This window comes from Camellia sinensis, chromosome 4, assembly GCF_055761805.1.
Source record: "Camellia sinensis isolate YWXY chromosome 4, ASM5576180v1, whole genome shotgun sequence".
Lineage (NCBI taxonomy): Eukaryota > Viridiplantae > Streptophyta > Magnoliopsida > Ericales > Theaceae > Camellia > Camellia sinensis.
In genome coordinates this window covers 218,686,548-218,754,085 of record NC_138964.1, presented here as the reverse complement: position 1 = coordinate 218,754,085, position 67,538 = coordinate 218,686,548, and the positions used below count along the sequence as shown (strand labels likewise).

Genomic DNA, 67,538 nt, shown 5'->3' with positions numbered 1-67,538 from the left:
TCTAAGTAATTCAAGCACCACTCTCAAGTGTTCCTCGTGCTTCTCCTCAGAAGGCGAATAGATAAGAATGTCGTCCACGAAAACGACTACAAATCGATCCAAGAATTCCCGGAAGATCTGGTTCATCAAGTCCATAAAGACTGCCGGTGCATTGGTGAGCCCAAACGGCATCACCAGAAACTCATAGTGGCCATACCGCGTACGAAATGCCGTCTTCGGAATATCCTCCTCCCTGACCCTCAACTGGTGGTAACCCGATCTCAAGTCTATCTTAGAGAAACAACGGGAACCCTTCAACTAGTCAAACAGATCATCTATACGGGGCATAGGGTACTTATTCTTGACCATAGCCCGATTCAACTTCCGGTAGTCGATACACAATCTCAAGGCACCATCTTTCTTTTTAGCGAAGAGGGCCAGTGCTCCCCATAGCGAAACACTAGGACGAACAAAACCCTTATCTAGTAATTCCTGGAGTTGAATCTTCAACTCACTCAACTCGGCTGGGGCAAAACGATAAGGTGCCATAGAAATCGGCGCTGTGCCGGGCACTAAATCAATAGAGAACTCTATCTCTCGGTGAGGTGGCAAACTAACGAGATCCTCGGGAAAAACATCCGAATACTCACAAACCACCCTCGGCAATACAATCTGGGTCTCATCACACTCACTACTCATAAAGCTAGCAAGTAGACCACTAAGCTTATTCCACCCTCGCGGATCATACATCGGTGGCAACACACTACCAACCCGATCTCCCAAGAAATGGAAACACTCCCCGCTCAAGGTACAAACTGTGACCCTCTGGCGGTAGCAATCAATAATAGCCCGGTATGACGATAACCAGTCTATACCCAAAATAACATCAAAACCCTTCATGGGCATGACAACAAAAGGAAAAGGAAGCCTATGGTCGGCGGCCTCTATATCACAACCTCTAACACCTTGTTTCAAGATCAACTCACCACCAACAGGCGATACAACACATATAGGAGATGCTAACTGTGCCAACTCCAATTCCAACACAGATGCAAATGCAGCAGATACAAAAGAATGAGATGCACCCGTATCAATCAATACATTAGCAACCGAGTTGCAAAACAGAAAGGTACCTCTCACTACTGACGGAGCCGGTACTAGGTCCTGTGCGATAACAACATACACGCGCCCTGTAGGCCCCTGATCCGCCTGCTCACCTCTAGGAGCAAAAGACTGCTGCACTGACTGGGATGACGAGGCTCCCGGATTAGCCCTCGAGGCCTGCACAGACTGAGCTGGCTGATAACTCTGCGTTTGCCTAGAACCAGACGCTCCTGAAGTGGCACTCAACTGTGGGCAAAACCTCTTCAGGTGCCCAGGCTGACCACACTGATAACAAGACAAGGGCTGACCCCTGCCCTGACTCTAGCTCTGCAGTCTAGCTGAAGAGGAAGCAGCTCGCTGACCCCCTCTCTTCTGCGGGCAAATCGAAGACTTGTGATCCAGCTGGCCACATGCAAAACAAGTCAAGCCTCTCTGACTACCTCTCCCAGAGCCCGCACTCGGAACTGGAAAGGTCGATCTAGCCAAACCACCCTGAGACTATTGAGGGTTAGAACCCTTCTGTCTCCTGCCGTCACCCTGACCATCTTGGCTCTTCTTGGAGCCTCTCTGCCCTTCATCCGCCTTCTGTATCATAATCTCCATATGAGCTGCAGCATCAACCAAACATCTGTACTCTCGGATAAAGGACCCTCTAACTCTCAACTTGAGTCCACACCTCAACTTTCGCTCAAACTCAAAGCAACGACGTTCCTCGGACGCCACAAGTTCAGGTGCAAACCTGGACAGACTAGTAAAAGTAGCCTCAAACTCGGTCACTGACAAGCCCTGCTGTTTAAGCTAGCAAAACTGCTCCCTCAGCTTCTCCCTAGCAGCTGAAGATAAAAACTTCTCCTGGAAAGCATTCACAAACGCCTCCCATGCACCACCAACACTGCCCTTCTCGTACTTCCACCATTGACCCACATCTCCCTTCAGTTGGAAGGATGCCAAGGTCACCTTCAAAGCCCCGTCCTCGATGCCAAGCATCTCAAACGTCTTCTCCATCTGTTCCAACCACTCGTCAGCCTTAAGTGGCTCCTTCGGATCCCCTACAAACTCGTTCGGATTGGACCGGAAGAATTCCCTCTTCAAGAAGGAAGGCCCTACCTCAGCTGCGTGGGCCTGCTCCTGATTCCCTGCTCTGAGAATACCCAAAGCTCCTGTTATTTCTCGAGCCAAGGCACTCATAGCCTGCTAACCCGCTGGCTCAGCCACATTAGCCTGACCAATTCCCTCCTGCTGTGCCGGAATATCATCCGGTAAAGGCATCTCCTGCTTACTACGCCTGCCACGCCTACCACGTCCTCGTCCTGACATCCTAATAAAGGTAACCAAGACCATTAGCACATTCACAAACGTGCCGAAGCTGTAACACTCACGTCCTAATGCATGGACAACTGTAATTCACTCCACGTAAGCACATAATCACATAAGCAATTACGAATTTCATTTCTGGATAATGATAGTCCCGAGGTGTTAATAGAGTTCCGGTTAGACACAACATTGATCAAGTGCTTTTCCAACAAGACTCCCAGAAACCCAAGGATTCAATCAACATCCTAGAAACTACATTCCATACCCACATAGTCACATAAACATGTTATCAATTAAATACATAGCATATGACACTACATCTAAGTCTCTATCAAGCAAGACAAACCCATTGTGATCCTAATCACTTCCCATGTATCCAAAGTATTCGGACCCGGTAAGCTCTGATACCAGGTTGTAACGCCCTCAAAATAATAACATTAAAACCCATCAACTTAGACATGCATTGGTATAAAAGATAAATATTCTTCTATTCATCAGAGTAGTTCCTTACAAAAAGATTACATGTTAACAACAAAAGCAAATGCCCTACGAGCTTACAGCTTTCCAAGTTAACACTTGGTTACAGAAAGAAGAGTGCTAACTCAATACATATTAAGCCCTTGGCTTGAATTTACAAATAATACATCAAAAGAAAACAAATAACAAAACAGTCTGTCTGCCTCTAGCCTTCCAAGCTATGTCCTTGGAGGCGGCATGCTACCTGTACCTGAAAATAATATCCCATATAGGGTGAGCCAACGCCCAGTAGAAATATGCTAAACACAGTATGAGCAATAACTAAGACATTAGCAATTGATAAATGTTCAATTTCCATAAACCAATTTATAACCCATTTCCATTTCATAACCACTATGTTCATGTTTCATTTCAGTTTCCATTTCTTACCAATTTCACAATTTACATCAACGGCTCAGAACTTGGCCAACCATTTTTATGAGACAGTGACTCATATTAAACGTTTCCCATTTTACCATAGATAAACATACAAGTTGTATCAACATCTCAACATATACGCATACAAGCTGTATCCACATTTCAACAGATATGCATATTAGTTATATCAACACTTCCAAAGATAAGCATATGACCTGTATCAACACGTTATCTGACAAGCATATGAGCTGTATCAGTGGAGTCCATCCCCTATCTCCTCCCAAACAACATCCGGTTTAGAGGTCTATCCCATATCCTCCCCTAAACCATGGAGTGCATCCCCTATCTTCTCCCCCACACACAACGTATATACACATAGGTCATATACACAATCAATCAATACATAACGTTAATGTATTCTATCAACCGTCATTCTCTATGACATATCCAATTGATTAGTTTTAGTTTGCCTAATCATCATGCATTGTCTACAACAATCAAAACTACCCTCCACCGGTAGCCCAAGCAATTATTTCTAAACAGATAATAAAAACCCCAACAGATAAAAGATCAATGTTTTCAAAAACGAGCGATTAATAAATCTAACTCCACTATTCTACCATATAATGAACCAATTTTATTATTTCCAACTCAATTCCATATAGCCACAATTTTTCCCAATTAATCATACTAATTGATTTATACAACCAATTAGGGTTTTCTACCCCATTTCCCAATATTAACCCAATGGTCTATATATCAACAACCAACATCAATAACACCATTTTGAAACCCAAAATACATATTTAAGAATCAAAATGACAAAAACCCCATTTATACTTTTGGAAACCCTAAGTCCCAAAATCAACCATTTAACAAAATGCCCAAAAATCTAGGTCAAAACTCATAGTAGTGAGTAGGAATCCCTACCTCGAATTCGGAGCCCAAGAGAAGAGATGACGAAAATGAAGTTGCTCCAAATCACAAGTTTCTCGGATCAAAATGTAGCCCTCGACGATCAACCCAACTTTTACAAAGGCCAAAGGAGAGGAAACAACTCCTACTAGATCAATACTTAGAGAGAAGTTTGAGTTTTAGTGTGAGGTGTTCTCTAATAGCTTTTTCGGAAAAGTAAGAGAGAGAGAGAATGAGAGAAAGTGATTTAAAAATGCCCTACAGCCAACTGATATACGACATTCCCGCTCGAGCGAAAACACAGCGCTTGAGCGCCAAGAACAAAAAACTAGGTCCGCTTGAGCGCAAGAAGTCCCGCTCAAGCGCCAAGACACAAGAATAAAGTACATCCGCTCGAGCGCAAAAACCATTCCGCTCGAGCGTAGATTTCCCCCTCCCAGAACTTACACCCAAAAAGTACCACCCGCTCGAGCACCCGGGTACCCGCTCGAGCGCGACCGCTCGAGCGTAAAGAAACCCGCTCGAGCGTGAAAAACATGCTTGCAGAAGTTCTGCAGAGCACCAACATACTGGGGGTGTGCAACCTCCGCTCGAGCGCAAGAAGACCCGCTCGAGCGGACCTTCTAAAAACTAGGCAACAAGAATTGAAACCAAAGCCTAACCAACCTGTAACAACTCTACCCAATACATCGTAAAACTCAATCAAGTGGAATTAAAAGATGACAACAAGGTATACAACCACCAACATCACGAAACCTATGTCCGGAAAGTAATAAGTATAGAAAGGTAAAACCGGAATCGCTATACAATAAAAGTTGTATCTTTTGTATTGATTAATTGCTATATTTCCTTTTTGACAATTTACGCACTTGAATGTTTTTGTTCTTCTCTCACATGATGTAAGTTTCTGATCAAACGGGCTACACTTTAAATGACAACAATTTTATATCTCAGTTATCTATGTGGTATTTCAGTAATGTCCTGATTGCAGCACTCAGCTAGACTGAGCATGAAAAGCCTCAGCCAGACCGAGCATGAAGGGCTCAGCCAGACTGAGTTACTTAGAGCCTCAGCTAGACTGAGAATGAAGAGCTCGGCCAGACTGAGTTACTTGAAGACTCAGCCAGACCCAAACTGAGCACGAATGAGGCGCTCGGCCAAGGGCACTACTGCAACTCCATGATTGTGGCGTAGTTATCGTATTTAGTCAAATTCCAGGTCCACGTTTTTACGCCTCTTCACACTCTTTACATTTTTTAACTTACATTTCCCAACCCAACCTATCATTTATCAGCACTCTTACAACATGATTTAAAACTTCACATTTTAGGACCTTTGCAGTTCAACGTTTTTCAAGTTAGACTGGCTCCTTGCTGGGTCGTGATTTGCAACTTCACGTTTTTAACATTATCACATTTTAAATTTCACTTCGCGTTGTGGTTTTCTTACATTTTAAACTTCACTATGATTTATACACAAGCCCTATGTAAGTCACCATTCATCCTTTGCAGATCCACAAACAATAAAGACAATAGCATAAAAACAAAAACCCAACTCATAATTTTATTCATTCACAAACTTATACATAAGTTTACTACAGCAATTACAAAAAAAAAAAAAAAAAAAAACAATAACAACAACAAACAACAAAACAAAAACAACAAAAACCAAAATTTTATTTACAAACTTTGTTGACACCAGTCACTTTTCTTCACTTGAGACAAGTTCCTCTTCGTCCATGCCCTCGTCTAGGGGGGTCTGGGTCACGTCGTCTTCGTCTATCTTTACATTACTGAAGTTCAAGTCTGGGAACAGCTCTTTTGCTATGCGCTTGAAAGGCTTCCAGCCGCTGTCCCAGAACTCAGCCATCTCATGTTTGTAGAAGTCTGACCGCTGGAAGCTCTGGATCACTTCTTCTTCACTCCTGCTCCCAACGGTTGCTCTCGACCGGCCAGCCCCCCCAGACCCCTCTCTTGCCAAGTTGTTAGCAATCGCGGCATCAATGGCCATCTGAAAGTCAGTGGACCCCTTAAACTGCTCAATCGTTGCAACACATAGGTCGGGGTACGCCGTCCTCTCAGATGCCAGTTTCGCTCTTTCTTCCTCCAAGGCCTCCTTCAGCCTTGCCTTCTCTGTCGCTGCCTTGGCGCGTTCGTTTTCCAGATCCTTCTCCAACCCAGCAGTCTTCAGATCTACTTTTTCATTTTCTTTGATCGACTGGGCGCGCAGATCCTCGTTACAAGTCATCGCCTCATCCCACCGTTCGTTGGCGACGGTGCAGGCCTTCTGCACCTCTTTCAGCTTCTTCTGCTTGCCAACCAGCTGAAACTCGAGTGACACCACCTTACGGCGTTCCGTCTCCAGCTCCAACTTGGCCGCGAGCAACTCAGCTTGGGCACGGTCGGCAACATTGCCCTGCACCACCGCCAATACCTCCATCTTCTTGGCTTTTTGAGTCTCTTCCAATCCCCTAGCACACGCACTTCACGCGGCCTTCCGCCACCCTGCAGTCTCTCCCTTTAAGCTTTCAAGTTGGGCCTTCACCTTCTCTAACTTGGCCTTCAGTGGCCTCACTTTGCCCTTTGTAGCCGCCACCTTGTTCAGAAGGGCCCCTGTTAAGGCGATTGCCTCCATTTGGGCAGAACATAACCTCCTTAGCAGCTCAGCCTCAGTGAAACTGGCCATCGAGCGCACGGTTGCGCCTTTCACTACTCTTAACAGGCAATCTGCAGCGGTCCTGGCCTCGGTTCCTTCTCCTTCCAGCCGCTTGGACACTGTTGGGGCGTGGTAAAAAGTGGTCTTCAACCTAGCCCTCTCTTCTTCTCCTTGGGGCGCAGGAGCCCCCTTGGGCTGCTGTTCCACCCCTTCCAAGGGGCCAGTCTCCCCACCCTCCACTTGTCTTTCAGGGGCAGCCGCCCCAACCTCCTCATCCTTCGCCCCCTCCTCCAGCCCCACTTCGGGGGTCTCCTCTACCACTACTCCCTTTGTTCTATTCCGGGTTGGCCTCTCATCTCTCTCCCTTACTCTTCTTTTCCTCTTCACCACAGCCTCCACCTCCTTATTGGCCATTTCCTATAACGGATCAACTGGGGCCGGTCGTGGCTCAAACTCACCCAAGTCCTTTTCCCCCAGCGGTTTGGGGCGCTGTCGGATCCTCTCCTTCGCGATCGGTTTTGGCGGATGATTTGCCTGTGACTCTTTGTATTTATTAGCCTTGGCAAAACTTGCCTTATCCTGCTCCTCCTGCGCCCTCCTCCTCGCCTCTAATTCTGCCAGCGCAAAATCCCCACCGGTCGGCTGAGGACCCAGCCTTGCGGCAAACAAGGTTGAGGGCTGAACGAGATTGTCCCACTTGGTCCCTTCCTTCTCCCTCCATGCCTTCACCTTCTTCACCCTCTCCTCTGCCGCCGTTCCAAGCCTTGGCTTCACCGACTTGGTTGGCACTTTCCATACGGTGCGCACCCTTACTTCCCCGTTGGCGGACACGTAGAACTATCGCGGCCTCCACCTCATAATTGACGACGGCAACCCTGCCCCCAAACCCTTCCCTACCGCTGCTTGTAAAGTGACCCAAGTCTCTTGCTGCCCCGAAGCCTTATAGCATGCAAAAAAATCGTCCACCGTCATTTTAGCCCCCTCGTTCGCTTGCGGCCACGCACTTGCACAAGCCAGTAAGATCTTCTATGCATTGGGCATCAGTTGGCCCGGAGCCACCTCCAGCAGATCCAACATGTCGACCACTATCCGGGGGAGTGGCAACCTCAAACCCCCTTTAACGCATTCTCCCGGTGGAGCATTGGATGCCCTCTCCTTTGACGTCGGCAGTTTTAACTCTATTTATGCAGGAATCTGATATTTCTCGCGTAGACCCTCCAACTCCTCCGCGGTAAAGGTTGACTTGTCGGCCTTCGTGTGCTAGTGATCTGGCTCAACCTGACTAATTGGCTTCGCTGCCGCTATCAGCGTAGATGTGCGGGGTCGTCCTGTCGGGCCTCCTTCACTTCCCATTTGCTTCTCCGTCCTGTATTGCTCCGCCAGATCCACTACATCGTCGTCCCAGTAGACACCCCATTTTTGACCGATCTTAAGACTCAGACGTCACCGATTAAGCGCTCGGTGATATATTGCGCTCGTTCAGAAGTTTCAGAGTCTTGGCTGCGAGCCTTGCCTCTAGACTTCCGGGCTCTTTCGTGTCTTGCCTCGGTTCGCGAACCAGGATCGGTTTTCTCTGTTTCTCTTCCAGAAGGGAGAGAGAGGTCTCGTAGATCATCTCTCAGTGGCCATAGGCTACGTTTCGTGGTCGCAGGCCATTTTGCCCGTTTGGAGTCCGGTTTCTAGTTTTTCGGAGCCGTTGGCCATGTGCCTCGGTTCGGGACCGCTTAACCACCTCCGTTTGCTACGGTTTTTGGCATGGATCTCATTTACTCTCTTTTGAAGGACACTGCAGTCCGAAAAACCAACTTCGTGGTCAAACACCATTTCCGGTGCCAAACAGTCAGTTTTCGGGGCCTCGGGCTGCGCGTTTCGGCCCCCCGAACCTCCATTTTGCATCGGTTTGAGTTCATTTTTGGCAGGGACCTCTGTTTCATTGTTAGGAAGGTCGTAGAAGGGTGGGAGGCCAGTAATTGTGCTGACAACCAGTTTTATTCCTCCATCGCCCTCCGTCGCCTGTTTTTCTCACTTGAAAGCCAATATTGACCACCCAAAGGCCACTTTTTCTTGCCCCAAACCACATATTTGTGTTGTACACACCTAGGAGGCTACCAATATCATATGGCCGGCCAATAATTGTGTTTGACCCTTTTGAACCCCTCCAAAAAGTGGGTTTTTCTCTCTCCTGGTTTACTTTCTCTAGTTTTTGACCACATGGTTGTGTTATGCACACATGGGAGGCCACCAATCTGGGTTGGCCGGCCACTAATACTGCTTGACCGTTTTGACTCTTGGCCGACCGGCCACCTAAACCCTAGAAAATCGGCCGGCCATGATCCTCTCTCCAGGTACTTTACGAAAATGCCCTCTGTTTCCCTCCAGATTTTGTATCCGGGGAGGCCAACTTTTAGGGGGGAAACTTGAATTCCATTCCCCCCGTTTTTCCCCCCCTCTTTTGCCTATATATCCAGGCCCTCCAGCTCCCATTTGAAAGGTTAGAAAGTTTGGTTTAAGCCTCCTACATTGTATCTCTCTCTCTCTACACTCCAACCCTCAAAACCCCTCAAAACCTCTCAAATCCTACATCCATTCTACTCTATCTCCAAGCCAACCAATCCACACTCCATTCCAGTAGCTTCAAGGCCATTTCCAGAGGTCAAGGGCTCCCAAACTTGGTCCAAGAGTTGTTGAAGCATTGGTCTTCAAGGGTAAGTCTTCCATCCCTCTCTTTGGCCCTATTTTTGCTCAATATATTAGCTCCTCTTCCTTGCATATTTTGGCTCCAACCCTAACTGAAAATAGCATTATTTTGAGCTCCTTTTCATGTTTGTTTAAGGGTCTCTCCCTGTTTGAGGCTTCCTTTTTACACTTGCTTCTTTACCTTTCTTGTATGCCTCTTTCTTGCATAGTATTTTAGGCCTATTTGTAAAATGTTTTGAGCTTGGTTATAAACTGTAAAGTGGCTTATTTTGGTCCCTTATTCATCATTGTTGAAGGGCTCTTCACTGTTTGAGGCTTTCTTTTGTCACTTGCCTCTTTATCCCTCTTTTGGCCTTATTTTTGCATGTTTTGTTAGTCCCTTGTGCTTGTATTTTTGGGCTCTGGTCCAAACTGTAAATAGCCTCATTTTGACCCCCTCTTCTTTTTTTATCGAGGGACTTTTGCTTTTTGAAGCTCCCTTTTTGCTCTTTGTGTTTAAACCTCTTTTTAGGCCTTATTTTGCATAGTATTTTAAGCTTGCATGTGCACTGTTTTGGGTTTGGTCACTAACTGTAAAATACCCTATTTTGGGCCCCTCTTAAACTTTGTTGAAGGGCCCTCCTCTATTTGAGGCTAGCAACCATCGCTTGCTTCTTTGTCTCCCTTTTGGCCCATTTCTTGTACAATAGTTTAGCCATACTTGTGTTTGTTTTCGTGGCTTATTGTAAACTGTAAAGTGCTTCATTTTGAGCCCCTCTTCAACTTTGTTGAAGGGATCTTGGCCATTTAGGGCCAGCAGATGCTACTTGCTTCATTATCTCTCTTACGGGGCCATTTTTGCATGCTAACTTAGCCCTATTTGTGTGCACTTTTTGGCCTTGATTAAAACTGTAAATATGCTTTTTTTTGGGACTTTCTTGATTCTGTATTCACACTTCATGTTCGAATAATGCATGCTTTGCATAGCCATAGGTCATTCCATGTACCTAATTTCATGTTTCGGGTCTCATTCCATGTATCGGGTGCCATGTTTCCATGTTTTGGGGCTGTTTTGCATCATATTTTGCTACTAAAATTTGCATGCTAGTATGCCATATTCCATGTCTTGCCATGTCTTGTTAGAGTGGCATTTGGTGCTTTAGGGTCGGTCCTCGGTTTGCGTACATGTGTGCACGTATTTCGAGTGTCTCATTTTTCATCTTATGGCTACTGATGTGAGTGTGGCTGAGGTCCACTCATATTGGCGTAAGTCCATTGTGCATTGTGTATGCCATTTCGTTTCATAGCATTGCGTATGCTATTTTGTATGCTAGAGCATTGTGTATGCCATGTTACCTCGTGCATCGTGTATGCCATCTCATAGCATTGTGCATGCTAGGTTGTATATTAGTTGCATTCATGCATGTCATGCATATTGCATTGTGCTTGGGATAGGAGTTAGCCCGAGCACGGGAAACGAGGGACGTTTCATACTCCGAGTGACAGAACGTGTCTCAATTCCCGGTCACCGACACCCCGGATTATCCATGATGGAGTTTAGGTCTTGTTGTGTTTATATGTGCATTCATTTCATATTGAGTCGTGCAATTCGACTCCTCGGCCATTATACATCGATATGCGTGATTGGTGACACGAGGATCGAGGACTACACTCCCCGAAGAGTAGTCATGCATACATATGCGAAAATACTTTGCCATGCCCCTTTGTTGCTCTCTGTCGCAGCAAATCAAGAATCAGTAGCCTTCCGGAGCTTGGCACGCATTCCAAGAACAATTGCAAACAGAGGCAAACCGGGGCATCGCGAGGGATTCTCTGCACATGGCAACCCGAGCATGCATCATTCATCATCCGGAGCAGATTTGAGGCAGTCCCTGGCTTGCACGCCAATTTATTGCTTTCCTAATTTAATTTGTTAATTAATTAGGGTTTTGTATATATTTGGACTGTAATTATTCATTTGGGACTGTATATTATTTATTCGGACCCTCTGCGCGAGGGCAATGTTGTAATAAGTGTGCGTGTGTGTGATGTATGTCTTCCAACCCCACGTCTTTCTCCTTTTTATTTACCCGCTTATGATGGTTAGATTAGGGCATGTTTCAATTAGCATACAGTATGATAGCATGTTTCTATTCATTCTTCTGTTTTGCATGCACTGGGCTCGGCGCATCATACTAACTGTATTGTATTTTCAATTCCAAGTTGAATACATGTTAGCTGCAGCATTTCATATGCCATGTTTATAATAGTCGAGCCTACTATAGTTGCATTTTTGCATGTGTTGCAGTAGGCATTTCCGTATAATTAGGATCTTGCATGGATTTCTAATTAGCTTCTGTTTTGGCTTGGAGTACTCGGTAAGTTTTATGCTTTAGAATCTTTGCATGCGTGTGAGTGACTGCCATGAATAGCATGCTTACCATGAGGCTATATGCTTATGTGACATAACTGCCTGAATGCCTGTGGGTGAAGGTTGGGTTATTTGAATTGGAACAATTCATCAAATGTGTGTTTTAAGCCCACTAGATAGTAGCAAAATCATGTTTTTCTAAGCCCACCCGAGGGTGGCAAATCCACGTCTTAGCCTACTTGCGAGTAGTACCATCAAACCACTTTAAAAAATAAACATGAAATGTTTTGTTCCAATTCAGACGATCCAGTCTATACTTATATGCTGTGCGCATCACATAGTAAATCTAGGCTAATAACCGGAATAAGAACGCATAATGTTTTCAAAAATAGATATCATGGTTAGTAAAGGCCGATCTTTGATCGGGCGAGTAGGGGTGCTCACGAAGTGACCTTCCCCAATTGTACCCAAGTTCTCGAGCCGAGGCAACTTTGGTGATGACGGACACGTGGCCTTAGGCAAATGAGTCAGGGTTTCCTAAATTTCCCCAAAATAAAACATTTAGGTGGCGACTCTGTATCTGGCAAAGCAGTCCATGTTTGGCACTTCTTTCAAAATCTGTTTTCTCAAAACGATTTACCGGATTTGGACTCTTTGGTTCTGATTTAGAACCGTAACAATTTGAGAATCCGAGCTGTAGTGAACCCCAAATGAACAGAACGGGACTCGTTCCTCCCGGGGCGCTCGGGGACGTTTACAGTTTCTGGCGACTCCGCTGGGGATTTAGAGAACTTGACTCGAACTCATGATATCTCGTTTTGATTACACTTATGTGTTTCTTTGCATTGCATTTGCATTGGTGCGCCTAGGACACCGTGTTTGCCATCTGCTATTCCTGAACGGTTTGCCGGAGGCTTGTCTTGTCAGGACACGATCATAAGGCTGACCGGTTCTGGGCTTTGCCAGTATGGGAACACAAACCCCGGTTTTACCGGGGCACCCTTTTGACCATTCGACCTAGTGCATATTCGGAATCCATAGTGACTATTCCAAACTAGGACATGTTGCTTACCTGATTGTAGGTTGTTTGAAACCGCTGCGTGCGTAATGAAACCCTAGCTCCTGACAAAATAGGACAGGGAAGCCCTACCCCAACATAGGGGTGTTTTGGCTCTCACTTGCTTGTTATGTGCTTTTAGAGTGTGTCTCTACAGGAATGCATGTAACAGTTTCCAAGTCTGGGTATCAGGCCTGCGGGCATCAGTATCTGGGAATCAGTTTTACCTGAGGGTACCAGTTCACCGGTAGAATTTTGGGCAGAATTCAGTAGAGAGCACACTCATTCAACTATGCTGATATCTGTTCAAGGGTGAAATCAGGCTGAGATGCTGCATGTTTTCTCTTTTGCTAGGGGGTAGTCTTGGAACCATAGCTTCAGAAGGCCCCGATATCCCCCGAGGTTCATCGGACTTGTGCTGATAGATTTTGTCAGGTCAGAGATTCAGTTCAAGGACAAATCAGTGTTCCTCCGCCAAAGGCAGGGTAAAAGGGGCCAGTTAGGCACAGATCACCGGTTCAGCAATTACCAGATTGGTGGCCCTTATCCACCCTACCAGTGAATAGTCAGGCTGAGGCCTCAGTTTTTATCAGTTTTTAGTCACCTCACCAGTCAGTCAGCCGGAACAGCAGAACATGGCAGGGATGGAGGAAATGATGTGTCAACTCCAAGAAAGTATGAAACTCATGCAGCAAGACGCTGCCCGGCAAATGGAATTTGCCAAACAGCAGGCTGGGATCATGGCCCAGCAGGCTGAGCTAATCACCAGGCTGCAACAGCAAAATGGAGCATCTGCTTCGCACCAAGCCCCTCCCCTACTAGGAGTTCCAGCACCCGAGGAGGCACCAAATGTCCAGGGAGATACGAACATTCCGACAGGACCGGCTTCGTCCCCAATCTTACCCCAGCTGTCTAAAGCACCGATCAACCTACCGGATTCACCCTTTGAGTTCAAGTTAGACCCTACAGCGCTGAAGGTGAGCAAGCTAGAAAAGATGTTCAAGAAATCTCAGGGAGTAAAATCCATTCCGGACATTGAGGACGGTATACCAACGCAGCTGTGACGCTGCCGGACAGATTTAAGATGCCACACATCGATCGATTTGATGGATCTGGTGATCCCATAGTTCACCTTCGGTTGTTTTCGGACATACTAAGGCCGATGGGCCTCACCAGGCTGCAGAAACTTTCATTATTCGGCCGGACCCTGTCGGGTGTGGCCGCTATCTGGTATGCAAAATTAGAAGACGATGTCAAACGGAACTGGGATGAGATGGCCGAGGCCTTCGTTGCGCAGTACTCCTACAACATGCAAATCGAGGTCACAACCCGTGATCTTGAGACAACAAGGCAAGAGCCTAAGGAGAGTTTTTCTGATTTCGTAGCCCGCTGGAGGGCCAAGGCTTCTATGATGACCCTGAGGCCTACTGACAAGGACCAGATCAGGATGATTGTGCGCAATCTCCAGCCAAAACTGATGCAAAAGATGATTGTACTCCCCTTCCCTACCTTTTCTGATCTGCATGAGATGGGGGTACAGATCGAGGACGCTATGAAGCAGGGCCTTCTTGACTAGGAGAAAGAGCAGCCCAGGAGGGCATTTTCCCGCAGTTCAAATGCGACCACCAGTGGTGATGCAGCTGCAAGATCTTCTGATGTGGGCATGGTTACCACCACCGTATCAAAAACAGCTATCCCATTCACCGGTGCGTCCGGAAGTAGCTCACAAGGAACCAAATACCCACCTCGAGTCAAGAGGGTTTTCACCCCACTTTATATGCCTTTGTCAAAGGCTCTAGAGGCCTTAATCCGGAAAGGACATCTGAAACCATTGGAACAACGGCCTTTACCTGATCCTCTCCCTCCAAAGCATGACCATACTAGGTACTGTGCGTACCATCAACAAACCGGTCATGACACTGACAGTTGCTTTCGTCTGCGCCATGATGTACAAGATCTGTTTGACAACAGGGTCATCCCCGCGCCCGTCCAGCAAAGTCTATCGGCACTCGACCAGTGAACCTGTGGGGGATAATGTGATGTGATCGATGGATGAACCACCTGCGGGCGGCGTTCAGTTTATTTCAGATATGGTGTACGGCATGCACTGTTTTGAGCATTTGCCAATGCTAGTTTTTGTGCTTTCTGACTTGGGTATTGGGTCAGTCTTGTTGTTTTGTTTTGAGTCTGTCTTTTTGTTTTGAGTCAGTCTCTTTTTGTTTTGGGTCTATCTTGTTGTATCGAGTCAGTCCTGTTGTATAGGAGTCGGGTGATTCCGGGGGGTGTTACCTCGGGCGTCACCATTTTGTTTTGTGTTTATCTTTTCGTTTTGTTTTGAGTTTGTTTCTGCCAAGGAACCAGTTGTGCCGACAGATTTTGAATGAAACAACAGTGATTTTCACGCTCTCGTATTTGCTTTTGCCTTGTGCTAGTTATGCCGGAAGTTCTGAATGAGATGGCAATATTTGACTAAGAACTCTCCCTTTTCTGTGCCTTGAAGTCATTGTAATAACCTGAGTTTTTCAAAAAATTTTTAACGTTGCGATGAAAACAAAGAGGGAGGAATTCCTCGGGATTTGCAAAACTTTGATCAAACTGGGAGAAAGAGAGGCGTGCTAAGCCCTTAATGAATGAAATCATGCTTGTTAGTGTGAGTACTGAGAAGGACCCTAGCTTTGATCCAGATTGGTTCCACACTATCTTCGGCGCGAGCGATTTGTCGTTTTCTTAAAAATTTTCAAAAACAAAATGTTTTGCGCAGTCCTGTGAAGACTTGTGTGGAATCGCTTTTGAGATTGTGCAGCCTAGGATCGCTCTTAGCCTCAAGATTCAATCCATTTGTTTTCAAACCTTGGACCTATTCAGAACGTTCAGCGGTCAATCGCCATGTAAGGCCTGTGTGACCAAATTTGAAGCAGCCCTCGAACAAGAGGCACCCAAAGTCAGGTCAAGAAGATTAGATCTCATCAGAAGAAGCTTGCGAAGCTAGAACAGCAGCCATTCTTCTGGATTCAGATAATTTCAGGATCTCAAAACCATTTGGCATGAACTAGCTATACTTTTACCCTTGAGAGGCTCGCTGGGCCGAAAACCTGGAAGGGTGGTCAGGCAAAAGTTAGAGCAAGATGCAAAGAAAAGAACAAAAAAAGAAAGATGCAAAAAAAAGAACAAAAAAAGAAAATCAAAAAAGAAATGAAAAGAAAAGAAAAGAACACAAAAAATTGAAAAGAAGAAAAACATAGCTCGCAAGGTTGAAAACCCGCAAAGGGCGGCCCTGGCAAAAGTTAGAGCGCAAAAGGAGAGGTTAAATACCCGAGTGTACCTTAACCCTGAACTACGTGAGGCTTGATTCCCATCTTTGGGATACGTAGGCAACTTCATTCTGAAGTCCAGCCGTAAAACACTTCAAATTCGATTGTGTCCATGCGATGGTTTTGGTCATGTTTGTCTTCTCTGTATCTGAGAGTCTGGTTGTGTTCGTCGCTCTGAGGACTGACTACAATGCGCTGCGGTGCTATCCAAACAAGGGGCAACTTTCTGTTGCCATTCAAAACGCCGCAGTGTCATTTCAAACAAGGGGCAACTTTCCGTTGCCATGCAATGTCCTTCAGACAAGGGGCAATTTTCCATTGCTATGGGTCCGAGGTTATGCATCTCAAGAGTAGGCTCCGTGCTCGTTGAGCAGTGGTTGTTTGCAAAAATAGTTTTTGAGAATTGTTACTGAGGTTGACTAATCTTCTCGAAAAGTACTCCATTTTTCAAAACTGGACCATTTCTTGGACCCAAAAAAGGAAAACTCTCAGTGCTCATAGCCTAACTTGCATGATTTTAAATCAGAAAATCGAACAAGCGCGTTAATCTAACTCTCATGTTGGTCAAAACTGTTTTAATAGAAAGCAAAAAACGAAAAATGGTCAAAATGATGAACTAGGGGCACAGTTGAGTCAGGTGTTCTGTCTTTTCCCCTTTGTCAAAATTGTTGCCAGAAAGGGCACTCTACTTGTCGGAAAGGGCACCGTATTCGCCAGAAAAGGGCACAACAAAGGGCAGAAAGCTCTCACATCCTCCAAGCAACGAGGTATCAAGCAAAGTGCGAAGCACGAACTAGAATGGGGCAAGATATTCCACTCCATCATCTGGACAGATCTTATCACGCCCAAACTCAGCAGCAAAGCATCATCAACTGATGTCAGCTGCAGATTTGCTACACACCCAGTTGTAGCGCAACCTTTCCGTGGGAGGAATTCACTAGCTATGAGCGGAAGAAAGAAAATCTAGCAGAATGCTAGGGGCACGAGCCCACAATTTGTTGTTTATCCATCAACCACCCAGGGGAGGGATGAAAAATGAGAGATTGAAGAATAGAGAGATGTGCGATGAGAGGAAAAGTGAGAAGAGGGCTTTTTTCAGAAAAACAGAGCTTGAGGGCCGAGTGATGTGAGAACCACGAATGAGAAAGGGTGGGAAACACTACCCGGTGAAACAGACTCCCTGTGCACGTCTGAGTGTCGTGTCTTTTTGTTTTATCTCGATTCTTGTTTTGAGTCGTTTCGAGTGTTACTCGATGTGTCTAGGTTGTGTGCCTTTTATTTCCTTGTTGAGTCGCTTTGCTGTGTTCAGTCGTAGGCTCAATACTTGGTCGAAAACTCATCTCTCAATTTCAAAAATAAAATCGTTTTGTGTTCCGAGTGCCGTGCCGTTCTCCACATTTGTACAAAACAGAATTTGTTCTTTCATAAAATCGCAGGATTCAACCCAGGTCATTTGAGAACAGTAGAACCAGGACCTATCTGAAGCTATATATGGTTCCGGACTGCAAAGCAAAAGTAAAAGAGAAAAATGTCGGGTATCTGAGTTTGTTTCAACTTCAGTAAGTTCCAGGATTGTATTCCGGATGTACCTCTTCAGGTCTTGCCAATGCTCCAAAGTATGAATGTGCCTCTGCCTCAAGCTCGAGATCAAGTCTGCTTCAAGCCAGAATGGCGATCAAAAGTGCTCTCCCCGAGTACCATTCTCTACCAGAGGCATCTTGGCTGTGTTTGCAATGAGTTCCTAGGAGACCAACCGTGACGGTGGAAACTAGAGTTCGAATGGTTGTTGCCTAGAATGCAAAGGTTCGGGATTTCCGAGACTAAAGTCTGGTTTAAATACCCAGAGGCGTGTCCTCGGCTTGAAATCTGTATGGAAGCCCCATAGGTTGAGATAGCGTGTATGCACCTCAATTCTGGATACCGAACCAACCTAGTCTGTCACCCCGTTGGAGAATAGGGAAAGTTGTGAATATGATCAGGAAGAAAGGCAGCATCCAAAGTGTTCTACGTAAAGAATCCTTGTCAGTATTTTAGAGCCTTTGTACTGTGAGTTGAAGGTAAGTGTTCGAAGAGCACGAGGGGAGATCCCTGTCAGAGTAGAGCGGTTCATCGCCACTCACCCCATGAGGTGCTTTCTAAAGCGCCGCTACGCTTGTTTATTGTGTTCCTTAAACATCATGCATTGTATTGCACTGTACCTATCAAGTTTCTTTCTCATTCATGCACAATATTGTATGTACGGTTCATTCAAAGAAGTTCCGTTTGAGATCCTTTATTTAGTGTATCAATCACACTTCATTCAGTTAGTATATCAATCACACTTCATTTCTTTAGTGTATCAATCACACCTCATTCACCCTTAGTGTATCTATCACACTCTCTTCGTTCGCTTAGTGTATCAATCACACTTCATTTATTTAGTGTATCAACCACACTCTCTTCACTTAGTGTATCAATCACACTTCTTTCATTTTGTGTATCTATCACTTACATTCTCGTTTTGTGTATCAATCACACTTCACTTCATTCACTTAGTGTATCAATCACACTTCGTTCACTTTTGTGTATCTATCACACACATTCTCATTTTGTGTATCTACCATGCACATATTCACTTTAGTGTATCTATCACATACATTCACCTTTAGTGTATCAATCACACTTCATTCATTTAGTATATCAATCATACTCTGTTTACATAGTTGTAGACGTCCCTGAACGCCCCGGGAGGGATGAGGTCCCGTTCCGTTCGTATTGGGGTGAACTACAGCTCGGACTCTCAAATTGTCACGGTTCTAAATCTGAACCAAAGAGTCCAAATCCGACAAATCGTTTTGAGAAAACATATTTTGAAAGAAGTGCCAAACATGGACTGCTTTGCCAGATACAGAGTTGCCACCTAAATGTTTTATTTTGGGAAAATTTAGGAAACCCTGACTCGTTTGCCTAAGGCCACGTGTCCGTCATCACCAAAGTTGCCTCGGCTCGGGAACTTGGGTACGATCGGGGAAGGTCACTTCGTGAGCACCCCCGCTCGCCTGATCAAAGATCGGCCTCTACTAACCATGATATCTATTTTTGAAAATATTATGCGTTCTTATTCCGGTTATTAGCCTAGATTTACTATGTGATGCGCACAGCATACAAGTATAGACTGGATCGTCTGAATTGGAACAAAACATTTCATGTTTGTTTGTTTGAAAATGGTTTGATGGTGCTACTCGCAAGTAGGCTAAGACGTGGATTTGCCACCCTCGGGTGGGCTTAGAAAAACATGATTTTGCCACTATCTAGTGGGCTTAAAACACACATTTGATGAATTGTTCCAATTCAAATAACCCAACCTTCACCCACAGGCATTCAGGTAGTTATATCACATAAGCATATAGCCCCATGGTAAGCATGCTATTCATGGCAGTCACTCACACGCATGCAAGGATGCTAAAGCATAAAACTTACCGAGTACTCCAAGCCAAAACAGAAGCTAATTAGAAATCCATGCATGATCCTAATTATACGGAAATGCCTAATGCAACACATGCAAAAATGCAACTATCGCAGGCTCGGCTATTCTAAACATGGCATATGAAATGCTACAGCTAACATGCATTCAACTTGGAATTGAAAATACAATGCAGTTAGTATGATGCGCCGAGCCCGGTGCATGCAAAACAGATGAATGAATACAAACATGCTATCATACTGTATGCTAATTGAAACATGCCCTAATCTAACCATCATAAGCGGGTAAATAAAAGGGAGAAAGACGTGGGTTGGAAGACATACATCACACACACGCACACTTATTACAACATTGCCCTCGCGCAGAGGGTCCGAATAAATAATATATAGTCCCAAATGAATAATACAGTCCAAATATGTACAAAACCCTAATTAATTAACAAATTAAATTAGGAAAGCAATAAATTGGCATGCAAGCCAGGGACTGCCTCAACTCTGCTCCGGATGATGGATGATGCATGCTTGAGTTGCCTTGTGCGAAAATCCACTGCGATGCCCCAATTAGCCTCTGTTTGTAATTATTCTCGGGATGCGTGCCAAGCTTCGGAAGGCTGCTGATTCTTGATTTGCTGTAACAGAGAGCAAGAAAGGGGCATGGCAAAGTATTTTCACATATGTATGCATGACTACCCTTCAGGGAGTGTAGTCCTTGATCCTCGTGCCACCAATCACGCATCTCGATACATGATGGCCGAGGAGTCGAATTGCATGACTCAATATAAAATGAATGCACATATGGACACAATAAGGCCTAGACTCCATCATGGATAATCCGGAGTGTCGGCGACCGAGGAATTGAGACACGTTCCGTTACTCGGAGTACGAAACGCCCCTCGTTTCCTGTGCTTGGGCTAACTCCTATCCCCAACACGATGCAATATGCATGACATGCATGAAATGCAACTAAGATACAACCTATCATGCACAATGCTAGGAAATGGCATACACGATGCACGAGATAACATGGCATACACAATGCGCTAACATACGGCCTAACATACACAATGCTATGAAATGAAATGGCATACACAATGCAATATGGGCTTACACCAACGTGAGTGGACCTCAACCGCACTCGCATAGGAGGCCATGAGATGAAAATGAGACACTCGAAATGCGTGCATGTGTAGGACCGATCCTAAGGCGCAAATGCCACTCTAACAAGGCATAACAGGGCATGGAACATGGTATGCAAACATGCAAGTTTCAGTACTGAAATGTGATGCAAAATGATCCCGAAACATGGAAACATGGCACCCGATGCATGGAATGGCCCTGAAACACAAAACTAGGCATACGCATTGGCCTATAGCTATACAAAACATGCATCATTTGATCATGAAGCATGAAGACAGATGCAAGACAGTCCCAAAACATGCATATTTCCAGTTTATAACAAGTCCCAAAAACGAATGCAAATAGGGCTAATCTATCATGCAAGAAAAGGCCTAAAATAGAGATTAAAAACAAAAGGACAGAAGATGGCCCCAAAATAATGCACTTTACAGTTTATGATCAAGTCCAAAACAGTGCACAAGTAAGCTTGAAACACTATGCAAAAATAGGCTTAAAAGAAGGTTTAAACACAAAGAGCAAAAAGGGAGCCTCAAACAGCAAAGGACCCTTGATCAAACATGAAGAGGGGGTCAAAATATGACTCTTTACAGTTCGGGTTGGAGCCCAAAAATACAAGCACAAGGAGCTAAAAAAAAATGCAAACAAAGGGGCCAAAAGAGGGATAAAGAGGCAAGTGATAGAAGGAAGTCCCAAACAGTGAAGAGTCCTTCAACAAAGTTTAATAGAGGCTCAAAATAAAGCAACTCACAGTTTATAGCAAATCTCGAAACAGTTTACAAATAGGCCTAAAATACTTTGCAAGAAAGAGGCCTAAAAGAGGCTTTTAACACAAAGTGTAAAAAAGAAGCCTCAAACAGGGAGAAGTCCTTAATAAAACATGAAATAGAGCTTAAAATAAGACTATTTTCAGTTAGGGTTGGAGCCCAAATATGCGAGCACAAGGGGCTAGAATATAGATCAAAATAAAGCAAGAAAAGAGAAAAATGGGACTCACCTTTGTAGAACCAAGCTTCAACGACTTTTGGACCAAGTTTAGAAGCTCTTCACCTTTGGAAATCAGCTTCAAAGGTCCGGAATGGAGTATGAAGGCTTTGTGCTATGAGGTAGTGTAGAAGTGGTGTAGGAAACTTGGGGTTTTGGAGCTTGGAATAGAGATATATATATATATATATATATAAATGTAGGAGGCTTAAACAAAATTTTTTTCTAACCCAAAATGCAGCTGGAGCTGCTGGTTTTATAGAGGGAGGAATGGAGGAAAAGGGGGGAAAAATGGGGGGGAAAATCAATTCAAATTTCCTCCAAAAAATAGGCCTAAAAGAGAGATAAAGAGGCAAGTGGTAGCTGCTGGCCTCAAACCGAAGAGAGCCCTTCAACAAAGTTGAAGAGGGGCTCAAAATAAGACACTTTACATTTTGTATCAAGCCACAAAACAGCTCACAAATAAGCCTAACATACCATGCAAAAACAGGCCTAAAAGAGAGTTAAAGAGGCAAGTGATAGTAGGAGACCTCAAACAGCAAAACGTCCTTAATCAAATATGAAAGGGATCTCAAAATATGACTATTTACAGTTTGGGTCGGAGCCCAAAAATTCTTGCAAGCAAGGCTTAGATATAGAGCAAGATAGGAACAAAAAAGAGGGAAAAGAAACTTACCCTTGAAGACCAATGGACCAGTAGCTCTTGGTCTGAGAAATGGTGCTTCTAAGCTCTGAAAAATAGCTCCAAGTTGTTGGAATGGATGGTGGTGGGGTGCATACCAAAAATCGGGGCAAACGGAGGTGGTTAAGCGGTCCCGAACCGAGGCACACGGTCGTCGGCTCCGAAAAACCGGAAACCGGGCTCCAAACGGGAAAAATGGCCTACGACCACGAAACATAGCCTACAGCCACTGAGAGATGATCTACGAGACCTCTCTCTCCCTTCGGGAAGAGAAGACGAAGAAAACGGGACCTGATTCGCAAACCGAGGCAAAGCACAAAAGAGTCCGGAAGTCCGGAGGCAAGGCGCACGGCCGAGACTCCGCGACCTCTGAACGAGCACAATATGCAACATCACCGAGCGCTCAATCGGTGACGTCTGAGTCTTAAGGTCGGTCAAAAATGGGGTGTCTACAATAGTGCATCTATCACACTTTGTGTTCACCTACAGTGTATCAATCATACTATGTTCACATAGTGCATCTATCACACTTTGTGTTCACCTTTAGTGTATCAATCACACTTCATTCATTTAGTATATCAATCATACTCTGTTCACATAATGCATCTATCACACTTTGTGCTCATTTTCAGTATATCAATCATACTCTGTTCACATAGTGCATCTATCACACTTTGTGTTCATTTAGTGTATCCATCATACTCTGTTCACTAAGTGCATCACACTTCGTGTTCACATTCAGTATATCAATCATACTCTGTTCACATAGTGCATCTATCACACTTTGTGTTCACATTTAGTATATCAATCATACTCTGTTCACATAGTGCATCTATCACACTTTGTGTTCACTTTTAGTGTATCAATCACACTCTGTTCACTTAGTGCATCTATCACACTTTGTGTTCGCTTTTAGTGTATCAATCACACCCTGTTCACTTAGTGCATCTATCACACTTTGTGTTCGCTTTTAGTGTATCTATCATACTCTGTTCACATAGTGCATCTATCACACTTTGTGTTCACTTTTAGTGTATCAATCACACTCTGTTCACATAGTGCATCTATCACACTTTGTGTTCGCTTTTAGTGTATCCATCACACCTGTTCACATAATGCATCTATCACACTTTGTGTTCGCTTTTAGTGTATCTATCATACTCTGTTCACATAGTGCATCTATCACACTTTGTGTTCACTTTTAGTGTATTAATCACACTCTGTTCACATAGTGCATCTATCACACTTTATGTTCACTTTTAGTATATCAATCACACTTTGTTCACATAGTGCATCTATCACACTTTGTGTTCACCTTCAGTGTATCAATCACACTCTGTTCACTTAGTGCATCTATCACACTTTGTGTTCACCTTCAGTGTATCAATCACACTCTGTTCACTTAGTGCATCTATCACACTTTGTATTCACTTTTAGTGTCTATCACACTTTGCTTCATATAGTGTATCCGTCACACTCGCTTCACATTATGCTCATTTTGTGTATCTATCACGCGTTCACTTGGTGTATCCATCACACACATTCGCTTAGTGTATCAATCACACTTTATTCATATAGTGTATCCATCACACTCTCTTCACTTTTGTGTATCTATCACACATGCTCGCTAAAATTGCATCATAACTGCATGAAACGTAGTTTGATTTGCCTTCCCGCTTAAAAATGTCACATTTATTGTGAATATTTGCTTCGTTACAGCTTTATTTACACGATTCTTACTACATGAAATGTAGTTAGATTTGTATATGCTTGCTGTATTTGCATGATCATTGAGATACGTCCGGCTTTGTGCATATCATTTTGCATCTTGCCCCCTGCCTGCGAGCACATCTTTGTTATCTTGCCTGTTTGTCTAAGTCTTCGGCCTTGTCAAAAATGGGTCGTCTCTGGGCTTTGACATTCACTCCCGTCACTTATGACTTTCGAGTTCTGTCAAAGAGGGGCAACTTTAGACACCCCATTTTTGACCGATCTTAAGACTCAGACGTCATCGATTGAGCGCTCGGTGATGGTGCATATTGTGCTCGTTCAGAAGTTTTAGAGTCTTGGCTGCGAGCCTTGCCTTCGGACTTCCGGGCTCTTTCGTGTCTTGTCTTGGTTCGCGAACCAGGCTCGGTTTTCTCTGTTTCTCTTCCAGAAGGGAGAGAGAGGTTTCGTAGATCATCTCTCAGTGGCCGTAGGCTACGTTTCGTGGTCGCAGGCCATTTTGCCCGTTTGGAGTTCGGTTTCTGTTTTTTCGGAGCTGTTGGCCGTATGCCTCGGTTCGGGACCTCTTAACCACCTCCGTTTGCTCCAGTTTTTGGCATATATCTCATTTACTCCCTTTTGAAGGACACTTCGGTCCGAAAAATCAACTTCGTGGTCAAACACCACTTCTGGTGCCTAACAGTCAGTTTTCGGGCCTCGGGCTGCGCGTTTCGGCCCCTGAACCTCCATTTTGCATCGGTTTGAGTTCATTTTTGGCAGGGACCTCTGTTTCATTGTTAGGAAGGTCGTAGAAGGATGGGAGGCCAGTAATTGTTCTGACAACCAGCTTTATTCCTCCATCGCTCTCCGTCGCCCATTTTTCTCACTTGAAAGCCAATGTTGACCACCCTAAGTTCTTGCCCCAAACCACATATTTGTGTTGTACACACCTGGGAGGCCACCAATATCATATGGTCGGCCACTAATTGTGTTTGACCCTTTTGAACCCCTCCAAAAAGTGGGCTTTTCTCTCTCCTGGTTTACTTTCTCCAGTTTTTGACCACATGGTTGTGTTGTGCACACATGGGAGGCCACCAATCTGGGGTGGCCGGCCACTAATACTGCTTGACCCTTTTGACCCTTGGCCGACCGGCCATGGGGAAGGTCGACCGGCCACCTAAACCCTAGAAAACCGGCCGGCCATGATCCTCTCTCCAAGTACTTTACGAAAATGCCCTCTGTTTCCCTCCAGATTTTGTATCCGGGGGGGCCAACTTTTGGGGGGAAAACTTGAATTCCATTCCCTCCCTTTTTCCCCCCTCTTTTGCCTATATCCAGGCCCTTCAGCTCCCATTTGAAAGGTTAGAAAGTTTGGTTTAAGCCTCCTACATTGTATCTCTCTCTCTCTCTACACTCCAACCCTCAAAACCTCTCAAATCCTACATCCATTCTACTCTATCTCCAAGCCAACCAATCCACACTCCATTTCAGTAGCTTTAAGGCCATTTCCAGAGGTCAAGGGCTCCCAAACTTGGTCCAAGAGTTGTTGAAGCATTGGTCTTCAAGGGTAAGTCTTCCATCCCTCTCTTTGGCCCTATTTTGCTCAATATATTAGCTCCTCTTGCTTGCATATTTGGGCTCCGACCCTAACTGAAAATAGTATTATTTTGAGCTCTTTTTCATGTTTGTTTAAGGGCCTCTCCCTTTTTGAGGCTTCCTTTTTACACTTGCTTCTTTACCTTTCTTGTATGCCTCTTTCTTGCATAGTATTTTAGGCCTATTTATAAACTGTTTTGAGCTTGGTTATAAACTGTAAAGTGGATTATTTTGAGCCCTTATTCAACATTGTTGAAGGGATCTTCACTGTTTGAGGCTTTCTTTTGTCACTTGCCTCTTTATCCCTCTTTTGGCCTTATTTTTGCATGTTTTGTTAGCCCCTTGTGCTTGTATTTTTGGGCTCTGGTCCAAACTGTAAATAGCCTCATTTTGACCCTCTCTTATTGTTTTATCAAGGGACTTTTTGTTTTTGAAGCTCCCTTTTTGCTCTTTGTGTTTAAACCTCTTTTTAGGCCTTATTTTGCATAGTATTTTAAGCTTGCATGTGCACTATTTTGGGTTTGGTCACTAACTGTAAAATACCCTGTTTTAGGCCCCTCTTCAACTTTATTGAAGGGCCCTCCTCTGTTTGAGGCCAGCAACCATCGTTTGCTTCTTTGTCTCCCTTTTGGCCCATTTCTTGCACAATAGTTTAGCCATACTTGTGTTTGTTTTAGTGGCTTGTTGTAAACTGTAAAGTGCTTCATTTTGAACCCCTATTCAACTTTGTTGAAGGGCTCTTGGCCATTTAGGGCCATAAAATGCTACTTGCTTCATTATCTCTCTTACGGGGCCATTTTTGCATGCTAACTTAGCCCTATTTGTGTTCACTTTTTGGCCTTGCTTAAAACTGTAAATATGCTTGTTTTGGGACTGTCTTGATTCTATATTCACACTTCATGTTCGAATAATGCATGCTTTGCATAGCCATAGGTCATTCCATGTACCTAATTTCATGTTTCGGGTTTCATTCCATGTATCGGGTGCCATGTTTCCATGTTCTGGGGCCGTTTTGCATCATATTTTGCTACTAAAATTTGCATGCTAGTATGCTATATTCCATGCCTTGCCATGTCTTGTTAGAGTGGCATTTGGTGCCTTAAGGTCGGTCCTCGGTTTGCGTGCATGTGTGCACGCATTTCGAGTGTCTCATTTTTCATCTTATGGCTACTGATGTGAGTGTGGCTGAGGTCCACTCATATTGGTGTAAGTCCATTGTGCATTGTGTATGCCATTTCATTTCATAGCATTGCGTATGCTATGTTGTATGTTAGAGCATTGTGTATGCCATGTTACCATGTGCATCGTGTATGCCATCTCATAGCATTGTGCATGCTAGGTTGTATATTAGTTGCATTCATGCATGTCATGCATATTGCATTGTGCTTGGGATAGGAGTTAGCCCGAGCACAGGAAACGAGGGACGTTTCGTACTCCGAGTGACGGAACGTGTCTCAATTCCCAGTCACCGACACCCCGGATTATCCATGATGGAGTTTAGGTCTTGTTGTGTTTATATGTGCATTCATTTCATATTGAGTCGTGCAATTCGACTCCTCGGCCATTATGCATCGATATGCGTGATTGGTGGCACGAGGATCGAGGACTACACTCCCCGAAGAGTAGTCATGCATACATATGTGAAAATACTTTGCCATGCCCCTTTGTTGCTCTCTGTCGCAGCAAATCAAGAATCATCAGCCTTCCGGAGCTTGGCACGCATTCCAAGAACAATTGCAAACAAAGGCAAACCGGGGCATCGCGAGGGATTCTCCGCACATGGCAACCCGAGCATGCATCATTCATCATCCGGAGCAGATTTGAGGCAGTCCCTGGCTTGCACGGCAATTTATTGCTTTCCTAATTTAATTTGTTAATTATTTAGGGTTTTGTACATATTTGGACTGTAATTATTCATTTGGGACTGTATATTATTTATTCGGACCCTCTGCGCGAGGGCAATGTTGTAATAAGTGTGCGCGTGTGTGATGTATGTCTTCCAACCTCACGTCTTTCTCCCTTTTATTTACCCGCTTATGATGGTTAGATTAGGACATGTTTCAATTAGCATACAGTATGATAGCATGTTTGCATTCATTCATCTGTTTTGCATGCACCGGGCTCGGCGCATCATACTAACTGCATTGTATTTTCAATTCCAAGTTGAATACATGTTAGCTGTAGCATTTTATATGCCATGTTTAGAATAGCCGAGCCTGCTATAGTTGCATTTTTGCATGTGTTGCTGTAGGCATTTCCATATAATTAGGATCATGCATGGATTTCTAATTAGCTTCTGTTTTGGCTTGGAGTACTCGGTAAGTTTTATGCTTTAGCATTCTTGCATGCGTGTGAGTGACTGCCATGAATAGCATGCTTACCATGAGGCTATATGCTTATGTGACATAACTGCCTGAATGCCTGTGGGTGAAGGTTGGGTTATTTGAATTGGAACAATTCATCAAATGTGTGTTTTAAGCCCACTAGATAGTGGCAAAATCATGTTTTTCTAAGCCCACTCGAGGGTGGCAAATCCACGTCTTAGCCTACTTGCGGGTAGCACCATCAAACCACTTTAAAAAATAAACATGAAATGTTTTGTTCCAATTCAGACGATCCAGTCTATACTTGTATGCTGTGCGCATCACATAGTAAATCTAGGCTAATAACGGGAATAAGAACGTATACTGTTTTCAAAAATAGATATCATGGTTAGTAAAGGCCGATCTTTGATCGGGCGAGCGGGGGTGCTCACGAAGTGACCTTCCCCAATCGTACCCAAGTTCCCGAGCCGAGGCAACTTTGGTGATGACGGACACGTGGCTTTAGGCAAACGAGTCAGGGTTTCCTAAATTTTCTCAAAATAAAACATTTAGGTGGCGACTCTGTATCTGGCAAAGCAGTCCATGTTTGGCACTTCTTTCAAAATATGTTTTCTCAAAACGATTTGCCGGATTTGGACTCTTTGGTTCAGATTTAGAACTGTGACAATTTGAGAGTCCGAGCTGTAGTGAACCCCAAATGAACAAAATGAGACTCGTTCCTCCCGGGGCATTCGGGGACGTCTACAGTCCCCCAACGCATCTAGTCTCACATTGGGCACTTCCTCTTGAGCTATCTCTCTGGTATGCCTGCGTATAGCTTCAGATGTTGGTACGAGATAGTTCACAAAATGTTGCAAAGGTGTATCACTCGACACAAAGGAGTTTACACTTGGAATATCTTGGTAGTTTGCAAAGAGATACGTAAAACGGATAATACCGAAAGCCCAAGGTTTGCCTATATTCCAAGGGTCACAATTAAATTTTGCCAGTTTGAAAATTTTCAAAAATCTGCTAAAACTGTCTTTTCAACACCCTATATTGACCTATCGTTTCATTTCTTGCACAACGCCTAACCTTCCCCACTATGGGATTCCGCCACGTGTACGCCCACGATCCATTGCCCCCTTCCTCCTACCCTGTCTTTTCCACTTCAAATCACTACGTACCCTGCCACTCCTCGAGCCCTGCGCACTGCCACTTGTCCCTCCTCATGGTCGGTCCCTCCACTCGATTACCCTTCGCGGTCGGCCTTCCTCATGGTCGGTCCTTCCACTCGGTCACCCTTCGCGGTCAGTCTTCCTCATGGTCGGCCCCTCTACTTGGTCACACTTCGCGGTCGGCCCTCCTCATGGTTGGTCCCTCCACTCGATCACCCTTCGCGGTCAGCCCTCCTCATGGTCGGTCCCTCCACTTGGCCACCCTTCGCGGTCGGCCCTCCTCATGGTCGGTCCCTTTCCTTGGACACCCTTCGCGGTCTGCCTTCCTCACGGTCGGCCCTCCAGGTCGGCCCCTCCATTCGATCACCCGTCACGGTCGGCCCTCTTCATGGTCGGCCCCTTCGCCTCGCCGGTTGCTACCAATCATCATTCTCCTCATTATTCCCTTCGTTGGGCTAAAGCTACACTTGGGAATGGGAGACTACTGACATGGGCCAGCCCATAAAGGTTATAGCCCACCACTCAGGGCCCAATACATAATTCAAATACTAAAACCCAGCATTGTTGGAGCTTGACATGGCATCAAGAACCAATGACACCTAGACATGTGGCAAGTGAAGGACAAGTCACTTAAGTAGACAAAGATCTTGCAAAGTTATTGCACTACATATCAGCCATTAATGAAGGCCCTTACAGCATTTATTGCGATAAGCCCTCCCCGTCGAGACAGAACGGCCTCACCATGAACAAGGCAAGCTAGATAATAGACTTTCGGCCATGGCGACAGGTCGGAAGGGACAACGAAATGATTACTAGAGGATATAAGCAGACGTTGAAGACAAGAAGAAGGTTAAGCTTTCTATCTCTAATCTATCTCCACATTCCACTTCTCTTTCTAACTTGCTCGTCGGAGGGTTCACTGAGGGACTCCCCGTTCCCCGTTGAACTCTTGTGCAGGTCTTCTGGTGGGCTTGGTCATTTGGACACTGGTTTGAGAGGCGTGGATCAGTCCGACCCGTTCCATCTGGAACACGCTGTATCATCAACTTTGAGGAGAATAAATGGATTATTTTTCTTGTGATTTCGGTCCAAATTCTAAAGGAACATCACTCGTAAGTCGTAATGACCTCAAGTTTAATAGGGTTCATGTCAGGTGGGAATCTTTGGTGGAACTAATTAAGATCAGAATTGCTCTATGGGTTAAGTATAAGTGCAAGGAAGTGGTATTTTCAGTTAATGATCTTGTGTTCAATTTTGCAGCAGTAAGAGGACATCGCGTGTGACTGGAATTGGGTCATTTATTATTTGTTTTTGGTTGAAATCTTTTTAACCACTGATCATGGGTGTTGCAGATGATTGGACAATTCTAATGGTGCCAACATAGTTGGGATGTTTGGGTTATTGTTTTGATACTTATGGCACTCTGATTTTGTTTCATTTGATTCTTATTTATTAATGTTTGATGTGAGGATTTATCCTTTTAATCTTATTCAATAAAGGTTTTTTTTTTGCTGATCAAAATTGGGACTAAATATATAAACATAAACATAAACAATGCTCAATTAGTACTTGTTAATGAGAGCTTGATACAATGTGAAAATTCTAAGGATAAAATTGATGTAATTAAAACTATGAGAATCAAATTGACATAAAAGATAAGAACAAAACTAAGTGCACGGATGCAAAATATAGAATGAGATAAAAATATCTCATAAAGAGTGAGTCTCATATGCCCCACATGATATGGGGTGCTCATGTGGGATCCACTCTTTGTGAGACATTTCTATTTCATTATGTATTTTGTATTTATGTGCCTAACATTGCTGAAGTGACAAACTATTAACTTTTAATAAATATCAAATAAATTTTTATCAATTTTGAGTACTTAATTTTAAGTTGTATCTAATAATACTTTAATCTAATAAATATTGAAACCTAGTAATATGGTTAGCACCATTGGTTATAGAATATACCAAAAATAGTTGATGTTTTCGACCACTTGAATGAGATAATGTTAAGGTTCACTTTCGTCCATGTTATTTTTAGGTCCTAAAAGCCCTAAATTATGGACATTAGGAGGGGATGAGAATTGTCCCATATGGTCTATATATCCCCACAAGAGTGTATGTGAAATTTAGGAAGAGAGGGAGCAAAATACATTTTGGTAGAGTTGGTGAGATAACTCTTGTTTCATCTTTATTTCCTCTTCAATTTCTTGATTATGTTTGTATGTCTTTGGTGTATGCACATATATTGTTGAAGCAAGCTTTTTTTGTTTGATTGTATAATGAATTTTGCTGCCGGGTATTACGGTTTCACCTTAAGATTTTTCAATCCCAAGAAAGATTCCTTAAGAATTTGCAACATTTAGATTTTTTTTTTTGCACTAATTTTAATTTTACAATGTACTTCAAAAAGTATCCTCATTTTTGTTGTAATTTAGGTCTAAGTGGTCTATATTTGCATTGCATTTGTAACTCATTACGTTTGAGGTCACGCTCATGACTTCCACATATGGTGTGTTGATTTTGTTTTCATTATCACGTGTTATTGATCACTATAATTTTGAAACTATATTCTTTACATGTTCCTGATTTAAAATGTAAAATTTAATTTTTAAAATAAAGTTAAATTGTAACTATCATAATTGTTTTTATGTTACACTACTCATTATTTTCACGCTATCACTTATTTAGTTCCTGGATTTAGAATTCTCTTTTGCTATTTGCATTATCATTCATTGACGTATGAGCTCATTCTATTCATTAACATTTTCAGGTCAGCCATTGAAAGATTATTAGAAGCCTCCAACGAATTGGGAAACCAGCTCCTTCTTGACCTTCTCAGGTTTCTCATGCATTCATTTATTTTATGAGAAATCACCATTATAAAATCCATTCTCACGTTTAATTCAATATATATATTAAAAAATAATCATACCATTCAATTTTATTTCATTTCAATAAACTAAATACTAAAATATATAATCATGTCCACAAGAATGCAATGAGTCACGTGTGTGCGTGCTTCTTTGTAGGGACTCAGGAGGGAGGAGTTGACAAGCCACCATGGATTCGCCGCCGGTAACTTGGATGTTTGTGTTGGTGGTGATTGGATTGATTGGCGGAGAAATGGGTGGTGTTAAAGCTTCACAAAGTTGTAGATTTCCAGCGATATATAATTTTGGGGACTCAAATTCAGACACCGGAGGATCTTCGTCGGCTTTCGAAGAAACCACATTACCAAACGGCATGACTTTCTTTCGCAAGCCATCTGCAAGGCTCTGTGATGGACGTCTCATTATAGATTTTATTGGTAAGCAATCTAGCAAATAGTAATTAAAACAAATACCATAAAAAAAAAAAAAATCTTGTAACAAAATAAATCATAAATTTTTTATTTCATCAATTTAAATTCTAATATTTTGATTTGTTTTCGATCTAAATTATTTGTCTATTTTTCTTGGGTAAACCTAATGAAAAATTACATCCCAACCCCTAATATTCAATCAAAATTATATCCCACCCCCTGACGTTCTGAAAATTACATTCTCACTCTTGTAGTTAATAGTTGCATTTCAGAAACGCTCATACTTATATAAAAGACAACAACTCCTAGTAGAAAAATAGAAAAATTACATTAAAAAAAAAAGAAAGGAAAAAAAGAGAGAGAGAGAGAGAGAGAATAGATTAGTTCAATATCTTCATTTTATCTAAATAATTACAATGACAGGGGGGTTAGCGTAATTTTTCAAACGTCAAGGAGTGATATGTATTGAATTCAAACCTCAGGGGGTGTAAATGTAATTTACCCTTTAGTCATTAAACTCAATATGAGTACATAAAATGTCTAAAATATTTTTTTATTAAATTTAATGACTATAACATTCTTTTGCACTCTGTTTCACTTAAGGAAAAAATAGACAAATGATTTAGAATGAAAATAAATTAAAAGTCTAGAATTTAAATTGGCAAAATTATAAAATTGAGATTTATTTTGTTAAAAGGATCTAACTTTGGAGTTTTTTTTATTTATTTATAATTTTCTCCTTTTTTTTCTTTTATTTTTGGATCATTTTCTATGCACAATATATCTCATTGCTGGATTTTCATGCAGTCCCCACTTAACTAGGAAATTGAAGTTACCAAAACATGTTTGCTACTAAATTATGATTGTGTGTAATGAACTGTTGAATATTATATTTGTAGTTGATTTGTTTAAAAATCAATCAATTATGCTTCAAAAATATGAACACGATAAAATAAAGAGCACTAAGTTTAAAAGTCTAAATTTCAATTTTATTTGTTTAAAGGTCCAGATACTCAAACACTTTGTCTAAAAGGACAATCTCAAATAAAATGATCAAAATACCTTTCCTTATATATCCCTTTCACTCAGAACTCTCTTCCTCCCGTCTATTTCTCTGTATCTGTCCAATGTTTCTATCTCTCTAATTGACAGCTAAGGTTTCTCTCTCTCTCTCTCTCTCGACAATGGTTTCACCACCACCACCACCGCCGCCGCTGCCAACATTGCCAACTCCACTCTTCCCTCCTTATTTGGTGACCTAACACCAACACTTTCCTCCGCCGACCTCCGCAACACAGCCTACAAGATCTTCGTCGTCGCCTACCACACCACCTCCGACAAATCCCTCACTTAGGCCGACCGATCTCCATCTCTTTCGCCATCGTCATTTTCGAGCTTACCTTCGAGGCGGCGATCAATCACTTCAACTGCCGCTAGCAAGGTCAATAAGGTGTTATGGCTCCGATCTAGTTCTAATTCGGGCTTAGGATCCGGATCGAAGAGGAGTGAGGGTAGTCCATCTCGTCGTTGAGAGGAAAGGGAAGAATTTCTCTATCCATTTTGGTCTCTCTCAAAATCTGTTTCTGGAGAGAAAAAGTGTATGTGTGTTTGTGTGATTTGGTTCCTATCTCTATACATATAGAGATATAGATCTGTTTTCTTCTCTCTCTCCAGATCTATTTCTGTTTTCTTTTTCTTTTTTTTTTTCAAGTTTTTGAGCAACACAGATTCAGTTTTTTTTTTTTTTTTTTTTTTTTTTTTTTTTGTAGTTGTTAATTGTTGTTGTCGTCGTCATCATCGTTGATGATGATTGCAACAGATAGAACAGATCTTGAATAAATTTGTTCAAATTTTGAATAGACAATAGTATTTGAACAGATAATAGGATAGATTGAATAGATAGTTAAAAAATTTGAATATATATATATATATATATATATATATATATATATATTTTTGAACATATAAGGAAAAAATGAACAATTAAGGGGGAAATTTAACAGATAGATATAAATTTGAAAAAATAATTAAAAAAATTGAACAGAGAGAAAAAAATTGAACAGATAAATATAAATTTAAACAGATAGTCAAAAAAAGTCAAATAGATAAAAAAAAAAAAGTCTACAAATAAATTCAGGGATAAAATTGAGAACAAAATATTCTCCAAAACTAACAAAAGGATTTCTTACATAATTATTTCACAAATGGTGGACCTACCACCAATAAAAAAATATCCACCGAACCTAATGTATTAAATTCTCCTTAGATTGAATTTATCACTAAGTTTCTCTATTTTTTTTGGAGAAAAAGTTAATAAGATATATTACACTAGTAATCCCTTCATTTCGTTCTCTGTGTCATTTTGATCTCCATAATTTTAATTAACTCAATTTCAATTTTAATTTTTTCTATTGTATCAATTTAATTTAATCGAAAATAATTGTTAGCATTTTTAACCCCCAAAAAAAAAAAAACACACACACACACGTGAACAACATGTAACCTATGATGACTCACCTAGTCAGAGGGAATATAAGTAAATGGACCATTTTATCCTTAAAAACAAAACACATATCATTCATGTGCCTATTTTCCTTCAAAAGTCATAACAGAAGTTATGCATTGGACCAAATTTACACAAAATTCAAAATTTAAATTAAAATCGACCCAAATGAAACTAACCAAAACAATAGAAAAAGCAAAGTAGAAGAATGACGAATGTAATTTGCCCAAATTAATATTACTGTTTTTGTGTGCAGCTGAAAATTTGAAACTACCGTTCTTGAATGCTTACCTGGACTCAATCGGGACAAGTTATAGGCATGGTGCTAATTTTGCCGTAGCAGGTTCCTCTGTCCTTAAAGATGGAGGCTACAGTCCATTCCATCTAGATTTTCAAGTATTGCAATTCATACAGTTCAAGAAACGCACCACTGCCCTCTACAACCAACTAACCAACAATGGTGAGCTCTGCTCTGCCTCTCTCTCTCTCTCTCTCTCTCTCTCTATCTCTTTTCCCTTCCCATCCCTGCAATATTCATTTATTTGAAGATGAAAACACCAAGAAAAATGTGACCAAAAACAGGTTTTAGGAGCGCAATAATAAATAGAGGGCAAGAATATAGGCAATGATATTTTCATATAGAAATTTTCATTTAGGACATGACAATTTTTGGTTATTTCATTTTAAGCTAAAACACCTATTACCGTGGCTCATAATTTCAAAAATATTACTCTTACATCATTTTGGATGTGTTTCATGTATAAAAATTCTATTTGTAAATCATTTTCTTGAGAATAATTTGACTCATGCCTAAAAGTATGGGCAAGTTTTAAAGGGTTCATTACACTAATAGGTTACAATATAGTGTTTTGGCATTAGCCCTGTTCAAAATCATTGGCAGAATAAAGGGTTTTTGAAATTTCACATGATGCCTCAACAAATTCAAAATGACTTAAATACATATATAGCTCCCAAAAGTACGTAATTTTGTCCCAAAAATATGTATTTTTGTTGCATCTTAGTTCTCAAAGTATGCACTTTGACGTATTTTGATTCCCAATATTTTAATTTTATTATATTTTTGTAAGTTTCAAAAATACCCCTCCTTCCCTTATTGACTTTGAATGACTTAAAGATTAAAGTGTAACAGATTAGATATTTTTTTGACCATTAATGTAATTAACCCCGATCTTCAAATGTCACAATTACACCAAGCCGGTGCACTGATGACATGAAATACTCACTCCTAACTGTACAGACACTTGTGTGGATATATGATAATAGAAAAATGCTAGACATAAATACATTCCTTGATTTTATTATCACAAGATTAGACGTATATTTTTTGGTGTGGACCCACTACCATGTGTCTAATGGTAAGAAAATATAATGAAAAATCCAATTATGTATAACATGATTCATGATTGTAAGTGTGAAGGTTAATTTTGTGGCATATGCATCCAGGGAAGAAGCAGATCTCACCATGTAATAGGAATCTTCCACTGCCCAACGACTTCTCAAAGGCTCTATACACGGTTGACATTGGACAGAATGATCTTTCCTATGGCCTGAAAAATTACCCTGGAAAATTACAAGAAATAATTCCTGAAATCATAACAATGTTCGCCCAAGCAATTCATGTAAGCAACACCCCCATCTAGCTATTGTCACTTCTAACTCAGAATTCTAACATAGGCACAAATGGACTCAAGACTCTAATAGATTCCCCCCCGATATATATATATATATATACCAACAAAATAAAAATAAAAAGTACGAACTATAACGTTTTCCTAAAAACCAAAAAAATAAATGATATGTATCACTTGTTTTTTGTCACCAATTTATATTGCAGTCTATATGGATAAGATAATCATTAAGGAATTAATAAAAGGAAATGATATCTCTCTACATACCCAGGTGATATGATATATGGTAGTCCTACAAAAAAAAAAAGAAAAAGAATTAAGATGAAAACTTAGGTACATTTTTCTTGTATCCAAGTTGAGGTACAAAAGATAGTAACCGTAAGACAATTCATCTACTAAAGTAAGTGACACACTTTTGAGTTGTGTTCAACTCTATTTCATGTCATTAAAAGCATTTATAATAGAATCGATATTAAAATCTCGAATAATGTCTTTTTTAATAACTGTGAATAAGTAACTTCTTCACTCCTCGTTCCCTTTTTTCTTTTCTCCGCTGATTAGGATTTTTAATCGAGACTAATTATGATAAACCTTTTTTTTGGGTCTAAATTTGTTTAAATTTTATACAAACTCCCATATTTTATAGATATAGTGGTGACCATTTGAATTTTTTTAAAAAAATATACAGAACATGCCTTTTTTTATATATAAAATAAAATAAAAAAATAAAAAAACAACCCAAAAGGGTGACCCTGTATGACTTGTGCAGGGAAGTCCGTCCATGTATGCACGGATGAAGACAGAATTCTAGACTCATAATTGGGGGGGGGGGGGGGGGGGGGGGGGGGGGGTGTTAAATCTCAGTCCCATCCATCCATTCCAGGAGTTATTTGTCTATACCGTATGGTATTTCATCAAATGGGGATTGAAACTAACATTTCTAAGGTCTATGTTTCAGAAACTATACAAGGAAGGGGCGAGGTTCTTCTGGGTACATAACACTGGGCCACTCGGTTGCTTGCCATTCTATCTTGACAGATTGCCAGCAAATTCGGGAAACTTATTGGACCAGACTGGGTGTGTGAAGCCTACGAATGAGATCGCTCAGGAGTATAACAGGCAGCTAAAGGACAGGGTCTCACAGCTAAAGGCAAATCTCTCTGATGCCACATTTACATATGTAGATGTGTATTCAGCTAAATATGCACTCATAAGCAATGCAAAGAATCTAGGTATATAAACTTGCTAAGTTCAAATCTTATCACTACATTATGATAGCAGTCCACTGGGTGGAGCACAACTAATTGTTTTGTGGGGATTTGATGGCAGGTTTTGATGATATAAAGAAGTTCTACGACTTACAATGTGGTAAGACAGAAATTGTGAATGGCACAGTCCTTGGTAAATGTAATGATCCATCAAAATTAATTAGCTGGGATAACGTACACTACTCTGAAGCTGCCAACTTACTACTTTCAAAACAAATTATCAATGGCTCCCTCTCCCACCCTCACGTATCAATTGCAGAAGCTTGTCATAAACTCCCATGAACACATGATCATTAAATACCATTGTTCGATAAATTATGATTATGGATGTTCCCTAACCATAACAGGTATTGGTGGTTTCGCTTTAAAGGGATACATGTTTACTTGTATCATCCTAGAGTGTTTCCATACCAATATTAACAATGCTTCTGCAATAAAAGTTCATTAATTTGAATTATCAAATTTCTATTTTACATGCAATTATACATCGGTTTTTATGCACTATATATTTTTCAGTCTCAAATGAACTCTACTATCAGGCAAGACAGAATACTGAAGACGGATACAATTCTATTATTCTATTAATTTCTTCCAATCTAATGTTCTCCACATTTTAACCACTGGAGTATAATGTATTTGATGCAAGATTCAGCCCATCATACATGATTGAAGTACTTTAAACTCAAGTTTCTTCTCAAAAAAATAAAGTGGGAGGGGAAAAAAGATAAAGCAAAGCAAAATATCAGCCACCTGCACCATTTGCTAGAAATAATGCTTAAATTTCTAATGTAGAAAAACAGTAAAACATCACAAGTGTTCGATTCTTGAAAATATAAAGGAACACTAATTTTGCTCCGTTTGCTAAAGTGAAAATACTTAGAAAGAAGAAGAGACAGAAGAGAAAATGATACCTGCCCATTGCACCCCAGGGTGATATGGCCCATATTCATCCTCCAAAATATTCCTTGCTTCTTCAAATAGATCTGCAGTTTATTGCATAAAAGTTGCACGCAGAAAAGTCCCATTTGATTTAGAGATCCACTGAAGAAAGCCATTCTCTTTATGGATGTCAAGAGCAAACTGACAAAGCATCTCAGTCTTATCAATTTGTAATGCTTGAACACGGGTCTGAAAAAGCAATACACTTTTAAATTGTGGGGTCTAGGGAGTGTGACAATAAATCACACTGAATCATTCGAAAGGGATGGGCAAGGAAAGTGAGTGCTAAATTCCAAATAAGGTCGGAGGGTATAAAATCAGAACCTAAGAAGCATAAACACGGATATGCGACACGACACGGATACGACATGGAAACACAGACACACCAATTTTCAAAAAATCAGGGAAGTATCTGAAGAGTGTCGGTGTTCGACACAGACACGACACTTCTTAAAAGTGTTCGTGCTAGGGAAAATAAGAATGATGGGTAGAAGGCCAAAAAAAATTGGTGTGCAACTCCTTGTGTGGTGAGGTGCAACTCAAAAGCTATGGCGGTGCAACTATGAGTTGTATGTGTAAATTTTTTTGTTTGTTTGTTTCACTCAGATGTAATTCCCCTAAGAAAAAATTACTACTATCATGAGAAATTATATATAAGTGCAACTCTTATTTCCAATGTACCCACACAGTAATACGATAAATCAAAACTATAGGTTCTATCGCAGGATTAGAAACTTTGAAGTGGAGATTATACTGAAGAAGATGAAATCAAATAAGGTTTTAGGACTCGATGATATCCCTATTGAAGCTTGAAAGTGTTTGGGTAAAAAGGGGTTGCTTGGTTGACTAGGCTTTTTAGCAAAATTTTGTTGACTAGGAACATGCCAGATAAGTGGAGGAATAGTATTTTAGTGTTAATCTATAATAATAAAGAAGATGTCCAGAATTGCAACAACTATAGAGGAATCAAGCTAATGTGTCATACAGTGAAAATGTTGGAGAAGGTGATGGAACATCGATTATGAGATATAACAAAGGTGTCAGTGAATCAATTTGGATTTATATCTGACAAGTCAACAATGGAAACGATTTATCTTTTGAGGAGAGTAATAGAAAAGTATCGAGAAAAGAAAAAAGACATTCATATGGTGTTTATCGACCTTGAGAAAGCATATGATAAAGTGTTTCGGGATATAATATGGTGGGTGTTAGAGAAAAAAGAGGTAACAAAATGTTACATTGATGTGATTAGGGACATGTATAAAGGGGTGGTGACCACTATTAGATCGTCTACTGGAAAGACAAATGAATTTCCTATCACTGTAGGGTTACACTAATGATCTACCTTAAGTCCTTATCTTTTTGCTTTAGTTATGGATGAGCTAACGAGAAATATTCAAGATGACGTGCCATGGTGTATACTTTTTGCAGACGATATTATGCTAGTGGATGAGACTAGAGAAGGAGTTAACATAAAGTTGGAGATTTGGAGAAAAACTCTTAAATCTAAAGGATTCCAGATTAGTAAAACTAAGACAGTATATGGAGTGTAAATTTAGTAACAGTAACAATGAAAGCAGAGGAGAAGTGAAGATTGAGAACTAAATACTGCATAAGAGTGAACATTTTCGTTGTTTAGGGTTGATTATCACAACAGCGGGGGGAGATTGATGCAGATGTAGCCCATAGGATTAAGGCGGGATGGTGTAAGTGGAGAAGTGTATTGGGGTACTGTGCGATAAATGAATACCCACTAAACTAAAAGGTAAGTTCTATAGAACGATTATTAGACCAGCGATGTTGTATGGGACGGAATGTTGGGCAGCTAAGAAACAACATGTAGATAATATGAGTGTGGCTGATATGAGGATGCTAAGGTGGATGTGTGGCAAGACTGGACAAGACATAATTAGGAATGAGTGTATTCGGAAATGGGTAGGAATAGCACCGATAGAAGATAAGTTGAGAGAGAATCGACTGAGATAGTTTGGTCACATTCAACGGAAACCAACAAAGGCAGTAGTGAAGAGATGCGATGCTATAACGGTAGATAGAAGTGTTAGGGGACATGGTAGGCCTAGATTAACGTTGGCTAGCGTTGTAAATAGAGATATGGATCTACTTAATTTGACTAACGAAATGGCATTGGATAGGGCCGCGTGGAGAAGAAAGATTCATGTAACTGATCCCATTTGATGGGACTTAAGGCTTGGTTTGGTTTGGTTTATTATATTTTAATAATAAATAGTAACAAATTCAAACCCCCCTATTCAAACCCTTGTATCTCATTCACTGTAATTTCGTTTCGACTCATTTTTGTGTTTTTCGATTCACTTAATGACCTAATTTTCATCCCACCCCTCATACGCCTTGTTCTATCTCGTTTTGTATGTCGTCGAAGCTCCGAAAGTTGGCAAAAAATAAGATTTTTCCTTTTTTTTTTTCTTCCTTTATCTTCTCTCTCCATGTTTTTTCCGTCCTCCTACCTTTCCATAATTATTCTCTCTCTTTTCCTCTTTCTTCATGGCCCTTCCACCAAGCTTGTGGTGGCCACCGAACCTCCGACAATGGTGGTGCCGTCAAGTGGTGATAGGCATAAAACTACCCACAAAAAGCAAAAACCAAATGGATTGGTAAACATGTTAGGGTGCCTTGGTTTCCAATCAAGCATCATCCATTACTTCTATGTTGCTAAGAATATTGTCACACCCCAAATCCGGGCATGACCGGCCGTGGCCCACAGGGACTTAGCCCAAGGCACACGTAAGCCTAAACATGAACCCAAAAACCAAAAAGAATAAATGTGATGATAGCCCAGAAATAAATAAATCAACACTCAATCCAGTGACATACCACAAGTGAAAACAAGTCATAACCAACTTCCTAAAAATATATATATACTAAATGGGACACAAACTGCCCATAAATTAAAATAATTCTAAATAAAACCCAACCACAATGTATGCACAAAACTCGACAAGCAACCTAAAACAAATTAAATAAATGCCCTAGAGGTCCATGCAATTGAGTCCCCGCTACGCCATGAGTCCATTCTAAGTCTTTCAAACACCTGGAAATGGTAAACAACTAAGTCAGCTGATAGCTCAGTGAGTAGCAACATGGATAGTAAATACAGTTTTGAAAACAGGGTTCAATTCCAAAATAAGATATATATCACAGAAACTAGATTGGCATACAGTTTGGTAAATACAACATGTTTCAAAAAGAAGGTTCTACAATTCAACACTTAAAATACTCATGTCTCGCAAGAACATGATAAACGACATTTTCCACTTAAAACAGATTATAACATGAACACCAATAATTTTCTAGGTACCAATAAAAACAAATAATCTGCCACACAGTTCTCAAGGCTATAAGCCCCGTTGGATTCAATACCGAACTAAGAGTCATCCTTAGGGTGGCACTTGGGCCTTTTCTCAAAGACGATCCGATTGAAGGTCACCTAGTTGTTTTTAAAAGCCTTTTCCTTACAATCGTTGAGCACTAGAGTCATCACGGCCCAACCCGGATCTGTTCTCTAGTGACCAGAGTCACCACACACAGTGGAATAATTTCCCTGGACTAAATACACGCATGGTCCCAATAATCAATACACATCAGTTTTGCAAAACATGGTGGTTCATCATTATAAACATGAGACCAAAACAAATAGTTTACAGTATGCCAAGTTCACACATGTTTCAGAAATAATTTGATTCAATTGATAATATAATAATTTATCAAAGCAGTTTAGTCTTGAAACAACAATTTAATTTTCCAACAGTTCAGGGTAGGGGAACATTTATAAAAATACGTAGCATGAAACTACTCACCTGAAACCGAAATAATATAATCCTTGAATAGAGTATGAACGTCCAACTAGTGCCCTGAACCAAGTATGAAACTACACGTCACTACTAATTTAAAAACACTAAAGAATAGGAACTAAGTAACCTCAAACTTAAAGTGCACTAACACGGCTCAACCCAACTCACCGGTACTCTTAAATATTATCTAAGTTCATGTTCTTCACGGTCTAAAATCACCCAAGACATAGGTTCCGGTCAAAACTTAATTAAATGTGACTTTGAGATAAAACAGAGCTTTAAACAAGTTTTCGCAATTTATTCGCTAACTTTGAAAATTACAAAACCCACTCCACGCTATTTGAAAAATTCCAAAAATCTCCAGATATCAACTAACATATCCTAAGTTTCAAATCCAATTGGTTTCACTTGATTTACTTATCAAAATAATTATCTACAATTTATTATATCCAAACAGGTTGTTTTCTGTAGCACTTTAAAGAAATTGACGGTTCTCTTAATATACAAGAGCAATCAATGCAAGGCCAAAAACGTACGAAACTAGACTCGTAACCGGTTCTAATGACACTAATTTGATAATTTTTGGATTTATACCCAAAGAGAATAACACTCTCGAGTTAACTGTTTCGGACTGGTTTCCTGGACAGATTTAAATACCTCAATTTATATGGATTTCGAATCCCAAAAATTATGAAAAAAATCAGATATGCAATTCAATATGTAATTGATCTACTGTAAAAATTTTAGATTAAAATTCATCCGTTTGATATGGTTTCTTGATTTTTAAAGTTCGTGATTCTGTGCAGAATTTTTGAACTAAGAATTACACCCATTCTTTACACATAAATTTAGCTCCTCAGATTTCTTAACAGTGTATACATATATATACAAAATACATAAACCTACAACCTCTCCATGAATGAATAAAATAATTATAGAATAAGGATGAAGAACAAAGAAAGAAGAGAAGAAAACCTAGGAGGCCACACAGCACAACACACCCAAAGCTCTCCTTCTTGGCTACAACAATACTCTTGATGATTGAAAAACCCCTCTCTTTCCTTCATAAACCCACGGCTGCTAGGGCTGCTAGTGTTGTGGAAAACAATTATAACAAGAGTTAGGGTTTGTGTTTATTTTATTTTATACTAGTGGTGGGCACACATAGGTCAAATAGATAGATAAATATACAAAATACATATATAAGTTACATGCAATTCAAATGGTAAGAGTCTAACTTATTAATTTTGTGATCTAGAGTTCAAGTCACACCCTCTTCTCCTTTTTTTTTTTTTTTAATAATAAATCTTGCTTCTAAATCAATGACTTTCACCATAAATTTATTTTAGGTTTAAAATTAATTAAAAGATCTTCCAATAATATTTAATTTGCACTTAAAGATTCATAATAAAATATTTGAGATTTGTAAAATTATTATTTAATTATTTACTTAATTTTTATATTCGGGTTCTCACAAATATTGTCGTGATAGCAGGAAGGGGGGGAAATGAGAGAGAAGGAGAGAGAGAGAGAGAGAAATCTTATTTTTGACCAACTTTCGGAACTCCGATGGCATGCAAAAAGATGGAACAAGGCTTATGACAAGTGGAATGAAACTAGGTTATGAGGTGAATCCAACGACGTGAAAATGAGACAAAACGGAGTTACAACAAGAGAGAGACCAATGTTTGAGCAGGTAGGTTTGTATCTGAAAGAAGAAAGGAGACGAAATGAGACGGAGATGGACAGAGAGTTCACATTGAAACACGGATGAAACTCTAAGGTTTAATTTGTTAAAATTGAAACTCTGGAGTCTAAATTGAAAAACACGTGAAACCCTGGGGTTTTTTTTTTTGTAATTAACCCTATATTTTATGTTGTAGAAAACAAAATATGATTTTTATAGTGAAAATTATAAATGTTAAAATTATAGCATCTATTTTTAAATTTATGAATAATAAATTTATATTTTTGTGATAAAAAATTTAGTTTTTATTATGAGCATTGAATGCGAGACTTATTCAATAAAATTTTTTTCTAAATTTTTTGTTTGTCTCATTCTATAATTTATTTATGTTATATGGGAGTCACTAGGGGTATGCGCAGTACGGGTCAGTGCGGTTTAGGGGTAAAATAGAAACCGTTGTGCTAGGTTGACAAATTTGTCATTAGAAATAGCCATTTTTCTATCAAACAAACAACGATTCGGTTGACAAATAATGGCGGTTTCGACTTGGTGATTCAGGTAGATTGGCTTTTTATAAAAAAAAGCATAACTCAAATTACAAAACTTGAATGAAAGATTAAAAAAATCCCAAATTAAAATAGATGTCCATTCATCTAACATTTACCATCGGCAAACTAGCAAACTAAAAACCCAACAATCCAAAGTGTTAGTCACACTCTGATGAAACAGGATATAACAAACAAGTACAAATAAAAACTCAAATACTGAAAATTTCTGCCAAAACATTTTTTAGTTAAGATTTCTTATATGACCTGGTAATAACATCACAACCTATCTTGAGTAATGTGCAACGTAATAAAAATATTTATTGAACCATGCAAGTGAATACTTAAATTTTTTAGGCACAGATGAACCAATTCAGTGTGGGTGGAATTTTTTTATACTCAAACAATAGCTAACAATTTTATTTTATTTTTTTTCCCTTATTGAGCATAACAAAGGCCCTAGATTGCACTTGAGAAACAAAACAAAACTCTTCAAAAAATTTAAAGAATGTATGCTTTCAAAAATTACGATAGCATGCACCAACCAAGGTCTTAAATAAAAAATATTTGAAGGATGAAAACGTGTCACAGATTCACAGATTGTGTTGATAAATTACAGACATCGGGCGGGGGGGGGGGGGGGGGGGGGGGGGGAGGGGGAGAGGAAGAGAGTATTTGTTAATTTTGTGAGACCTTTTCATTAATCATCACAGATTCACAAAAACACCATCAAACAATAGAAGAGAGAGAGAGAGAGAGAGAGAGAGAGAGAGCAAAGAGAAATGGATCACGAAACAAATCGGGGAGAAAAGAAGGTTGGAGAAGACGTGGTGGGGATCGGCATAGGAGCAATAGAAGAGACAAAGTGTTGTTTACCAATCTGCTGAATGCAATTATGCAATGAGATGTTGGGCTAAAATAAGTTAATCTAATAAATCTCTATATGCTAATGTATGTGCAATTAAAAAAAAATTGTAATAATATAAGAATAATGATAAAAAAGAACAAAAAAATTAGTTTATGGTCTCTCTCCTATTTTTTAATAATAAGAGAGGTCCATTATATTATTTTCTAATGTCTAAGGTGCTCACACACCCCATACATCCCACACACCTAAAATGAGTCCCATTGAACTTTGCATAAATTTTTCCAAAATGAAGAATCCAATTCAGTCTCACTACCACCATCTTCTACCACTTTCATTGCCCACTTTTCACTACCGACAAGAGCAGCCGAGGAGGTTGAAGAAGAAGTATTAGAATGTTTTGAGTAAGATTCGTTCGGGAAAAGAGTATGTATTCAAGAGTCCTAATGATCAAGTTACTTTCGAGATCTCTAAGAAGATCTGGAGCTCTGCCAAAGATCGCGGTAGAGCCAATGGTGGCGTCGGTGAAGAAAGCAGATTGGAAGATGATGAATCAAACCCTAACCTTAACCCTAACGCTAATCCTAATTTGTTTGATCACAATAGTAACAACGTTGTTGACCATAATAGTTTAGAGAAAATTTGTAAAGTTAGAGGTGTATTCGAAACGGTTAGAATTGGTGTAAGATCAGATTCAATCGGCATTGGAGGAGTTAAGGTCAATGTGAAGTTGAACTGGATTTGAGTGGTAAGTGCTTGGATTTTTGTAAAACTTTTTAGTTCATAAATTTATAGGTCATTTGATCAATGGTGAATATTGTAATGTGTAATTGCAGTCTTGTTTAGATTTGATGTGTTTAGTTTGTTTTAACTTATTAACACTATGTTTGGGATCGTAGGAGAGAAAATAAAAGAAATGATTACTTAAGTTATAAGAGAAAAGAAAATAAAAGAAATGATTGTGATTTGTTTTTCCTTCTTGTTTGGTTAGATTTCGTAAGAAAAAAGAAAAGAAATTGTTCTATGTTATATTACCAAAATAACCTTTTTGTGATGACCGTGACCTCCGAACTATTATATTATATTGTTTCAATAAGCTTAATTGCATGATTGTGTGTTTAATTGTGTGATTACATGCTTAATTTTGTAGTTATCTATTATTACATGGAATATCTGTTCAAATTGGCAACTTAGAGACAGAAATTGAGAGCCTAGACAGCTTCAGAAAACTGAAATCGATTAGCTTAATAGACTAATTAGAATATTTAGAATTTTATGGCAACTTTAATTGAAAATTGATTTGGATTAAAATATTTAGAATAAACTGATTGAATTAATTAGAATTGAGCCCAATTAGTTGGTATTAATCAATCTTGATTGTTCTAAACTAATCTATACTTATATATAGCCTAATTAAGTCTTGAGCTTATATGATATACAACTCTTGGCTGAGAATTGAGAGAGGAAGAAGGAGAGCTCAACACTTTAAAGAGAGAAATAAGAGATTTGAAGAGAATTGCTAGAGATTTGATGAATTAAGCTAGGCCAACACTTGTATTCAACACTGAGTAAGAAATCTATCATTAATTCTTGGAAATATTGCATGGAGAAGTTTAATTCAACTAGTTCTAGCACTCTTTTGCATGTAATTAAAAGATGTGTTAGATTTCCATGAATCTGGTGGAAAAAAGTTGAATTGTATACATGCATGTGCATTTTGAGTTAGAATCCATGAAATTCTTACATGCATGGCATTTTTGCAACTTAACTTGAGGGCTTTCCTATGTTTGCATACTTATCATGTGGGTTGATCAAGTTTTGGAAAGATATAAGAAAATACAAATTCAATGTGATATATGCATGGTTCATAATATAGAGTTTCAAGCTTTGGGTTGTCAATTGGATCATGATTTTGAGTAAATAATTTCAAATTGGGAGTGTTTTCTAGTTATATAGTGATTTTCCATGTTTTTGTACAAGAAATACAAGTTATGGGGCTTTGAATATCATTTTTGAACTTCAAATGTCAAATTGGAAAACCTAGATTATAACTAGCTGACTCGAGCGAAGAAATGCTTGCTCGAGCGAAAAATTCACACTCTTAAAAGTTTTATAAAATTTTGCAGACTACTTGAGCAACCAAAGTTGCGCCCTTTTTCACAGTCTTCCGCTCGAGCGACCATCGAGCGGAAAATTCATGCAACCAGTACTTTTACGGAGTTTATAGTCCGCTCAAGCGACAGAAGTTGCGCTCGAGCGAATAACCTATTTTCAGCAAAGTTTGACTAACTTTTTTAAGTGCATACTTGCATCCTTATGTCATTTCAAGTACTCTTAGCACCAATTGAGCTCATATAAACATAGAATGAGTTAGAAACACATGAGAGAAATTTAATTAAAGTGGAATGGATATTGAACAGTGCTTTAATTATACTTTTGTTATGTGTTTTGTTTAGGTGGACACCCGAGGGCTAGTGACAACATAACCCACTATGAATAATAACTCTATAAAGATATGTTCAAGTAATATTTATCTTTGAAATTGTTATTGTTCTTAAAATCAATATGCGATTGATTGAACGATTTATTAAAATGTTACTTTCTATCGATGAATGAAGTTCATTTCTGAAATTATATTGTGGCATCCATTGATTATGGGCTCTTGCCTGGGGTTAACAATACCATGCCTATTGGAATAATTGAAACACAAAGATCTTTTGTTCGACCCTTTGTGGTCCATTGGATTGACCTTTCGTGGCCCATTGGTTTGGTCCATTAGCTTGACCTTTATGGTCCATTGTTATTGGAATATTATCGCCTCATGGATGTACCACTTAATTTAATATTGAAAGATATCGATAATGAAATTTATTAGTTAATGAGAATTGATTATTAGGAACTAGTTTGGCAATGTTATCGAACTTCATTCATATAACCTCTCTATTCTGTTGTTGCTCACTAGGCCTTGGCTCACTAATTATTTATATATATGTAAGTGGGAAGCTGAACATCAGAGTTAAGAAAGTCTCGAGCCTACCTAGGTCAGCCTTTTGAGGAGCTTCCAAGCGAAGTGAACCAGGCTTTGTTGAAGCCATGCTAGCTAAACCCTTTTTTTTGTTTGTTCAATGGTTTTGTATTTGTGAATAGTTGGGGTTTGTATAACTATAAGACATGAAAGTTTGTACAAATGTGATGAATGTACTTTTTGAGCAAATCTTTGCTTATTATAAAAAGTTCTTTTCATATATGCACAGCTCAATAAATGAATGTTATGTTCTATTATACTTTCGCTAAGCCCTGTACTTTATATTAAACGGATTAATTTGTATGGAGGCCGTAGGTAATCTATGATTATTAGTCGGTCATGACGCTAAACTTATAGGGGCGGGTTTGGGTTGTGACACTTTTTATATTTTATCACTATATAAGAGCATTGTTTTACAGGGACAAAATTGGTATTATAAAAATATAAGAATTTGTTGGTTTTTTTTCTCTCTCACTCTATTAACTTTTGGAAAGATTGAAAATGAGGGTTATAATAGAAATGGGTTTCTCTTCGTTTCTCTTAATTTATCCGCATTTCTCTCCGCTTAAATTACCCAAACAAGTAATAGAAATGCATATTTCTCTATTTCTTTTTTTTTTTCTTTTTTTTTCCCTCTCCAAATCACTTAATTCAAACATAGTGTAACAGTTGTTGGAATAAATTTATGTGATGATTGGTTTTTTGAAGATGTATTTGGGAAATTTCTCTGGATTTCATCAAATAATATTGTGTCTTATAGTCTAGAGAAAGTTGGTCAAAATAAAAATGGTGATTGCTCAATTTTCTTTAGTTTGTTGTTGTCTAAATGTCTTACAGTCCAAAAAAAATTGGTCAAAATGAAAATGGTGGTTGTTTAATTTTCTCTGGTTTATTGTTGTCTAACTGTCTTACAGTTTAGAGAAAATTGGTCAAAATAAAAATGGTGGTTGTTCAATTTTCTCTGTTTTGTTATTGTCTAAATGTCTTACAGTCCAAAGAAAATTGGTTAAAATGAAAATGGTGGTTACTCAATTTTTTCTGATTTGATAAAAAATACAGAGAAAATTATAAGCAAACTAGAGAAAATTAGTCAAAACATAGAGAAATTCTCAGTAATTTACCAGAGTTTGGATTCGGGTTTGGGGTTTGAAGCTTGATCCAATTATGGGATTTTTTTTTGTTGAGAAATTTGGCTCTAATTTCACGAATTTTAGTACTATTTTGGTTAAGAAATGGGTTGAAGCTCTAGTTTTGTATTATAGTTTTGTTGTTTAATTTTGCTAAGTTGGTGAATTGGGGATTTGGATTTGGATTTTGAAGGTTGATCAAAAATAAGAAATTTGTTAGGAAGTTGGGCTGTAAATTTACAAAATTTAGTATTTTGGTGAGGAAATTGCAAGAAATTGTTAGTATTTTGTTTTGATCAATTTTCTTTGGATTTCTTTTATTTGAACTTTGAGAAATTTTAATTTTCTTTGGGTAATTTTCTCTGCACTGTTTAATTTTCTCTGTGTTGTTCAATTTTCTCTGATTTAAACTCAAAGAAATTTGAATTTTTTTTTGTTTAAATCCAGAGAAATTCTTTGAGAAGTCTAGAATTTCTCTAGGAAGAATTTCTCTAGATTGAAATTTCTCTAAATCAATATTGAGGGACTTTAGACATTATGAAAATATTAAATGTTCTTTATACTATAAAATCTTAATATTAGAGATCCTAAAAAGAAAACCTATAAAAATATATATATTAGTATGTGATGTTGAGTGATAAGAGGTCTTACTTTGTTAAATTTATAATCTTGGTTGTAATTTTTTTTTATTATTTTAAATAAACATCAATTATAGAGATATTTAAAAAAAAAATTAATATGAGACGCAAATATGCACCAACCTGCTAAATCTTGACCCCAAGAACTGAAAACATGCACGTTGAAACGATTTTGGCGGTTTTAGTACTACTTGATGCTCGTTTATTTGGAGAGTTAGAGGGGGATTGAAATTAATAATGAGGTGAAATCTATTAATATTATGTTTGTTTTAAGAGATGGGAAGAGGATTAATAGTGAGTTCCGGATTAGGATGGGCCTCCCCAAGAGAATTCGAATGGGTCTCCAAGACTTGGTATTAGAAAAATAGTTCGGCGAACTAGAAATTATTAATTTTTATTTATTTTTTATTTTATTTTTTACATGTCAGGCATTTTTTTTGAACATTAATGTTTAATTTTTTTTATATTTTTTATTAAGTAAAAATCATTATTTTATTTGTTTTATTTTTTTCTGGAAATTTTTTATTTTATTTTTATTTTTTTAAATTTTTTTTACATGTTGGGCATTTTTTTTAAAACATTAATGTTTAATATTTTTGTATTTTTTTATTTGTTTTATTATTTTAAATAAAAATAATTTAATAATCCCTACACTAACAATTATCATCAAAATAAATACAATTTTACTTAATCCCCTCATCATCAATTATCTCTAAAAACAGACGAGGCCTATATAAGTTTGTTTTGGGGAGTAGGTTAAAAATTAATTTTTTTTAATTTTTAATTTTTTTTAAAAAATGTATAAAAAAATATAGAAATAATGTGATATAAAAAAGTCAAAAAAATAAAAATAAATAATTTTTTTTTTTTTAAAAACCAAATTGTCAAAGCAAGCCATACTCTTATATGGGGCATCCTTTATAAAATTGTTTAGATCGAATATCATCATCCGTTATTAAAATAGAGTTATGTTAATATTACAAATTAAATTATCAACAACTCACATATGAATTTTTAGTTTGGCTCATATTTAGTTTGTTATAAACTCGTTTGAGATTGACTCATTATATAAATAATAAGTCAAATTTAAAAATAATTTTAAATTTATTGAATTTTCAATTCAAATTTTAATAATTTACTACTCAATTTAATTAATTTATATATTTTGTAAAAAAATTAAATTACTCAAACTTAACTCAACTTCAATTTGTAAAAGTTTCGTTTGAAATTAAACTTTGATACAATATTAAATTCATTAAATTAAAAACAAACAGGGCTATAGTCACTTTAACCGTGCTCACGAGAATTAGGTGGGCCGTGCTATACCGGAAAGAAAACCATCACAAAAGTAACGACTAATAACGCGTTTGGCGTCCAAGTCCTAAAGACGTGGACGGTTAAGATCTGATCACAAAAAGTGGAAGATCAACGGTGGTCATAAATCAGTAACTTAACCTTTAGGTTCCCTTCAAAAGGCGATTTCGACGGGTCCCCCTATACAGATACACTTCGCACACAACACAACACAACACAACATAACATAGCCCAACCCCACACTGTTAAAAACATAAAAAGCAAAAGCAAAACCAAAACCAAAACAAGATCGATCTCTCAACTCTCGATTCGCTCCATTTCCTCTTTGATTCAACAAAAAGGTAATTAATTTCCACCTCTCGATTCTAATAATCTGATCACTTGTTTTCTTCGATCTGAAAATTAGGGTTTTGATTTCTTATTTTAGATTTCTGCAAGGTCTTACTTTTATGATAAACAACCTCGAGGTTTTATTTATTTTTTTTAATCTTTGTATGTCTGTGTGATTTGAGATTGTTTGTGTTCTGTGAGATTTTATTTTATTTTATTTTATTTTATTTGTAAAATTAAAAATTTGTTCTTTCTGTTTATTTGCTCAAGATCATCTACTTTTTGCTTACTTTGTTTTATACTGAATTTGGATGCTTGTTGATGTGTTGTTTTATATGCGTTTCATAAGATTGCAAATGGACTGTCTCTTGGAAAAGTATCAAGTTTTGAAAAAGAAAAAGAAGAAGAAGGAAAAAAAAAAAAGAAATGGGAGAACTAAAAGCTATATTACTAATCTCCTTCTTACTGAAAATTGGATTGCTTTGTTTATATGTATAAAAACAAATTGGAATCTTCAATGGGATGGGATTGATTATAGCTGTTATCATAAATACTATAAACAATGAGATGACACAATTGATAAATTTTTTAATGATGATTAAATACACGGGTGTATGTTTTGAAATGTAATAAGCTCCGTCTCGTGTGCTCATGAGCATGCGCATTGTGGCTTGGAATAGTTTTGCTCATGCACTGTTGGGGACATGGGCTTCAATTTTCAATATCCTGAAGTCTTTTGAAAATGAATAACTTATTCCTATGTTACCTGAAATGTGGATGGGTCTGGAACGTGAAATGCCGGGAAGGTGAATGCATCACATGCTCTAAAATGTGATATGATAAGGGGTAAATGTAGATTTGTATATATTATCTATACTATCTATATTAAGCAAAGGATGTAGTTGGTGTCCTGAAGCCTTTGCTTCTCCTCTTGTCACATGGCAGATTTCAAAAAAAAAAAAAAAAATTGGAAAAAAAATTTATACAAAGAAGTGGGCAAGACTTGAACTCATGTGCATAGGCTTAAGATAAGAAGACTCTTACCACCTAAGCTACATACATATTGTAATTCTAAACTTTTTATTATTTCTTTTATTATCACTTATTTGAATTGCACATGGATCGTGCGTGCTATCGGCTAGTACTTAAGAATTTAAGATACTTCTAGAGTAATTTTCTTATAATTGTTAGGCATCCAATAAATACTTTTTTTGGTTCATGTAACAAAACATTTCTGTGAGTATTACTTATGACTCATTTTTGATGTTGTCTTGTCAAAACTTAACTCACCTTAGATTGTATTTCATTATATTTGATTTCTTTCCTCCTAAGGAAATATTTAAAAAAATTTGGAAAATCTTTTGGGATCGTTTCGGATCACTAAATTTACCGTTTTGGAATACCATGTTTTGAACGTGTGTACTAATACGTAATTCATTATGGTATTAGTGTTTTCTAGTAACACAATTGTGATTTGTTGGTATTGTAGCGTTTGTTACAAATGGCTGAAGCAAAGTCTGCTATGAGGAAACCAGTGTTCACTAAGGTTGATCAGCTGCGACCTGGCACCGGTGGACATAATCTCATTCTGAAAGTTGTTAGTTCGAAGACGGTGTTACAAAAAGGCCGACCAGATGGTCCCCAGGTACGCCAAATGCGGATTGCTGAGTGTTTGGTTGGAGATGAAACTGGGACAATTGTATTTACTGCAAGGAATGACCAAGGTATTGTTTTCTGGTGATTGTTCATGGTGGTGGTGGTGGTGGTGGTGGTTTAAATCTTTTTGATGCATATGAATCATGTAGATATTGATTTGGTTTTTGTTAGTGTATGAGAGCAGTTGTTTTATATAGGCTATTCTATTTATAAAGGGGGAACAACATCTGTCTGTTCCTTTTGTAGATTCTGCATCAAGAGTTTCCCTTTTTCTTCTTCTTCATTGCTCCTTTCCATGAAAATCAAGCTCTTTTTTTTTTCTCCTGAGGTTGGGATATTATAATCTTCTTGCCATTTGCAGTGCATTGATTATTTCATTCTTATGGGTAATTTAGATTTAAGTCATCCACTTAATGTGGAAGGTGAATAGAAACTTGATGAGGGACAGGGTGGAGAGACGGTTAACCAAGGGTCTAATGGAATGGTTAGTTGAGAGATAGAATGGTGGATAATTATTAGAAAGAACTGCACTAGGCAAAAAATAATGAAAGTATGAATATGGGATTGTGCATTACTTGTTGTTGGAGCATTTAACTACCTCGGACAATTTAGTTTTATATTTTTCCCCGGTTGATGTACCTCCATGACCCGCATAAGTCATTTTAATTTTCTATCTGCGGACAACCACTGATTTTTTGTAATTTGGCCCATGCTTTAAATTTTAAATGTTTGTCATGCCTATCATACCTGTTGAACATTGATTTTTTTTTGTTGTACCCTTTAGTTTCCTCTTTGATGCGGGTCTTAAACTTAGGGCAAAGTTTCTGTTGAGTTTGTTGAGTTTAATTTTTGGCTTTCCTTTTATGCAGTGGACTTGATGAAGCCTGATGGTACTGTAATATTGCGCAATGCTAAAATTGACATGTTCAAGGGGTCAATGAGGCTTGCAGTGGACAAGTGGGGTCGTGTAGAGGTGACTGAACCAGCCAGCTTCACCGTTAAAGACGATAATAACCTGTCATTGGTTGAATATGAACTGGTAAACGTTGTGGAAGAGTGACTCTTGGAAATGTGGTCACTACTGCTAATCCGGGCCAAAACAACTCAATCAGGCAAGATAGGATTTTGTGGTTTATGAGATTGTCAAATCAATAGTTAAGTTGTTTTTCCAGGTCATCCTGTTTGCACAATGCTTGGGAAAGTTCTTGTTTAGGAAGAAAAATCTTTGGAATTATGTCTAAAAGAAAAAGTCTGATTGCTCCTTGGTGGCTGTCAAGGTGGAAAAATTAGAAGCCCTACCACCACTGATTTCAGTCAGATGAGATAAAGGAACTTGCTTTGGTTGTTTATTTATGTTAAAAACATGGATTGCTCCTGTTCTTGATATATATACATATGAATATTGTGCAAACACTGTTCCTAGAAGTGTTATCAGATTTATCTTAAATTTTCTTGTTGATGACGTGGGTTTGTCTGTGCTTTGTGATTGTGGGTAATGCTATGTTTGAAAACTGCCTCTTTGTCTAGATATGATGCATAATCAGCTGATATCTGATAGCAAGTTGACCAAGTTGATTGGTTAGTCCATTTCGTTGGTATTTTTTTTTTATTTTTAGAGTCATCTAGTCGACGGACTTAAAAATTGAAACATGTTAAAATAAAGGTTGAAACAATTCATATAAAAAATGAAAACAGTAATCAGACATTATGATTCCAATCACAGAACCGAGTATAGAAATGGACAGATAAGAGTTAATCACTTGGAGAAGTGGTTAGTTATAGCTCAAACAAAGTAACAACCTTACAGGGTTTCATACATATAGTAATGTGGGTTCTCTAATTACCTTCTTGGTTCCACTTTGTGGTGCACCATACACAATACAAGGAATTCCTTTGAGTTTCCTCAGCACTTCAAAATTTCATCGTGTACCAAGAAAGGTGAACCCTTTTTAAGTCTCACTGTTTTGTTTGAGAAATTGGAGGTCCTTCATTTGCAGCTGTACAGCTTCTTTAGATAACGGCTTTGGCTCTGGAACTTGGTCTTCTTCACTGCCTTCTGCGACTTTTCTTGCCTTTTCTTTTACAATTCTTGTCATCTCTTGTTGCCGAACGGAGGGAAAAACGGCATTAAGCATGATACATAATAATCTCTCATCTTCTTCTTCAATAGGATCTTTGCCAAAGCAGCAAACATAAATAGCTTCAAGGGCTTTCTTAGCTCGAACCTCCATTGAAACAGTAGGGGTAGGTATGTTTAGCTTTGCTCGCTTCTGAAGTTGGCCAATTAAATACATAATTGACCGCACAATACAGACAAGACTATGTTAGAGTTTGGGCTTTTCAACAGTTTTTTATGCTTTACGTCTTGCGAATTTTAGTTTATGCATTTCTAACAATTTGGGAGCAAAAGCCAAGTACTTCAAATTTATTTCTACATTGTCGCGTAGTAGTCAGTACTTCCTAATAAGGGAAAGGGCTATAAATAACACTGCTCACATTTTTGAATCATTAAGATAATAACACAAATTCTTTTGGGGCATTTCTTGGGGTTTTGTAGATTCTGTATCTACAATAACTAGAGCAGATTAGAACTAATCAACTCCTGCAAATCCAACAACATAACACATGAGAGATGAACTAACCTCTTTTGCTTCATTCATCATGGAAATAAAATTCTCCTCTTCAAACTCAATGTCATTTGATAACCGAAGCCTCGACACACCCTCCAAAATTTCCTCAGATTTCAGCAAACCAGCACCCACTGCCGCTAACCAACACGATAGCAAGACATACAATGGATCCCCTGACTACCCAAAAAAAATATAAAACATTTTAATCTTAATTCCAATTTTTTTTCAAAAATGATAAGATGTCAAAAGATTATAACACTGACTGATGTAAACCAAAATAAAAAGAAGCAAAAGAGTATAAATGAAGTAATTTGATTCAAACTAATTCAACATCAAATCAAACAAACCACAATAACAATTCATAATCAAAATCAATATCCCCAAATAAATTATAGGCCAAATTATCCCCTTGGTCATTTAATTTGCCAATCATGTTGATTGAGTCCCTTTGTTGTATAATTTTGTCTTTTAATATTTCACATTTGATCAACATTGTTTAGAAATTGGATAACAATCAAATGCAAGAAGCATGCCAATCCTTCATTTTATTGAGACACAGCAAATGGATTATTTTATCCCACTTATTCCCACACATGGCGCCAAATGAAGTTGCCAACCCAACCTCACTAGCATAATATTGTGCGCTTTGACCGGTGCCTCACGGTTTTGTTCTTCTTTAGAAAAGGCTTTGTACTTGTTAAGAGGAGTTAGTCAACTTATTAAGTGGGTTGTGGGTGCCACAAACTCATTTTGGGCTCCCACAAAACTAAATTGACACACAGAAAATTTCAATTTGATACATTAGAATTATAAGAATCTATGGATGTAATTTGCCAAAAACTTAAACAAATTTTGCAAATGTAAACACTAAATTGTCACAAAAACAGAGAGATAATGATATATATGTATATACCCTGCCTCGGCGATCTTTGAATTCATAGAAGGCTCTGGAATCAGTGACTGAGCATTTCTTCCCAACCCTCCTTCGAAACTCTGCGAAGTCAATGGTGTCGCCACCGAGACCGCCTTCATCGCTCAAGATTCTGGCTACCAGACCAACAACAGGGAGCGAACCAATCACCTTCCTGGCAAAACCAGAGACAGAGTTTGTGTCCTCCATGTAAGCCTTAATAGAGAGAACCCCATTGGAATTTGATGGTTTGTGGGTGCTGGGTCTGGTGGGGATTCTGGAGATTTGGTGGAGGTAGAGGAGAGAAGGTGGGGAGGGTTTGAGATGGGGTGGTGGGTTTGTAGAGGTTTGGGTGTGGAGGGAAGAAGAAGAAGAAGAAGGGTATGTCACAACCACCATGGTTGATGGTGGAGGGAGATTTTTATAGTGGCTTAATATTGGCCTCTCCTTTATATATAGATAAGGTGATGTTAGGTGTGGTGAGTGTAGTGAAGTGGCATTCTCTATATTTTTATGATAATTGAGTATTTGAACTAGCGTGTGCACTTAATTAATTCTAAGGTTTTGAAATTAATGATTAGATAATTTTTTTAAATTTTTTTGAAATGATTCGAACTTGAAATTTTTGAATCTTATTCTTAAATTTTTACAGTTCCGTCAAACCCTGGAGGCTAAAAAAAATATTTAGCTTATTTTGACAATTGGGTTAAAAGTCAAAGTTAGTTTTTTGATTTTTTTTGAATCACATAACTTCTTTACTTTTTTACACATTTTTTTTTTCAAAAATTCAAAAAAAAAAAAAAAAAAAAACTAAAAAATTAATTTTTAACCTACTTTTCGAAATAGGTTGTATGATTTCTGATAAGCCCAGAGTAGATTTCGTATGATAAGCCCAAACTAGATTTCGTAGACTGGACAGAAGCCAATTTTATTTCATAAAGATGGGTTCAATGAAAAAAAAACCTTGACAATATGAGTTTTGGACTTATATAAATAAAACAATTATTGACCACAAATTGGTTATCATCCAAATTACTCCCATCACCTATCATGTGAGAATTGAGTAATTTAAATGGCAATTTAGGGTTATCAATAAAAATGTTGAAAAAAAATTAATGTTCATATTTAAGTTGGAGTCTTTAGTTATGATTTTGACCAATGGAAATAGTGGTTAAGAAGAAGGTTTGAGAAAATAATACTACCATGTCGCATATTTTTTAAAACATATTTATTATTCACATCTCCCGTATTAATATTATATTGAAAATAGACATTAGTAAAAAACATCTCATGTGACTCAACACTACAATAGAAATAGACAAATAGATTTGTTTTAAATTAGTGGTGTAAACTGGCAAGTATCGAATGTTGTCATTGTATGGACACCACAGAAACATGCTGTTATGAAACAAATCTAATTTCAATATTAAATGTTGTTTCAGATTGATTACATTCTTCACTTGAAAATCAAAATGCAACAGTATCAAATAAAACAACGGAATGAATTCCTCTCTTCAACAAATTTGCTGAAATGTGCATATTCTCACTGGCTTCCTCTAAAACCCAGAAGAATACAGAATTACTCACTAGCCAGCAATCTTGTAGCTTGGATTGACAAGATTATCCAGGCAAGAGACTACTTGAATATCACATCTACAACATTGACATCTGCTAAAAAATCCTCATTATCCGTAACGTAACCAAATACTGCTTCGCGGCCATCCAATAAGTTGGCATTACTTGGAGTCAGTTCACTTTCTTTCAATAACCAAAACACTTGGCTTGAAGCAAAGTTGTTCTCAAACTACTGTCAATAATAACATCAATTTATAAAAATGGAAATATCAATTTAGCAATTAGCCTAACAAAATTTATCATATTCATAACTCTCACATCTCTGGCCATGGCCATAGTTCCAAACACATTGAATGGAAGCCTTGTTTGAGCCTTGTAAAGATCAAGCGACTGATCAAGGACAAAATTAATAGTATTACCGATAAGAACTTCAACAAAAAATATATCATAAAATTCTAAGCACCTGGCATGGAGAACAAAAAGATACAAGGTGAAAAACAAAAGCATCAAACCAGAATAAATCAAAGAAGAGTCATCTGATAATTGTTGACTCATGAGCATATCTCAGTCAAAATATTCCATGCACCCATGGTTACTAAAGTAGATAACCAAAACTTGAAACTTCAATATGTCTTTGTCTACTTATGTCAACCTCACCACGACCCTCCCCTTTGTTTACTCAATTTTAAACTAGAAATTTCCCATCATTCATTGTGCAGCCAAAAAGAAAAAAAAAAGGAAAAAGAAAAACATCGGTGTATGCACTCACCAAGATAGAGATATTGATGAGGAGAGTGATGATAATGAGTGCTAAAGACTTACTTCCAAAGTTTGTCTGTAGAAAGGTACTTTCTCTCCATTCACCATAGTTTCTGAAGGTATTGTACAGGTTTTCCCTGTACTAGGATCAATAAAATCCTCTGCAGGTCCCTCAGGATCTCCAGTTTGGACTACAAAACCATCAGCTGCAACAAACCAAATAGAATCCCGCAGCCTTGTGAGGCATAGCTAAAATTCTAAATCTTTATTTTAAGCATATATATATATATATATATTAAGTAGTTAAAAAAAGGTGAAATCAATATCTCACCTCTTTGGATTTCCATGCCATCATAAAAATGCCTTTCCACCAAATCTACAAAATTTCCGGCAGTTACTAGAGCATTATAACCATCCAGGACAATGCAGAACACACACACAAAGGTTAGGATTGTCCTTAACCTTGACCTTCATATTTACAGTGGCTCTTCCTTTCAATAGAGGCATATTTTGGTATTCTTCAGGCACTTTGTACGGGAAACCATCCACCATATCCTCTTCAACACTGCAGAAACCCAATGCCCCAGGAAGATCTCAGCTGCAGTCAATGACAAGGTATATATGAGAAATAGTTAATTTTAAGAAGATTTATTACTACAAGTCCTTCCTAACCCCTATTTTTGAATGAGGACATACTCTAAGAAAAGGTAAGACATTCTCACTAACAATCCTGTTATATATTTAATTCTATTTTCAGATAGTCATGATAAACACCTTGTACCTATAGCAAACACCTTGTACCTATAGCAGACACCAAGATAGCAAACTGAAGCATAAACGAAATTTTCAATTATTCAGTTAAACAAACAAGATTAACCAGGAAGTCGAAAAGCAACATAGCCTCCGTTTGGGAAGCAAATTTTGGGTTAAAATAGCCATATAAGACAAAATAGGCTATTTTAGCCTAATAAGACAAAACATCACATCCAACCCATAATCATTACATTCTTTCTCTCACAAAAAAAGTCAAAAAAGCCAAAAAAGCCAAAAGCCCTTCCCAAACTAGGCTTTTTAGCCCCAGGCTAAAATAGCCCAAAAAGCCAAAAAACCAATCCACTTCCCAAACGGAGGCATAGTTTACTTGTTGAGGAGGTAGAAATTATCAAACTGTGGTCAGTGAAGTCAGCCTATGGTGTGACCTTCCAAATAAAACTTGGGCTAAGTTTTGGCAGGCCATAGAAAGTAGCAACAACACTATACAGTTCCACTGACGTTGGTCTACAAGCACTAATAACACAAGTTACCGTATTATATAAGATCATAAACCTAACTTCATCACAAAGTTAGATTAGATTTTATGTCAATCGAAAGTGAAATCTTTGATATCAGAGTGCTTTGCGAAGTATCACAAAATAGAAGATTTGAAGGTGCCTAATAATTTAGTTTCTTCCCCCACATTTTCCGCTAAATGAATTTGAATATGAGTTCCCACTGGCCCCTTACTCAGGTTACTTAGTGCCCATATAGAATAAATTCAAATTTGTATGGCACTGCTCACAAAGGTACTGGCCAAACTGGGAAATGCCTTTAGGCCTTAAAACTCAAATTTGTGGATACTTTTTTGGTTCAAATGCAAGGGCACGGTGTTAAAGATGCCATATATTCCAACTAATAAACCTATATCTAGCTCACCACCACATATACGAGACTCAAACAAATTTCTTAAATACGATGTTTTCCCATTTTAATTTTGCCACATCATCCTACAAAGACTTCTAAACTTGTTTGTGAATTGTGACTACTGATTATCAATTGACAAAATATAATGTCATAACCAAGCATCAAGGTTCATGGCCTACACATGTTATCTTCAACCAATGTAACAATCTTACCCTAGTCATAATTGTCATCTTCAAAACCTATTGAATCCTTAACCAAGCGAGTTTTTTGTACTCACCCTCCAACAAAATTAAGCAGCTCCTTCTGTTTAGATTTGAAGCTCACCCATGCCATCTTCAAGGTTGCCAAGCAATTCAATCCCATGGTCCTTCTTTGATTCAGCCAATCCCGAAACAAGTAGACTTTTACCCTGCTTAAGAGCCCGAGAGGCTTGCCTCACATTCTACAAATCACAAAAACACAATTCTACATCACCATTGATGATCTAATTCATTATCATCACAAACAAAACCAAATTCTTACTCTTTCTACAGAATCAAGTGCTTTGAGTCCAGCAATCTTGAGACTGTCAGTGATATCTTCAAGTGGCTTTTGAACCTCCCTTGCTTTATTGTCAATAGGCAAAGCGTGTCTCAACAATGCTCTCGGATCCTGGATTGGCGGCCCTGAGATCAGCCCCGACAACTCTGGCAACACCGCTGGAGTAGCTGCATTGGCATAATTACACCAATCCAATGCAGGTACTCCAGTTATTAACCCAATCGCTAATGCTATTGAAATTGCACATTCCTTAAATGGAAAAACCCTATCTTCCTGCCCAAATTACACAGTTTCGTTAAAATAGGTTCAATTTCGTAACAAAATTCAACGCAAATTCAGTGTATACGAAATCGCACATTCCTTCAATGGAAAATACCTACCTTCCTGAAATTAGTTCAATTTCGTAAACAAAATTGAACGCAAATTCAGTAATGCGCACACACACACACACACACACACATATATATATATATATATAGAGAGAGAGAGAGATGTGATTCGAGTTTTACCTGATCTGGTTTGGAAATCGAGGGTGAATTTGGGAAGAAGAGCAGGGTCTGAGTCGGTGAAAAGAGGGGGTTTTCTGAGAATTTGAGAAGCGGACATAATCGGGGAATATTATACAGGTTGATGAGCTTTGAAGAGGGAGATAGAGAAGGACAGTAATGGCATGAGAGAGTTGCTGCCATGGAAATTGCAGCTTAAAGTGAATTCATAACATTTTGGGGATTGTAAAGAGCAAATTGTGAAGGTGAAGTAGATACGGTTAAGTGGTTGTTTGGGAGGCGAGTTTTTTTTTTTTTTTTTTTTTTTTTTTTTTTTTTGTAAGATTTTTTTAGTTATAAGGTATTATTGGAGAAATTTTTTTTTATCTTTAAAAAAATAATTAGATTTTTTTAGTTGGATGTGATGTTTATGAGAGAAAAGTAAAATGATTATAAGATTTGATATGATATTTTGTTTAAATTTATTTTTTTTAATTTTATAACCAATTTGTCTTTTAGTAAAAAAAATTAAAAAAATTCCTTCGCAAACACCACCTAAGAAAGGGAGAATTAATATAGGTAAAATAAAAGAAGATGGTGCTGGCGTATTATAAATTAAAAACTTATAATTAGAAGGTAAAAATTAAAAGTATTTTTTTTAAATTTTTAAATAATTAATTTTTTTAATTTATTTAAATTATTTTTACTTAAAAATTATATCAAAAAATTTAACACAAATTCTTAAATTAAAATAAATTATAATTATCTCGTGACATCCACGGACTTCTATGTGCCTTGGGAAGTGGGATGCTGCGTAACAAAATGGCCTATTCCAGGACTTATTTTGATAATTTAAACTGTTCACATTTTAGAATGCATCAAGTAAAATATACTTATAAAAAATTAAGTTAATCGGATATCGTTTACTCATTTATCTACTCACATTTATATTTACAAATATAAATAATAATTGTAATTTAAATTTACAAATATAAATAATAATTGTGATTTAAAGTATTAAAATGAATACATATGTAAATGGATGAATGAATAAACGATATCTGATTAACTTGACTTTTTACATACATATTAATATATTCTAAAATGTGAATAATTCGAATTATCAAAATAAACTCCGAAATAGGCCTATTTCACCGTATAGCAGCTGCTGCTACGTGGGTTGGCCAACAGCATCCCCAATTCCGTGCTTTGGATATGGAGCTTTTGGTGTTTTTTTTTTTTAAATTTTTTAAATTTTTTTATTTTTTCTTTACTAGTAATTTTTTTTTAGGAAATTATATTTAAGTGGTGAAACGAAAAAATAATTTTGTTTCTATCATGGTGCAAGTTTATTGATTTCATTGGCCTGTGTGTCAGAGTTGTATTACAAAATATTTTATTTATAGTACAATTATTTTTTAATATTTCTAATTTTTTTTAAAGAAATTAGGCATAATGATGTTTTTGTAAAATATTTACATATTTATGAAAAATTTCATAAGTTAATATTTTAATATATTTGTAATATTTATCATTAATATGTAATTATTTTTCAAAATTTTCAGTTTTTTTATTTTTTATTTTTTAAATCAAACATAAGTTAGGAAGAGTTACATTTCTAATCCAATATCTTTTTTTAACGAAAATCCAATAACTTTTAGATCCCCTTTTTTTAATGTTGTGTTCAATCTTACGAGCAATTGTAAATATTTAAGTTTTATTCAATAACTTGTCATTGATTACAATACAAGCATTTGAATTTAATCTACAAAAAATAATTTAAAATGAAAAAAAAATCTAGTAAAAACATTGACAAAATTTGTATTTTCGTATGGACCTGAAATCTTAGGTTTCATTTGAAATGTGAAATTTTTTTTTTTGGTTATTTTAGTTTGGGACTAAAAAAATCTCATTTAGGTTGGGTTTTTTTTAATTTTTTTTGACATTGTGAGAAAAAAAATAAAATGATTATAGTTTGGATCTGACATCTTATCTTATTGACTTTTTAACATATTTTTATCTTTTTATGACTATTTTAGCCATAACCTTAAAAATTAACATGCCAAACAAAGGCTCAGGCCTCGTTTGGTAATAGGTTATCTTAGTAATTTTTTGACTTTTTGGCTAAAATATGAGATAAAAAAAATTTGTATGTTTAGAATGATTTTTTGATTTTTTACAAAAAGATGTATAAAAAATAAAGAAAAAAAAAATCTTTAACGTTTTAGTATAAGTTATAGACTTTTTAATTTTTTAAATTATTTTTTGACTTTTAAACTAAAATAATTACTTTTCAAACGAGACTTTGGTCGACATTGAATTTTTCTAGCTTGTACATCTTCACTTGCGCTTCAAAGGGTTAGATTAGATAACAGATGATTTTAAAATTATGTTTACATCTTGAAATTGTGAAAAGAAATTTTTTAAAAAATTTAAACATAACAAGAATGAAAATTCAAACAAAATTATTTTTATAAATCCAATCACAGGAAGAGAGAAGCATCCATCGTAAGTATAAAATCTGCAAAAATCTAAAAAAATAAAAAATTGCCATGCCACCCAAAAAAAAAAGAAAGGTGGATGGAGCAATGGATTCTGAAAATGATCATCAATTAAGGCAATGCTGCCATCTGGACTTGAGGTGGGTTTTTCTCATTGCCCTTTGGAGTTGACTTGTAGTAGTATGCGTATAGAATCAGCTGTGCAGCACCACACAATGTTCCCAAACCATTCCCAGTCTACAGTAATCATAAACAACAAATTAAACTAATTTCCAATTTACAAAATGGTTATGATCAACTTAACATAAACTAATTTAAAATTAAAAAATTAAAAAATAAAAGAACTTACGAAGATGTAGGGATCAAACTTTATGAGAGCATAGATGAGCCAGATAACTCCATTAGAAAAAGCAGCAAAGGAGAGCCAAAATGGCATAAATTCTACACTCTTTGTTTTTATAACCTTTCTCTGTTTGAAGTAAGAGATAGAAATTAATCAATAATGATTGTAAACAGAATAATGATATATTGTGGCCTGTTTTATTATGATTCATAATAATTCTAAAAGTATTATTATCATATTATTCCATCTTTAAATTCTATATGAAAATGCCATATTTCTAAAATGCATGAGCATGCATGAGATTGTTGTAAGAAGATAAATATATACCATAATGGTGAGAGGAGCAGCGTACATCAATCCTCCAAATATGACGCAGAAAATACCCACAACCATGGATCTCTTTTCATGCGTGTGAACTTTTAGAATCGTTGGAACACCAACTGCAACGAGAACCACCACCTCCAGCACAAGATAAAGAACGATCTTCAACTGAAAATAGATATGCATATACACACAGATTAGTTTTTTTTAGTAAGATTTTGTTAGCGAACACTTGCTAAACAACACTAAATAGTATATATGATGAATCCCATTTAAAGTGTAACCAATTATGAAGTGAGAAAATGTTATTTATTCCCTATATATATTTTAATTCACTTGAGACCTTTTAATTATGTGTCTCCTAATTTTTTTACTTATACTTGAATATTTTCAAATGATTCAAAAGATATGACTAAATTAAGATAGGGCGAAAGGAATTTTTTGGATAAGAGAATTCTTCGGTTTTGTACCCGAGGGCTAAGTCACATTCTTTTTCTTTCGTTTTTTTAATTTTTATTTTTAATACAAGTCCTAAAAAACGAATGGAAAAAAAGAAAAATAATAGTAAGACTTAAATCTAAACATCATGCCTAATAGGCAAGCCCTTAAGCTATGTTTATCTGATGGATTCGAATAATGAATTGGAAAGGAAAAGAAAAAGATAAAAGGAACTCTTTTTTTCAATCTAATCAATACCCAAATGCATGAACCAAATGGCGCTTTAATATTGGGGCTAAGTCACCTTGAGCAATGCTTGAGATGGAAAATTGCTTTCTTTCTAAGTAAGTACTCAAATTATGATCGAAATAGAGCTTTAATATTGGGGTAAAGACACCTTGATTCAATATGCTTGAGATGGAAAATTGCAATATCATAAAAAGGAATGGAATGGTAGATGATTACCCTTTTGTGATTGGTAGTATAAATAAGGAAGATGGTGAGGTAGAACAACTCGAGGGCGAGGCCAACGCTGTTGATGGTGATGACGAGAGTGCTATCAGGATGAATTATGGGAAGACCATAGAAAACCCAAAACATACAGTTCACCACCGTTGCTAGGTATGGATCTGGCTTGAACTCCTCCACTGATTTGTTCTTAAATATTCTCCAAAACGTTGGCCTAGCCACAAACAAAATAATAATAATAATTATTATTCAAATATTCAAATATTCAAATATTGTGGCTTATAAATGCAATCCATATAGTGTATTTGAGTTTTTTTGTGGAATAAAACTTTAAGTAATAAAAAAAAAAAAAAAATTGAACCAACAATTGGGGTAAAATTTATGGCAAATCTCATATCCATAATTTTATTTATTTATTTATTGTTTTATGTATATATATGTAGGAAATTTACCAAATATTTGGCTGCATGCTAAACTATTTATTTATTTATTTATTTATTAATCTTTAGAGAAATTTTCAATTTCATTCAATTTTTTTTTTTTTTTTTTTAATTTTAAAACATGTGATACATGCAGATATATATGTACATAATAAATAATAGATAATATATAGAGAGAGAGGGTTTACATTGGAGAGATAAACAGGCAGAAAGAGATAACGTTCCCTGCAGAAATAAAAAAGACCGAAGGAATAGTTTAATTAGGCCAATCAAAACCAATGATAAAGATATATAAAACTTTAGGAGGAGAATGATTATTATTATTAAATTATTTATCTATAGTGAACAAAACAACAGAAAAATTATTAAAATAGCCTATTTAACTAACAACATCATCATCATATATATATATATATATAGATATCTAGGGTTCAATCAGAG

At 38.0% G+C, this 67,538-nt stretch overlaps 4 protein-coding genes, 1 long non-coding RNA gene and 1 pseudogene across 6 annotated transcripts in view; 2 read left to right on the top strand and 4 right to left on the bottom strand.

The window, feature by feature from the left end:
* The first annotated feature begins 31,332 nt into the window (after window positions 1-31,332).
* LOC114264510 (GDSL esterase/lipase At3g27950) lies at window positions 31,333-38,950 on the top strand. Its single transcript, XM_082867600.1, has 6 exons — window positions 31,333-32,169; window positions 32,360-32,637; window positions 35,391-35,594; window positions 36,599-36,774; window positions 37,742-38,015; window positions 38,113-38,950. Exons 2-6 carry the CDS (start codon window positions 32,391-32,393, stop codon window positions 38,331-38,333), a joined length of 1,122 nt encoding a protein of 373 aa, XP_082723726.1. The 5' UTR covers window positions 31,333-32,169; window positions 32,360-32,390; the 3' UTR covers window positions 38,334-38,950.
* On the bottom strand, window positions 32,223-39,229 carry LOC114264511 (uncharacterized). The gene is made up of 4 exons (XR_003629993.2): window positions 38,963-39,229; window positions 36,617-36,715; window positions 35,426-35,659; window positions 32,223-32,605 (listed from the first exon to the last, which is right to left on the bottom strand). It is a non-coding gene; the product is annotated as an uncharacterized LOC114264511 (long non-coding RNA).
* A 12,810-nt stretch (window positions 39,230-52,039) lies between these two features.
* LOC114264507 (uncharacterized protein At4g28440) lies at window positions 52,040-55,418 on the top strand. The gene is made up of 3 exons (XM_028205141.2): window positions 52,040-52,362; window positions 53,841-54,075; window positions 54,877-55,418. The coding sequence occupies exons 2-3, from the start codon at window positions 53,853-53,855 to the stop codon at window positions 55,065-55,067; spliced, it is 414 nt and encodes a 137-aa protein (XP_028060942.1). The 5' UTR covers window positions 52,040-52,362; window positions 53,841-53,852; the 3' UTR covers window positions 55,068-55,418.
* A 268-nt stretch (window positions 55,419-55,686) lies between these two features.
* Window positions 55,687-58,503, bottom strand: PDE329 (calcium homeostasis regulator). The gene is made up of 3 exons (XM_028205140.2): window positions 57,551-58,503; window positions 56,650-56,814; window positions 55,687-56,277 (listed from the first exon to the last, which is right to left on the bottom strand). The coding sequence occupies exons 1-3, from the start codon at window positions 57,944-57,946 to the stop codon at window positions 55,957-55,959; spliced, it is 882 nt and encodes a 293-aa protein (XP_028060941.2). The 5' UTR covers window positions 57,947-58,503; the 3' UTR covers window positions 55,687-55,956.
* Window positions 58,504-58,948: 445 nt separating this feature from the next.
* On the bottom strand, window positions 58,949-62,854 carry LOC114264509 (peptidyl-prolyl cis-trans isomerase, chloroplastic-like; annotated as a pseudogene). Its single transcript, XR_014328445.1, has 7 exons — window positions 62,611-62,854; window positions 62,084-62,374; window positions 61,839-62,003; window positions 60,213-60,446; window positions 59,945-60,087; window positions 59,441-59,512; window positions 58,949-59,351 (listed from the first exon to the last, which is right to left on the bottom strand). The product of XR_014328445.1 is annotated as a peptidyl-prolyl cis-trans isomerase, chloroplastic-like (transcript).
* Window positions 62,855-65,198: 2,344 nt separating this feature from the next.
* The window catches only part of LOC114264579 (bidirectional sugar transporter SWEET6a), a 2,603-nt gene continuing 263 nt past the window's right edge, over window positions 65,199-67,538 (bottom strand). Inside the window, exons 2-6 of the mRNA XM_028205267.2 lie at window positions 67,286-67,322; window positions 66,655-66,871; window positions 65,758-65,919; window positions 65,437-65,556; window positions 65,199-65,324 (exon numbers count right to left, since the gene is read on the bottom strand). Coding sequence (XP_028061068.1) covers window positions 65,199-65,324; window positions 65,437-65,556; window positions 65,758-65,919; window positions 66,655-66,871; window positions 67,286-67,322 — 662 coding nt within the window. The remainder of the gene's footprint in view (window positions 65,325-65,436; window positions 65,557-65,757; window positions 65,920-66,654; window positions 66,872-67,285; window positions 67,323-67,538) is intronic.

Excerpts from the sequence above, each read along its gene's own strand:
- LOC114264510 (XM_082867600.1), top strand. The coding sequence starts at position 32,391 with ATGGATTCGCCGCCGGTAACTTGGATGTTTGTGTTGGTGGTGATTGGA. Across the intron at positions 32,638-35,390 it reads TCTCATTATAGATTTTATTG|CTGAAAATTTGAAACTACCG; the intron begins GTAAGCAATCTA and ends TTTTGTGTGCAG. Across the intron at positions 35,595-36,598 it reads CAACCAACTAACCAACAATG|GGAAGAAGCAGATCTCACCA; the intron begins GTGAGCTCTGCT and ends ATATGCATCCAG.
- LOC114264507 (XM_028205141.2), top strand. The coding sequence starts at position 53,853 with ATGGCTGAAGCAAAGTCTGCTATGAGGAAACCAGTGTTCACTAAGGTT. Across the intron at positions 54,076-54,876 it reads TACTGCAAGGAATGACCAAG|TGGACTTGATGAAGCCTGAT; the intron begins GTATTGTTTTCT and ends CCTTTTATGCAG.
- PDE329 (XM_028205140.2), bottom strand. The coding sequence starts at position 57,946 with ATGGTGGTTGTGACATACCCTTCTTCTTCTTCTTCTTCCCTCCACACC. Across the intron at positions 56,815-57,550 it reads TCAAAGATCGCCGAGGCAGG|TCAGGGGATCCATTGTATGT; the intron begins GTATATACATAT and ends TTTTTTGGGTAG. Across the intron at positions 56,278-56,649 it reads TGATGAATGAAGCAAAAGAG|AAGCGAGCAAAGCTAAACAT; the intron begins GTTAGTTCATCT and ends GGCCAACTTCAG.